Raw genomic sequence first — 72,089 nt, 5'->3', positions numbered from 1 at the left:
CCTTTGATGATGACACTCAACTATTTCTCTGCTTAGTTGGTAATCCTAAAAACTGATGGCTCGCTTCAATGGGAATTCGAAAGATATTTCTTCCTATAGTACCCATCAACTTACACAATTATATTATAGAAACTCTTACCGTATCACCCTTGGATTACTGTAATACACTTTGAGTTCACCTTCCTGCTTACCCTCTAGCAAAGTTTCAGCATGTTCAGAATGGTCCCACCCACTTCATCCTCCCACTGAATAAAAAATCTAGAAATTGCTCACCCTAAAGTCTGCTCTTCCACTTAGCAGTAGGAGGCTCTTTAACCGAGTAATCACATGCTCTACAAAAGTTATATCCATTATTTATTATGATGATGATGATTATTATTATTATTTAGTGCAATAATATTAAAGAGGAAAGCTAAAGATAGCAATAGTAATAATACAATTATTATTATTGTAATTTTGTTGCTCCTTGCCAATCTGACACTAAGGGCCTGATTTAGATCTTGGCAGTACTACCATTGTCCCACTGTGTTGGCGGTTCCAAGTACTCTTTCGAGTTGACGGCAGTCCATCTGCCGTATTTAGATGTTGCGGCAATAGACAGTGTCCTGCGGCGGTCTTTTATACTGACTACTCCATTGCCTTCAGACCTTCTGGCTTGCACCGAGCCGATTTAGATGTTCCTGTTGTGTGGGTGGTGCTCTGGTGGCGGAGCCCTGACAGAGTGAGGCCATGTTAGTGTGGACACAGGTAAAAACTACTTATTATCATCTCAATACACGTATATGTACTTAGGGAAACAGTGCGTGTACCCAGTTTAGATATTGGATTTCCATTAGGTCATTTGTTAATAAATTTCTGAGCTCATTAACAAACTTTAACTTACTTGCAATTGGTGCTACCGTACCTTTATTGTGAATAAGATAACATTAACTACAATGTCAGTAATTTTATCTTTTCACCAGATATATATTTGTATCAGTTTTCCATTTGAGCCGACCGGGCTGGCTAAACAACATCCAAGCATGACCAGGGGCAGCAAACAAGAGCATCAGCCCAGAGGTAGGCATGTTGACTTGACACCACTAGTGAGTAGGAGGAGGAACTGAACAGCAGCAGGGGTAGTGCTTACGCCCAGAGCATTACACACTCAACAATAAGCTCCTGGGGTGAGTGAGTGAACGTAATCTCCACCATCCGGGGGAGGAAGGTGTAGGTTTTGCTCCTGGCCTTGAAGAAGAAGTTGAAGTGTTGTCACTAGAGCAGGCCCCAACACCATTATGGCCTGCCCCCAGCTCCTCCCTAACTCCTAAGGTTCCCATTACATTGGGCCTTCAACCACACCCCCTGTACTTCTTATCCCAGTGTTTGCCTACAAGGCCACAAGTCAAGAGGCACATCTGCCCAACATCCCACTCCCTTCTTGTCACCCCTGATCCCTTCCATGTGAGTCTGTCCCTGTGGAAGCATTCATGGAGTAGATGATGTCAGTAGTAAAAGCTCAAGATGCAATCTTTCAGGACATCCAGGACTTAATGAGAGAGGTCTGGATGCTTGAGAAAGAGTCTCTGGGCACCTGCCACCGTTAAATGGCGCCATCACCACCTTGGCTGCAGCTGTATTGTCTACTTTTCCTCCTAAACCCATTCCAGTTACTCTAGACCCGTCGCGAGGTTTGTTGTCCTCACTGTTTCCCCTGCTACCCCTTTTGTTGTATCTTCCCGTGGGGTGTCTAGACCTGCAGTGGCCAGCCAAATATGTTCTGCGACTGAGGAAGATTTAAACATCATCATAAAAACTGAGAGCAAATATGTTCACAGACTTTGTCTCACAAGCCAGCACCCTGATCTCAAGACTACATATGTCTAGTAGGTCCAACTTCATTATTTTATTTCACTGTGGACTCTTATGTTTGGACTATGTTTTGACTTTAACCTAATTTGATTACCCTTTTTGTGTAGATGGGTTCCCACGATGCTTCCTGAATTTTTAATCTCTTTTGCCCAACCACCTATAAGTTACCTTTGTATTCTGCCTGAAGAGTATATTTGTATTCCTTACTACCATTCCAATAAAAGTATTTTTTTTTAAATGTGAAATAAATTTACATTTTATGTCATTCTTTCCATTTTTTGAAAGATTATTTGAAATGTATGTTTACAAAGCATCTGTTTCTCATTGTACAGAATGTTTAGAGCCTTCAATGTGGTTACATTGAAATGCTTTGGTATGTAGCAATTGCTTTCAGTCTGCTGGATTGTAAAAAAAACGTTTTCTTAGTGTTTCATATCGTTAAATGTACTAAGCAGGAAAACGTAAATGGAAAGATATCTCCTACACCAGAGAAAGCATTACAAAAGTCATCAAAATAAAGACAGGTTTGAGGTTATCCAAAGTGCACATATTTATATTAGCAAAGAAAGTTAAAATATTTACATTTTACATTGATTATGGAGGTTTTGTCCTAGTACTCCGCCTATGCAATTGTAGGCGTGAAGATCTTTGTGACTGGGAGCATGTTCTGTTTGGGCAGGTGGCTGTGCAGGTGGGACAGGTGGCTGTGTAGAGTATTCTTTCTGCATGTGTCAAAACATTCTTTCTGCATGGCCAAAGCATGGTGTCTTACACGCTCTTCCCTATAAAGTTGTAGCTGATCTTGGTGCATTCTCATCATGTCTTGGCAACGTTTCACCACCTCACCAAAGGTATGAGAAGGCAGTCTGCCTGTCAATCATCTGAGAGAGTTCTTGAAATAAGTCCCAAATGTCAGACAGTGTAGACCATATTGCGTGGCTATCCTGCTGCTGATCATGCTGTTGTTAAAAAAAAAGAATCCTCCCAGCTCATGCCAACTCCCCTCTGACATGGCCAGCAGCTCACCCAGCAGGGAGAAGGTTGGCACCTGGAAGGTTGTGGGGAAGAGATTCATGCATGGGGGCTACTAATCAAGCATGTTCCATCCTTCAGATGATTGAGAATAGGCATGAGATGCACCTTCATGGAAGGAGTGTGTAGGAAAATATATACATTGACCTGTGATGTGAGGGCTATGTGGAGGTGATGGTTGTGTTTTTCTCAGTACTGTCTGTAACTCTTTGGGTGCATGCTAATGACTGGCAATAGTTCAAAGTGAAGTTGGAGGAGCACTGATGTGCCGATGTGAAATGCTCTTCAGTCTTTGGGCATTGGGGCAACAGTGCCCTCCTCTTCATGCATGTCCTCCTCAACCAGCTCCTGCCCATCTTCATACTCCTCCTTCTTCTTGAGCAGTTCAAACAGTAAATGTTGTTGCTTGGAGGAGAAAAAAATTATCTTCTCGGATTGCCTGTCATCCCTCGCTTGAAAATAGTTAGCATCATCATCAGGCCAACTCAGTGTCTCCAGTACTTGAAACAAGCTGATTCCAACAAATGAACTAATTCACATTGAAGTTGAAATACTGATACATAACAGATTATTGCAAAACGTTGCCACATTTGTAGAAAGTTTTATTTGATACAGGGTTAGTCCAAAACAACATATGTTAGGACAGAGATTAGCAGGGATGAGTTCAGTAAACATGTTACATGTGTACTCAAACTCATCAACTACAGCCAGAGATCTGTGTGCCTTGTAGATCTCTGTGAGGTCAGCTGCCGAACCTAGCTCCTTGAGGTTAGACTGGACAGAGACCTACCCGATCCATCAGCTTGAAATTCAAGTTGCAGGTTTATTAACTTTATGATTTAATAATATGTCAACATGAAGACAAAACCAGGTACATAATGCAAGCAAATATACGAGATTACACACCACCATAGCATGAGTTAAAACACTTGCAGACACTCTGAACATTTTTTAAAAAGTACTAAAAGAGTTAGTGTGCAAGTTAAGCAATGTTTGACTGAATTACACAGGTTAGTGCACTTATCTGATGGACAGATGGAAGTGGGCCTGATTGCTGATGCCAGTATATCTCCTAATGGCCTAGATCTTGGTTTCTGACAGTCTGTCAGCAGGGCAGTGTTTCTGACAGAAGCTGAAATGAAAGAGACACACAGATATTGGAGCCAGTAAGTGTAAGTGATAATATAAGACACCAGGAGAGGATTTGGCAACTAATATTTTAAATACACACAATTATTTGGAAAACAGAATATCATTTTTAAATAGAAAGTTAGGTAATACATTCAAATTGGAAAGCATATGATAAAAATGGAAATAAAATCTTCAAATCTTTTAAACCAGTATTTTGCATATTGAGATTGGTGGCAAAAGGGATGTGTGGAAAAACATATCCTGTTAACAGGTTAGTCATTACATCACGAAATAAGTGATTTACATTGTAAGAAATTGGACAACTTACCAGTGGCTAGCATCTGAGAGCTGTGTGTGCCTGTCTATGTGTAATTTCATTGGGAGGAACAACAAGTACTCTTTCCTTAAATGGTGGCAGGGCCTGTAACAATATGAATGAAATTCTATCTAGAAACAAAAAACCTACATACAAGTCACTGTTAAGCTAAAAACCATGCAATGGACATGACAAAACATTTATTACGAATGATAATTTTTTTTATACTACATGGAAAACACTTCTTGTTCTCATGTGCACATACCAGTTGTTGCTGGTCAACTGGCCCTTGACTTCTGTTCCAGCTGAAGATTTCACTCGGGCTGTATGGGGAAAACTGTATAAACAATTTTAAAAGAAATAAAAGAAAGGTATGTTTTAAGATAAATGTTTGTACCTTTAATACTTGATAGACCAAGTCACAGCTAGCACATATAAACATTTCACACATGATCAACTAGTCATTTGTTGGTGTTTACAAAAGATTACCATCCTTTCAGTGTGATAAAGTAAAAAAATAACAAATTCGAGTAGATTCACAATATGCTAAACATCCAACATGGAGTGGCTTGCATAGTCACACATGGCACAAATAATATTAGTTTTTTAAATAGACTATGGATGTTGTTGTTTAATGTATTGCCTGGCACCACATTAATGTTGTCTGTTGCAGGTGGAGATGCTTAGTGGAGAGAATGTCCTTCTAAAGTGGGGTGCGACGGAGATAGGACCAAGTTGCACCTCCAGGAAGAGTTGTAGTCAGCTTCATCCTGGTGAATTTCTTCACCCCTCTCCACTCATCCTGCCGCTTTTTCTTGATATCCCCCATGGTCTGGACCTCCCCCTTTAATGCATTCACTCCAGAGTCAACTGCTGCCTTAAGGCACCCTTCTATGATTCATTGAGGAATAAAGGAGGCAGTCCATGTAACTACTTAGTTCTGCAAAATAATAGACAATTAGTTCTGCCTCCTCGTCAGAAATGCTTCCTCGTCAGCACAGGCTGCATAGTTCCAACAGGATCCCAATGGAACATCCAGCTAGTACCACTGAAAAGATGAAGAATGAAGAAACAGAGGCTTGTTTGTGGACAGTGTGTATGTGGTAAGAAAAAAATGAATGTCAGATGTAATTAGTTGTACTATTTAGTTTGCTCTGAGTAGTTGTCAGCTTGACTGCAAAGTGGAGTCCTCCGTCCAGATAGGGGAGGCTCCACCCTACTAGAAGAGGCTCTGCCCCTCTGACGTAGACTCCTCCACGAGTGCGAAGTTTCCACAGTCGCAAAATTGCTAGTAGCAAAATGACACTTGTAGTTTGTGCACTACTACAAAGTGTGAGATTACCTTCGTCAATTAGTCCCTGCATGAGAAGGGAACAGTTATTTCTATAAATAACTGTTTTTCAAATCGTTAATTGTACTGGTAGTATGCGACACTTTATGGAAGAATTAGTTTAATTGATGTTTCTTGTTTTTTAATGTTAATATGCTAGGCTGTTAAGATCAATTCGAAATCTACAAAGTTGTAATGTTAGAGGTAATGGTGTCAGTCCAGCAATGAACCTATATGAGCATTTGGAAAACAGGGGAATTTGGTGATGAAAAGTGCTTTATATTGAATGCAGTGATCTAAAATAATTTACACTTGAATTCACAGCAGAACTCTGTTAACTAAACTGTGGCTCAACACTTGAGAGATGAGAAGGCTCTAGCTTTGATATGTTAATTATTAATAACAAGAGGATTGTGTACTAGCAGCTCCTGTGCAGGGGTACATTTGTCTGGTCATATTTGTAGCTCAGGTCAGAAGCTTGGAGAAAATGTAAATTCATATTCCCATTTTAATGTATTTTGAAAGGTGGCAGGTGGGCACATAATTTCTGGAGTTAATATAGATCTTGGAATACAATTCATATAAATAAATTCTGAATTATTCTTAATTAAATTAAAGTTTTGTTTATCCAGCCATTGCCTGAAATATGCTAAACAGGGGAGTGTGTGGGGTGTAATCTAATTATAAAATACAAATAATAATCATGAGGGAGGTATCTGCTCCATAAACAACAATCTATTTCCTACAATAGGGGAGTGGTATTAGGCGGGGGCCCCGAAGCTGTTTAACCAACTGGGAAGCCATGATATAGAGGTATTAAGGGGCATATTATCAAGACTGAGTTAAGATTATCGCAGCTTTAGCGGCAGGAAACTGCAGCTAAAGCGGCGATAATGGGCTTGATAATATGCCGTAGAGAATTCCAATAGAAGCCCATGTTCACACCAGAACATGGGCTTCTATGGGAATTCACAAGGGCATATTATCAAACCCATTATCGCCGCTATAGCGGCAGTTTCCTGCCGCTAAAGCGGCGATAATTTTAACGCCGTTTCTTGATAATATGCCCCTAAATGCCTACACAACATCTTCCATTGTGTCCCATGGATATTGCTTGGCTCACAGGCGACAAGGCATGTGGGGATTCTTGCCTGCTGTTCTGTAATGTTTTACTTTCAGGGAGGAATCTATTTCTGAGGCAACCAAAGAGTTGCTTATGAGGTCTGTACAAAATGGGGTTACTGGTTGAGGGTGGGGTGATCCCCTGTGCAAGCAGAAACCATAATCCTTGCCAGGGTCAAGTCACATGGAAACCCCAAATGAACTTGTGCTCAACACTCCGGTAGCTTGTTGCTGAGAAGTTAGGCTTAACTTAGAGACAATGTGAAAATTATTTGTACAGCACATTAAACATTAATGGAGCAAAAACACAACATGAGAAAAACTCCCAACCAATTTAGAAAAATAGCATCATTGTTTATAAATAAATCGAGACCAAAACAACAAAAATCCAAACTGTAGCACCAGAGATTTGCTCTTTTAAAGATTTATGTCAGAATAGGGCCAAAAAGCAGAACGCGCCAACTGTGGTAATCTGGTTGAGCTGGACCGGGGCAAAGTCACAAGTTCAGGCCGACCACAATGGAGCGTTGGCCAGCTCAAGTGACTCAGTTAGGCCTGCTGATTTTGCATCTCTAGTTGGCAGAGGTTTGCACCTTGTCCAAGTAGGGACCACAATCCTTGCCAGAGTAAGCTACATTCACACTTTAAATTAAGCTGTGCTTACCCACTGGTAGCTTGGCACCGAGCAGGAGGCTTAACTTAAGAGGCAATGTATAAAGTATTTGTGCAACACACACACCGTAACACAATGAAAACACCTAAAAAAAGACTCTCCACAGTCTTAGAAACCTAGAGAATATTTATCTGAGTAAAACAAGACCAAAACAACAAACATCCAATCAGTAGAAGTCGAGACATGAATTTTTAAAGAATAAAGCAAAAATAGTGTTTATGAAGTCACTAGCAGGATTGCAGGGAGCCTTTTGTATCCCTGAGACTCCAGAAAACAGGAGGCAACCCAGCAAGCCCTTGGACCTACTCTGGGTTCAAGTGAGATGTGTCAGCAAGGCAGAGATTGGCAGGCAGCAGTACATCTCAACGAAGAGAAGCAGTTCCTCAGAACAGCCAGCCAAGGCAAAGTAACAGTCTTTAAAGCACAGCAGTCTTTACTCCAGCAGACGTACTTCCAGGTCCAGTAGTGTACTGATTTGGTAGGGTCAGAGCCCTAGTACCTAAATGTGCTTTTGATGTAGGGGGTGATTTAAACAGAGCTCTCTGAAGTGCACAAAGATCCCTTTCAACCCAGTCCTGTCTACCAGGCTAGCTGTGTGTGTGGAGAGGGGGGTGAATAAGTGCTTTGTGTGTGGACAGGACACTACCTATTGTAGTGTGTCAGTCCCTTCCTGTGATGGGCGATGCAAGGGTCTTGTGTCAGGAAAGTCCGCGCAGCAGAGGAAGTGTTTTGGTACCAAGTGCAATACTTCGAGCTGCAAAGACAATGCTCTCATTCTGCTGGAGATGCGCTTCTGGATCCACTGATGGGCTGGCAGAGCACCTTCAGGCCCACTTCCAAGGGTCCAGGACTGGGGTGGCACCACTTGGGAAGGCAGGGCTCACAGATGGCAGAGTCCAGGTGCTGGTTTACATGTTGTTGGAAGCCTGAGGCTTCTGATTAGGAGGCCAGCCAATAAGCTCTTGGAGTTACCCTGGGATTCTGGATTTTAGGATTGCAGGTCCAGTCCTTCTCACCAGGTAAGTGGAAAGGAGGGCAGAATGTCAGCACAGCAAGGAAGCAGTCCAGCAGATTGGCAGTCCTTATTCATGGCAGAGTCTTCCACAGGACTAGAAGTGTACTGACGAGTTGTTGTCTGAGGTCCAACATTTGTACCTGGTGCTCGCTTTGAAGTGTAGGAAGCTTCTGAAGGTTTCAACCTCCTGAAGTTTCAGGCATCTCTTTCCTCCATGTCCTGGCCCCAGTTTGTCAGGGGTGACAAAAGACCAGTGTCAAACCCTTTGTGAGAGTGCTGAGGCAGAGCATTTGTGATGTGCAAATGTGGTAGATGACAGTCCCACCCCCTTGTTAAATCAGAGTGACCCATCCTGCCAACACTAGTCTTGCCTTTGTCTCACTGTCTGGGAGCAATACACAAAGACCAACTGCCAGCTACACCTAGTCCTGTGACCCTGGATCAGGCCGCAGCCATTACAAGGTTAGAACAAGAACATGTCAGCTTTCTAAAAGTGGCATTTTCAGAATTGTGATAAAAAATCGGACTTGTCCATAAAAGATGGCTTTTAATTACAATTCTTCAGACACCAAACTCGCACTGTCTACCTGCGCCCAATTGGAAGTTACACTTTATTAAATGTAATAAGGTCACTCTAATGTTATCGTATGGGTAAAATAGGCCTTACAGTAGTGGAAAATGACTTTAGGAGTTTTTCACTACCAGGACATGTAAAACGTAAGAGTGCTTGTCCTACTTTTTTAACGCACTGCACCCTGATCCCTGGGCTGTTCATGGCCTGCCCTATGGGTGACTTATCTGTATTAAAAGGGAAGCGTTGGGACTGGCAAAATGTTTATTTTGCCAGGTCGAAATGGCAGTTTTAAAACTGCACACTGTCTGCAATGGCAGGCTTGGGACATGTTTAAAAGGCTACTTAAGTGGGTGGCACAATCAGTTCTTCAGGCTCACTAGAAGAACTTTATTTACATGTACTAAGCACACATAGTACCACTTTACTAATTACTTACAAGTAAATTAAATGTGCCAATTAGTTGTTAATCAATTCTACCATGTTTTAAAGGAGAGAGCACCAGCACATTAGCACTGCCTTTCAGTGGTAAATTGTGCCGAGTCCTAAAGCCAGCAAAAAAAAGTCAGAAAAACAGGAGGTTTGATTGCAAAAAATTAGTGGAGAACCACACCAAGGATGCCAGGTCTAACATACAGTTATATCAGTGGGTTGTTATTGCAGTGGGATAGTCACTTGCCAAGCCAGAGACAAGTACAATTCACTTGACTCTGGACATATGGACCAGCGGTCCATCAGAACATCAACTTAACGACAGCTCAGTGGTTCACCTTCTCTTCATCTGTTACACAACCTGAATCTTATGCAGGTGGTCAGTATACAAAGTAGGATTCGGACATAAGTCCCAAATTGGAGTTAACTTGTGGCCAAAAGTAAAATATGTGGTGTCACAATGGCTAATTCCAGAGCAGTTTCAAGTGAGTTTTGTTGCAGGTGACATATTCCGCAGCTTGGCTTGCCAATATAGCACATGTTCCATGCTTTATCCATGTCGTTCACATTGTGGTTACACATTTTACCAGCAACGGCAAACCTCTGAATGAGATGAATGCTGTTGCTACAAAAATGTGCTTTCACTTTAGCCAGTCTTCTTGTGCCCGAAATTCACAGCAAATAATCAGCATATGCATCAATATTTTCTGGGGCCTATTCAAAGAGGTAAATATATGTGTTTATTTACTTGTGTATATTTACTACTACACCTCAGTACACACGTTTTTCCATTCACCATTTCCGAGTGTAGATTTGTTCCATTGCTCCACTCAATGCGTGCTGTTTTGTGGTCTTAACCAAAATTTTATTGACAGCCCAACTGGGCAAGGGCTGACCCAAATTCCTCTTTGTGTATGTATTACTAATATTCATGCTTGTATGACACTGGTAGATGGCTAAAGCTGTCTCTGGGCTACAATTAATTAAAGAAACTGTTGCTGAAGAAGAATGGTGGAAGTGGATGCGAAGACATAAGCAGAATAAAGACAAATACAGCTCATTGTGGCCAAGTGGTGGAATTAAAGATTTAAACGGAATGAAGACAAACTAAGCAATAACAAGACGTGGGTAGAGTTGAAGACTTAAACGGAATACAGTTGAATTGAGTATGAAGATGTAGGGCAGGGTTAGAAGTCAAAACATGGCCATGTCGGATAATAAAGCATTATGAATGGTTGCCGGCAGGGGACTTAAAGTATTGACCATGAAAATTACATTTTGGTGTTTGTCACACAGACTAACACAAATGTTCCAGTTCAAGTTCCATTCCCAGTTCAGGTAGTGTGATTGTACATTCTAGAGTCATCAGCAGTACATGCTAGGTCTCTGGCTTAAACTGGAATATACTCTACCTAGTTATTCTCTTTTGGAAGTATATGTTTCTAAGATATATATTTCGAAAAATCTAATGGAGGAGGTTGTAGCCTAGGGGGGAACATGGATAAGACTTCTTGAACAAACTTTCATTGTGAAATACCATTTCTTTTGTTCAATTAAATGAGGTTTGGCTATAAAATGAGTTCTGAAAGGTTGGAGTGTGGCTGCATCTTATAGTGTATTCCTGTGGAATTATTAATTAGGATAGACATGGATTAAATTAGTGACTTTGAATTACAAGTGTGTCTATTATTGTCGTTGCTATATTAGTATTTTACTGTCAAAATGGATACGTTTGATATAGCACTCTGATACATTTTTAATGGCTGCAGCTTTTTGTTTTATGAGGTCTGCCTATAGGTTTGGTTTTATTTGAAGTCATTTTTAAAATAACATTTTACTTAATTTCTCTTCTGCAACTTTTCTATTTGCTGTAAAATGAGAACTCTGGGTTTTTTTCTGCCACTAACTAACACTGGCCATTGCAAAAAGAAGCTGGAGCAAAATAGCACTTAACTTATGAACTAGTATTACCGTTCTAAACAGCAACTCTCAACAAATTAGAAAGGACTAAAAAAATTAACCCTTCTGTTGATGTAATTCAAAAAAACTATTAAAAACTTAGAATATTTTCATGATCAGTTTTGCATTCATTCATTTTGCTAGAAGTCGAAAACATTTGCGTTAATATCTCAAGAGTCAAATAATTAAACTTAGTATCAAAAATTAATTATTGTTCAGCAGAATACATTTAGGTATGGGCCTACACATTCCAGCTTTATCAACCCCAGATTTCCATTGGGTATTTGTTTTGAACTTATGCCCATGGAGTGCAGTAGATACTCTGAGTCTAAATTTTAATGTTCCAACATTTGCTTTCACATTAAACCATACACCTGCCCCTACAGCGATCTGCCTGTAACCAAACACTACCCATGCTTGGCCTTCCTGGAAGTAGCGCCGCTGATTGACACATCCTCTCCAGCTGAAACTCACGCGAGCTCCGGATACTCAGACCGCCAAGTGCCTGCTTCTCATGTAGGGTAAGTGACATGTTCTCTGCAGTGACCTCTGGTCTGACTTCTCTGTTACATTAAAAGTAGAATTAAATCATAAGTAGACATTCCAGTTGAGATTGGGTTAAATTGCAGTTTTCAATGCATAATACATTTAATTTTTAGGAAAGTGAAATGTATTATACAAAACGTGCTTGATAGTGAACATCCTACGTGAAATATATGCCGTTGTGTACAAAGTTATGCGAGATATCTGCTTTATGTACTTCCATGCAGTTTCTTAAACCCTGTGGTCAACATTGCTTGGTCAGTCCATTTCTTCTTTGCTTAGAGCATTTTTAAATAGCGCAAACTCGACCCGAAGCCATTGGAGCGCTTTACATGATCGCTAGTTATATCACACAAGGACACAATAATGTCTTTCAGCCTGATTCATGAAGCGAAATAGCGCCCGCAATGGCTGCGAAAACGCAATTGCGGGTGCAAAACACGGAATCGGCATTCAAGTACGAAATAGCGAATTCGCAAAAAAATAATAGCGATTGAAATAGCGATTACGCTATAATAGTCGCAGACTCCGGGTAGTCGAGCATTAGCGATACGGAAATAGCGACCAACCACGGAATCTGCGAAATGAATAGCGAAACGCAATATTGTCTCAATCGGCATTCATGAAATAAATACATTAGCGAAAAAGCGCTAATTCGCACGTTTGCGCTGCGCAATTTAAGGACAACTCAAAGCAGGTGGTAACCATAAAAGCCATGATTAAGTAAAATTTGAAAAACTGTTGGCCAATCACCAACAGGTCCAGGCCTGACCAATCACACATAAGGACATTCAGCAGCAGCATTAGGCGTTCCACAATGCCTGGGATGTACATGGTGGTGAGGCGGCGAAGGCTACAGCGAGCAGCACGGAGGAGACGCATGAGGCAGGCAAGGATTTACCGGCAGCGGGTCACCTTGCTGGGCCAAACCAGAGAACAGATTTATGCAAAATACAGGCTGAATGGGGAAATGATCACCTGGCTGATACAAGAACTCGACCCCATCATGCAGCACCCAACAAGGCGAAACAATTCTGTGCCCACACATGTGCAGGTATTGTGCAGCCTGCACCTCCTGGCCTCCGGCAGTTTCCAGGGCATAGTAGCCGCTGCTGGGGGGATATCCCAGCCCACCATGTCACGCTGCCTCCACACTTTTGTTGACGCCATGCTCAGCCAGCTCCACCGGCACATCACATTTCCCACGAGCCAACAGGAATTGGACCAGACAAAACTACAATTTTATAATGTCGCCCATTTTCCCCATGTCCTCGGCTGCATAGACTGTACCCACGTCGCCATCTGCCCACCAGCTGGCACGGAGTATATGTACCGCAACAGGAAGTCCTACCACTCCCTCAACATACAGATGGTCTGCAATGCCAAGACCATCATCACTGACATTGTGGCCCAGTACCCAGGGAGTACCCATGACTCCTTTATCTTCAGGCACAGCGGACTCCACACACGACTGATCAGGGGAGAGTTTGGGGAAGGACACCTACTTGGTAAGTACACTTTGTGGACAATGTCACATTGCAATGAAGTAACTGCGCTGCACAGGCAATCAACATCTGCTCCTCTCATTCAGGTGACAGTGGCTACGCCCTACGGGAATACCTCCTGACCCCTTACCTCAACCCTGCCACACCTCAGCAACGGCGCTACAATGTTGCGCACATCCGGACAAGGAACTGTATTGAAAGGACATTTGGCCTGCTCAAGAGCAGGTTCCGTATACTGCACAAGACAGGTGGGGCCATGTATTACAGTCCTGCAGCGTGCTGCCGCATTGTGGCTGTCTGTGCAATGCTTCATAACATTGCAACCAAGCGCCGGATACCAGTTGACAGCTCAGGCAGTGAATCTGAGGGGGACGACCGGCCACCAGCACATGCGCACCATGCACGCGGGGAGAACCCAGCTGAAGGCCACAGACGTCGCAACCACATCACAGCTAACAATTTCTAGCCCACCCCCTTCCCCCACCCCACATATCACAATTGCATGCAAAATGTAATGATTACACAAGGCGAATGTGTGCAGCAAAATAAATGTATTTGTTTGATTCACAAGAAAAAAGGGTCATGGTATCAACTATTTACAAGTTACAGTATTCCTGCATACTGCATGTGAAGGTTCATGGCAGGCTTAGCGTTAGCCTGCGCCAGTGTCCCTCACACAATGTCATTGGCGCCTCCGGCGCGTAATGCCCAGGCGCCTGTGAGGCTCTTCCTCATCCTGGGCAGCTGTACCAGGCGTTGCCCTGGTGCTGCGCCTAGGTGGCGGGACCTGCGTGGCAGAGTGGCTGCTCACGCTGGAGGCACCCTCACTCGCATCGTCTCCCCCTACAATGGCCGGTAGCACAGGTGTATGCAGTGCGGTCACGGCGGTGGTCAAGTGCTCCAGCACCCGGGTTATGTCCTCGCAGCACTGGACCAGTTGGTGCTGCTGGGTCAGAGAGCGCCGGGACAGCTGGGTGGTGGCATTTGCTGCCGCATAATTAGACCGACTATAGGCCGACAGCCGGCTCATCAATTGGTGGTGGCGCCTGCTTGCAACACTGCGGTGCTTAAAGAGCGCAGCAGTGTTCTCCTCCATGGCCGCCGTCATGCGGTCCATGGCCGCCGTCATGCGGTCCATCCGCTCTCCAACACCTGCCACATTGCGGCCAATTTTATGCAGCTGGAGCTGGATGGCTCCTTGCTGCTGCGACTGGCGCTGGTGTATTCGGAGCATGCGCCGCTCCACACTCATGCAGGCATGGAGATGCCCATTGCCCCTCCTGCTGTTCGGCCGCTGTGTTGCAGATGTGGCTGGCCCAGATCTGGTTGCACGAGCTGCAGGTGGTGTAGCAGCTGGTGTTGCTGGTGCGGCAGGAACTGGAGGCACATTGGTGGGGTGCCTGGCTCTGGCAGCCGGTTGGCCGGCAGATGTAGGAGCACGTACGGTGGGGGGCCTGGCCTTGGCAGCCGGTGGGCCGGAAGATGTAGTAGCAGGTACGGTGGGGGGCCTGGCCTTGGCAGCCGGTGGGCCGGCAGATGTAGGAGCAGGTACGGTGGGGGGCCTGGCTGCTGGTGTTGGTGCAGCGGCAGATGCAGGAGCAGGTACGGTGGGGGGCCTGGCTGCTGGTGTTGGTGCAGCGGCAGGGGCTGGTGGCTGGGTGTCGGGTAGGGATTCCTCCTCCTGGGCCTCCTCATCAATCAGCAGCCTCTCGCTGTCACTGCTATCATCGCCACCTGTGAGGGTAAGTGGATACTCATTAGGTGCATGTGACTGTCAGACGTGCAGATGTTACATGCATGCTGGGTGTCATTCCCTGGATGGCTGTGGATTTGCGCACTTTGGAACCTTTCTGGCCGCATTGTGGTACTACTACATTGTGGACATACTACGTCTCCCACAATGCTTCAGGGCATTTCCTGATGCACAACATAGGCATGACTAAGGGCCAATGAGTGAGCCTATTTGGTCAGGGACGGTCATAGGGGACAGGGTCGCAGTCGCATGCCACTTACCTTGGGTGTCTTGGGTGGGGCGGGAGGAGTCCAGAGGGGTCACGCCAACACACGCCTCCCTCTCCAAGGTGTCCTCAACCTGGTCCTCCAGGGGTGTGTTGGGTGGGACAGTCGGTCCGCCACCTCCAGTGCCCGATGCCTCACCAAGGCGCTCCGCCACCCTCTCCTTGGCACGCCCTCGGAGGTCGTACCAGCGCTTCTTCAGCTCCTCCAACGACCGGTCCGCCACGCCCACAGAGTTGACGCTGGAGGCTATCCCCAGCCAGATCCTGCGCTTGTCCTGCTCTGGGACCTTCCGGGAGTTGGCACCAAAGAGCCGGTCGTGGTTGGCCACCACCCCTTCAATCAGGTTCTCGAGCTCCTGCTCGGAGATCTTGAGCTTGCGCTTGCGGCCAGCGCTGTTGCTGGGGCCAGGGACAGGTTCCTCGGACATGGCGGTCGCTAATTCTGCCGTTTCTGGACTCGCTAACGGTGGTTTAGCGTCTCCTTTCCGTCGTGCACACTCGAAGGATAGCGTCACTGTGGTGTTTAGGGGTGGGAACTGGCTGCTTCCTGGTTGTGATGTCATCACGGTGCTCGGAATGCGTCTTCCCGTTTTCCAGATCCCGCGATAACGGCTTTAGCGCCCGCGTGCGAGTCGCTATTTTTTCCCCGAAAAGTACATGAATGCCGTTTTGCGTTTCCTCAATAGCGAGTCGCTATTAATCGCTATTAGGGACACGCAAAACGGCCCGTACATGAATCAGGCTGTTTATCTTTTAGGCATGGTAGATTAAGTCATTTGCCCAGAACCACCGGAGGTTGATCTGCAGGCATAATGATAACACTTCTGCACACGTATAAACGTTACACTATGTAGCAGGTAAGCATATTATATTAAACAAAAGTGGTTTAAAAAGGCCTTGTCACAGTGATCATGACATAATGGCAATAATTTTAAGGGAATCATTCAGACCAACCAACACACGTTTAAAATTCCTAACAAATGAGAATCGTTTTTTCATTTTTACATCAGGTCAAAGACCCTTTCCCATCAGCTCAAATTGTGTTTCATCCGTTACTAGACTCACTGCTACCACCAGCTTTTTGCTGATTTCTAGCAGCAAGTACAAAGTTGCTAACTGGGCCAATTTTATGTGATGAATAGTATATTAGGTGCAAAAGAATCGGGGCACCTTTTCCAAATTTAATTTGTTTGATTGAGTACAAATGTTCCCTAAAAAGCTCACTGCAAATCCTGCACAATCCCAGGGGGGGTGCAATATTTGCCCCACTTTTGCCAAGCTTGGTATTTCTGAGGGGGGACAATGCAGTGTGTTTTCTCCCCTTCTGAATTGGGACAGAATGTGATGTTTTTGGTTTCAATTAATTGTGTCAGGATGTACCTGAAAAAAAACTCCACCAGGGTGTGCTGTCACTGCACTTCTATTATTGCCTATTCGGTCCACACTCAGTTTCTGGATTGTCCATACTGTCTGGAGTACTTATGAGTCTTCACAATTCATGCACTCAGCAAAGAAACAACTTTTGTCAAATCTCTGATTCGCAACGTTCAAAACTTGGGCTCGTATTTTATATAATGCTTTGTCCCTTGATATAAGGAATGGGGTTACATAGAATGTGTTGACACTTCACTATAGGAAAATGAAGGGAAGCTTCGTATTGGGTATGAAAAACATAGCAGCTCCTTTATATGCACTTTTACTTCCAAACCTATGGTGATGTTAGCCTCACTTAACCCCAGATTCCATTTGCGATTTCCCATGTTTGGTTTTGCATTTCATTAGATTTGTAATGTCCTGTGTGGCTGTGGCTGGAGGCTTGCACTGAGATCAGAATTGAGGGATGCTGGAACATTCGTGTAAGCAAAGCATCAGACTTTGTCAAAATGACAGAAAACAAGCTTCAGTGTTTTTACAATGACACGTGTGCTGAGGTAACTATGGCCTCATCCTCCCTTTTACACAACTGGCCGGAGGGCCTAGCTAATTAAACTGTTTAACATTTTCCCTGGGTAATGATGTCATATTATTGAAATCTATTACCTCAAAGCATTAAAGTACTTTAGACAGCTTGACTTATTCATGTTTAAAAATGTTGAATTTTGAACGAAAAAGCCTGGCCAAGATTGTATTTTTTGTTGTTGCTGTAATGTATAATTGAAATTACATTCTTAAAGCGCTTACTACCCCTGATGAGGATTTGAAGCACTTTACAGCAAGTAGCACTCTACCTTGGATCCCTAAGTTAGTGGCAGTCCATTGGATAATGGAGTTAGTCTTGGATGCTAAAGGACATCATTCCACGCTTTAGTTTCTTTGCTGTACATTAGTGACTTAAATGTGATTGTTGGAGGGAGTATGTATGAAACAGATGGTTTCAAAAGCTTGAAGACAGGCTTAAGATTTAAGAGGTTGTTTTTTTTTAGAAGGGGCATATAGGATAAGCATAGGTGCATTTCAAATAAAGGAAGAAACAATCATTCAAGGTCATGCGGGATTTTAAGGAATATATCAGGCAGGTTTATTGTGACAACATGAAATCTGCTCTAGTGGAAAGTGGCTTTTTAAAGACGTGGAAGATACTTCCCTCAGTGCAAAAAGGCAAGTCCAATACTTGCTGAGACCCCTTTACCAGTGACTGGGAAGCAGTGCCGCTTTGCAGCACATCCAAGTACCCATAATTACAATACAGCAACACCGCCATGGCCCCACGGTATGCAATGTAAGCAATAATACCTAGAAAGACCCCTAATGCATCTACTACAACAATACATTTAACACTATTGAGTAAAGTTACACGTTATGCAAATCATTTTACACCAAACATAAACTTTCCAAATAATATAAGCATGCCATGCACCAACATGAATCAACACCCACCAACTTAAAAAATAACAAGGCAGCTGATAAACACATTGCAGCAATCAAAAGACAATACATGTTTATGTGACCTATTTAATACCTGGTTCAGAGTGTGGTGTTCCATGTGTGCACCTGGAGCACCCCAACAGGACGGACACGATATTCTGCAGAATCTGTGTCAGAGCTCACATATAGTGTGCATGAGTGTAAATATATATAAACGTGTGTATATATATATATATATATCACTTTTATTTTGACGAACTCTGGGTGAGACTCACATGAGTAACACTGAGTGCAACTACATGGACCAGCATGCCGTAGTGACGGCGACGCCCACTGGGGAGGTCCTTGGTTACTAATTAGGAGCACGCTTGCCTGGACATTTCGCTGCTACCTTGCCACTGATGAAAGGGAGACCTGAAACGCGTCTGGCAGAGGCTGCTTGTTATTTTCAAAATCACGCTGTTTTGGGTGCTGCTGTACCGCATTAAAGATTAGTGCATACATCATTTACCTGGTGGCTCCTTCCTCAAGGGTAACTTTGTTTGGTTGGATTTATAGCGGCTGTCCCAGTCGCGGAAGTTGCCCCTCTGCAGCAGCGGACCTGTGGTGACTTCGACGCTTGAGGTCATCGTGTAAACAGGAGGTATATGCCTAATGCGGTCCGTAATGAAAACAGCGCTTTCTACATAGATGTTAGTTTTTCACCCACAGGGGATTCATCACTTTTATTTTGGCGAACTCTGGGTGAGACTCACATGAGGAACACTGAGTGCAACTACATGGACCAGCATGCCGTAGTGACGGCGACGCCCACTGGGGAGGTCCTTGGTTACTAATTAGGAGCACGCTTGCCTGGACATTTCGCTGCTACCTTGCCACTGATGAAAGGGAGACCTGAAACGCGTCTGGCAGAGGCTGCTTGTTATTTTGAAAATCACGCTGTGTTGGGTGCTGCTGTACCGCATTAAAGATTAGTGCATACATCATTTACCTGGTGGCTCCTTCCTCAAGGGTAACTTTGTTTGGTTGGATATATATATATATATATATATATATATATATATATATATATATATATATATATATATATATATATATATATTTATATATATGTGTGTGTGTGTGTGTGTATATATATTACCTACTGGCGGTCGCCAGTAGGTAGTTATAGTTAGGACCTATTTTCCATAGGAAATCCGCAACATTCTATTTGAAATAACTTTGGCGCCGGTTGACGAATCTTTGCGAAATTTTCAAAACTGGTGGGGCGCTCTGTTCCACTCCTATCCTGAAAGTCTTGGGGTGATTCGTGAAGCGGGGGCTGAGAAAAAAGGGGGCCCCAAAACGTGTTTTCCCCAGGCAATTTTCCATAGGTACCGTTCATCGCGGCTACAGCCCGAAAGGCTGAACAGAATCACACCAAATTTGGAAAAGTTGTAACATTGGTTCAGACTCGTGCCTTTTGCTTATATGGTGTGAATTTGTTCAGTAGTTCCCGAGAAAATGACAATTAAAAGTACATATATATCTATGGCCTCGGCGGATGCGCGCATCTTGAGCGGACTATAAGCGCACCGTCCCGATCACGCACTGAATGCTGATTGGCTGTCAAGTGGTTGTCAACATTCGAAACCAGGAAGTGTTGGCAGCCATTTTGTGCCTCTGTAGAAGCGAGGATCTAGAAATTAGTGGAACAGGTGTTCAAAATGTACAAAGGGGGCAGGTAAGAAATATTTTTACTCTCAAGACCTGCTCAGGGGGTCCCCCAGGGACCCCTAGGGCCCCAATATGTTCGAAAAAACAGAAATGTGTGCTGGGTGCATGGATCCTCCGTAAAAAAAATACAAACGAAGCTGGGGCTCCTGTGCTTGTTTAAGAATTAGCTACCTGGGAAGGACCAATCCAGTGATGTAAAATATTGCATTTGAAGCGGGGGCAGAGAAAAAAGGGGGGTCCCAAATCGTGTTTTCCCCATGCAATTTTCCATAGGAACCATTCATTGCGGCTACAGCCTGAACGGTTGAACGGAATTATACCAAATTTGGCAAAGAGGTAGCGCTCGGTTCAGACTCGTGCCGTTTGCTTAAATGGTGTAAATTCATTCAGTAGTTTCTGAGAAAGTTACAAGTAAAAGTACATATATATCTATGGCCTCGGTGGATGCGCGTATCTTGTGCGCACACTAAGCTCACCGTCCCGATCACACGCTGAATGCTAATTGGCTGTCAAGTGGTTGTCAACATTCAAAACCAGAAAGTGTTTGCAGCCATTTTGTGCCTCGGTAGAAGCGAGGGTCTAGAAATTAGTGGAACATGAGTTCAAAATGTATAAAGGGGGCAGGGAGGAAATATTTAGACCCTCTAGACCTGCTCAGGGGGGTCTCACAGGAATCCCTAGGGCCCCCAAAAAATATATCTTTTTTTAAAAACTGAGAAATGTGCGCTGGGTGCATGGATCTGCCATAAAAAAAATTAAAACAAAGCGCGGGCACCTGTGCTTGTTTAACAATTAGCTACTTGGGATGGTCAAATCCCGGGGTCTAAAATATTAAATTTGATGGTGGTCCTGAGGCCCTGTAGTCCAGGGATCATCATTCCTCGGTGCTACAAAATAACTGGGTGAGGGAGCTCAAGGGTCCGTCTAAGCCCAGGGGATTACCACCCTACGGGGCTTTTTATATTTTGGGAGGGGGGCCGCGTGATCTCCATTCTGGAGCATTCGAAAGCCTTGGGGAACACCACCTCCCAGGATTGGCTCCTGCTTTGTCTCGGGGTGCTTACCCTTGGGGCACTGCTGTTTGGCAGGGTGGAATTGAGGGTCCCGCTGTGTCATAGCAAACTTGAGGGCATATTAGCAAGTGCTATTTTGCCACAATTAAAAAAAAAAGCCAAAACTGCGGTGAAAATTATATCACCCTATTTACTAGGTAACGCTAAAATGCATTAATGCATGTTAGCAGCCTGTTTGCTAAGGTCTCGCCTCGTATCTCCAATGAGTTGCAATGTAGGCGTTGCCAGAGGCAAGGTAGGTATTCCTATGACAATATAACATGGAAGAGGGAGGTAGGACAACAGCGTTGTATTTACTAGGGGGCCCTGGATTTGAGGACCGATAGCAAAACTTTTGCTAATTGCGGTTTAGGTCGGATCCCAACATCTATTCTGAAGTAGACTTAAACATGTTTAATATGCGAGGTGGATTGATATGTTAAGTGCACAGTCTTTTATTACCAATTTTTTCACTTGCAAACATGAATTTTCGCTGTATTTCTCGCGATAATGGGGGCATATTTACAAGGACAGCGTTAAAATTATTGTCGCTTTAGCGTTAGGAAAGTGTCATTAAATTTGTTGTGGTTTCCTGGAAGCGTAAGCAGAGTGGGCTGGACTGACGTATTCCAGTGCTGTGCGAGGATGTGAATCATGATTCCAGAGCAATGGGCGTGGTTCCGTCGTGAGCTATATGAGAAATCAACTGATTCGGGTGTCCGTGTTGTAGTGCTGACATCACCCGGGTCTTAAACGCAAATGTGCCATTATATCTGTAATGTACCACAGCATGACCAACATGGAAGGTACAGGGTATCACTGACCCTATATTCATCCATAGTTGCACACATAAAAGATAGTGGACATGACGTATTTCTGCGAATATGAATGTTTGTTGTACATTCAGTTGAGTGTTGTAGATTTAGTAATACAGGTTTATGAAAGTTTTAGGATGCAGTTTTTGGCACATGAAGGGCAGCTAATATATATATGTATGTGGTCATTCAGGTACACTGTCGAACTTGGTGCTGGAAATCAGTGTTCGAGCCTCTAAGTCGCATCCACATCCTGTTATTGAAGAGAAATGACGTAATCTACTTTATCTTTCTTTTTAGTTTTTTTTACATTTCTTTTCAATTACTCTTTATGAAAACATTGTGACTGTTAAAATGGATTATTTTATTATTTGTTAATTGACATTAATATTTTTTTCATGTTTACTGCTTGCAACAATAAACCTCCAGTTCCTCATGAGTGAAAATATGTCACAGTACTACACAATATACATACTGATAAACCCATTTTCACTCTAGAATCAAAAGAGAATGACTCGATAATTTATTTTTTATTTGTACATATTTCAAACCTTCTTTTTTCTGCGTCTTCGTCGTGTTTTCAATTCACGACGATAATACATGAACTGTTCTTACGTAATTTTGTTTCTAAAGTACATTTATACTTTTACACACTACATTTAGAAATCATAATAATATACTTGCATTAAAAAATATATAAAGCATAAGCTTATACCATTAATTTACCTCTCTTTAAAATTCTTTCCTCCTTCCATTGAGATACATCCAACTCCTCTGGATGGAGCATAGTGTTTTATATAGTACAATATATACATTAACTTTATGTTCCCTCTGAGGAAATGGACGATAAACTGAAGATGTATCCGACGATCGTGAACTTTATCTTGCTCATAGTTTGGTCACCCGTAATTAAATCACAGAAACAAAACTAATCGTCCTAAGGGTGTGGTTTATATACGTTTTGGTTATTCAAGTCACTATGGAACCAATTTAGTGCTCCTCCCATTTTTTTGCCACGTTTTTCAGTTGTCATGTACTCACATTTCCACTGTTTAACTTGCGCACGTGTTTTTGTAAACGTGAAACTTGTTAAACAGTTTTAGTTTTGTTTTATATCCTCATACATATTCGCTCTTTCTTTTTCTTTTAATTCTTTCTCTCTTTTATTATACGAGTATAAAAAAAATACCTTTTTATTTAATTTTAAAACAAGTATATTTATTGATTACTGTGTACAGTTTCTGTCCACAATTTTAATACACTTCCCCACCCAAAACCCTTATTATGCTTATTTTTTTTAAACTGTGCAATTAGATTTTTTTTATTTGTTTGAGTATTAAACTAAATACATTATTGTGGATGTGCGAGTTCCTTCCCTTACACACAGATGATTGCCACATCTCTGAACATCTGGAGGTACCTGGTGGGCTAGTTGGCCCCCAGGGACCCAAAGGATTGAGGAGAAATTAATTCTCTACCTTAAAATGCGCCACAGGGCATGTTTGCAGACATGTCACCTCAAGCCACATCCCCTTCCTTCACCACTGTGCCCCGTTGCGGGTTTTAAGTTGGGGAATTAATTATCTTTCAATACTGATGGTCCCTGAGGGCCAAATAGCCCAACAGGTATCTCCAGTATGCGTCAGGGAGCTGCGTGCAGACAGGTGTTCAGTGGCGACGCCCCTTTTTACATCTCGCTGCAACACAGCTCTGTGGTGCTTATTGGAGGTACCTAGTGGGTTAGTTTGACCCTAGGGACTCTCTAAAATCAGCCGAACTACGAATTCCGATTTACTCACCTGTTATAAGGAGATACCTCATTGCTGCATCTTTGAGCCCAGTACAGATCCTGAAAAGTAATTCTAACCGTACTTACCAGTCACTTGAATTTCCTTCCATAGGCTAACATTGACTGGTTTCACTTGGAAATTCTTCCAAGTGTGGAGTTTTCGAACTTCAAAATATTCACCTAAAATCATTCAAACAACGAATTCTGATTTACTCCCCCGTTTATCAGGAGAGAACCCCGTGCTGTATCTTTTAGCCCAGCACTGACCCTGAAAAGTAATTCTAAGCATACTTACCAGTAACTTGCATTTCTTTCCATAGGAATCCATTGTCTGGTTTTCACAAGAAAAGTTTCTTAGCGTCGATTTTCACAAACTACAAATATTCCTTAAAAATCGCCTGTATAACTTAAACATATTCTTTAACTGTTTACAGGAGACGCATCAGTGCTAGATCCAGGATCCACCACTGAGTAACAAAAAGTAACGATAACACTACTTACCTTCTAAGTGAATTTCCTACAATAGGATAACAATAATATTCCTTAAAAATCACTACTGTAACCAAAACGATTTTACCCAACTGTTTACATGAGATGTCCCAGGACTGAATCTAGGATCCAGTCCTGTGGTTAGAAAAATAATCCATAAAGTAACTAATTGCATTTAACTAGAAATTCCCATTGAGCTCAATGTTGCATTGTGTTTGAAATTGTGTTGACCATTGCAAGAACTGTAACTACTGTACTTAAAAGTCTATTGCCTATTTGCAAAGTCTTTAAATTAAAGTAATTCATTCTGTGAAAGTATATTTTGTAATGTAATGTATAATGTAATTATAATGTAATTTAAAAAATAAAATATCTAAAAATAAATAGTTTAAAAAAGTGTAGTAAATCAATATAAAAAAATAAAACAATTAATACATTTAAAAATTGTCCTTTACAAACCCTTTGAAATTCACTGAAAAAACCATAGGTTTCAGTCATGTTATAGTTAGGGATTAGCATTTAAAAAAAAACCTTACAAACTCACTGAAAAAACCATAGGTTTTAGTTAGTTCTGCTAACTATAACTCGCGCGCCCGCAATCCACCGCTGATGATGTCACATATTACATCAATCATGACATAGTCAGTGACATCACTGATGGCATCACTGATGACATCTCAAATGACATCACTGATGACATCATCCACGTGACAACCAGATACACATCCTCATACACTAGTATAACCTTTCATCACTCACTGTAAAATAAAGAGTACCATATTTGAATCCATTGACACACCAATACAAGTTTCTAAAAACCCAACCTGCATATGCAGCAGCTCCCTCTGTCCAAAAGCAGTGCTGGCTCCCACAGGATGGGGGGAGTCAGCAGGGACTGCAGGTCTGAGGCTCGCCCCACAGTCACCAACAGTGACAAGTGGGTGCCATGGGTGCGACCAGAGCACCCACAACAGAGGCTGGGCCCTGGCAATGGGGTCCCAGGGGCCGAACTCTTATTATTATTATCATTCTTTTAAAATCAAAGTTGTTACCTCTTATTGTTAAGGCCTTTATTAAACCAGGATCTGGAAGGGATGCTTTTTGATTTCTTGAGTTTTGGAGGTGCTACTGGGTGAAGGAGTTCTGCCATTTTTGTGTTGTAGTGGGCATTGAGATCATCAGTGGATGTAAGGACAGGAGGAGGTAGGATATGGGAACTGACTAACATTTTCTAACTCTACCTGGGGGATTCAATGAATATTCCTGTCCTGGATAGTTTGGGTGGACTTAGGTTGGTTGGCTTTGATATTGAAAAAAAATCAGTGGTAGTCAGTCCAGTTGGTGAGCAGGATAGGGTGGAGGTATAAGGTGCCTTGATTAGAGATGATTGTGTCAAGGAAAGAGCCATTTTATCAGTTTGTTTATTGCAGTGTTGGGTGAGATAGTTTGCTTCAAAGAGGGTAGAAAGGGCTTGTACTATTTGATCTTCAGCATTATTCAGGAGCTGGTTTAGATCTCCTAGTATAATGTCTGTGCTGCCTTTTTGGGAGTTTTGCTATATTTAGTGTGTTAAGTCTTCAAAGAATTGTGGTTTTTCACATGGAGGGTGACAGATGACATGCACATTGATGGGGTTGGGGTCTTTAGAGGACAACTGAACCCCTAAATATTTAAAGTTAGGCTATTTTGGAGTGTGCAAGGGAGTTAAGCTAACATCATTTTTGTGTATGATGACTAGTCCACCATTGATGCGATCCTTGTGGGGCACAACAAATGATTGAGAACCCTGGTGGGGTGTGGATATTGATTAAAGGGGATGAGCGGGTGTTCAGCCAGGTGTCAGTTAAAAAGCAGGTGTCAATCTTGTGTCATGGGATGGTTTCAGCAATAGCAGTGGCATGCTTGATTGATGACCGACAGCATGGGAGGGCAAGTGGTGATCGAGGTCCTACTTGTTCCAGTGGCAAGGTTAGTTAGTAGCAGTGCCATAGGAGTTGCTCAGCATTTTGGCTTCCTGCTGTGACATTTCAGTTGTGGTTCATCTAGGTTTGAGGTAGTGATGAATGTCGGGAATAGTTTGCCTAGGACTAAATGATGGGGGGGGGGGGCGTCAGATCATATGTTTGTGGCAGGATCCGTGTTCACCATTGCTGTGTGAGGTTGAGCCAGGATGAAGAGAATCTTTGTACCCTTACACAGTGATGAGATTTCATCCAGAATAGTGTTGACTTTGAGTTCTAGATGGGCTATTATAGGGATCAGGGTCAGGGTCTGTGGTAGGGAATGGAGTATGATGGAACTCGTCGGAGTCTTGCTTGAAAGCGGAGGTAGTATGCAGCCTGATGTGGATGAAGGACTGGGACAATTTGGGTGCTATTGATGAATCAAGCTGGGCAATGGATGTGGGCCATCGAGAGGGGGAAAGTAATTCTGGTAGCGAAACCTAAGCTTCAGGGCATCTGGGAATGGAGAAGGATGTAGTGGGTGGAGGTAAAGGGAGTGTGAGGGGGATTGGAAGTAGAAGGTTCAGCTAATAAAGGAGGGGGTGTGTGGATGAGATGTCTGGGAGAGGGTGAGTGGTGGTGAGAGCAGGTTGCATAGAGGCGCAGAGAGCAGGGAAGTGGTGTTCAAAAATGCATAGGTTGTGGTCAGAGGCTTAGATTAGGATGTTTCCATGTGCATAAATGGTAATGTATTTAAGAAAACAAATGGCTCCTGTGGAATAGTATGGAAGGTTTCTAATATAGTAATGCATTTTGGCTATAGAAAAGGGCCGGAGGGATGTCAGATTGAAAAGCTGACTACACACCTTCACGATTTAGTGAAATTTGTATGTAATGAATTATAAAGAAATTAAGTAGATAACACAATATATATACATGAGTATTCAAGTACACAATTATGACTGTGCAAAAACTGAACAATTTGACAATGATGTTCGGTGTCCCAGTGAAAGCACTATTGAACCTATGCTACAACAATTGACATATAAAAGTGACAAATGAGTTAGGTTTCAATTAAGTAAGGCAACCATATAAATTATATTCCGTTGACTAACAACAATTTTAACAATTAGAAAATATTGCTGTTTAGTCCGCCTCTTTAAACTGTTGACGGTGTTTCGACCCAGTAAGGGTATTGGGTCTCTTCAGGACTTGGCAATGTGGGGACACCTAGAGAAAATGATAGGGTCATATAGTCAGCAAGTGGCCCTTCTATGTGAGGCAATAGGGTTGAAATGGAGATACTAAATGTCAGAAGTACCTGAAGGGAGGGCTTGTACTGCCTAGTGAATTTGCAGTGGCACATTGGAATAAGTATAATAAAAAGACTCACAGGGACCCAGCCGGGTGCTGTGGGTGTAATGGGAGAATGAAATAGGGGTTTAGAAATTGCAACAAGACAGTTCGGAAGGGAACTGTGCGATAGATAGCGAGTAGAACAATGAAATGTACCCCAGGTGAGGGTAGTGAAGGTAGGCAAGTGATACAATGGAGCTAGACCAGGAGCTCAATACAGAATTAATCAATGAGAGTCCAGAATACGAGGAACTGTGTGGGAGGAAACAATGGATATTGTGAGAGGCTATGCAGGGCACAGTAATAATAGGAACCCACCTTGATACATAGGTTTCCTTACCGTCAATGGCGTGGTGGCGCTACATGTATGGGGGAGTGCAGAATCGCCGCAAAAGGTAGATACTAGGCCAGCCGCCGGTGAAGGTAAAGTTCATTTAAGGTGGCGCACACTGTTGTAAAGAGAAATACAATGCGTTGTGTAAATTGGAGCACGGAGTGAGTTAGATAATAGCAAAGTCTCGTGCAGCGCCGGGCTATAGAAAAGGGCTGGAGGGAAGTCAAAAAGAAAAGCTGACTACACACCTTCACGATTTAGTGACATTTTTATGTAATGAATTGCAAAGAAATTAAGTAAATAACACAATATATATGCATGAGTATTCAAGTTCACAATTATGACTGTACAAAAACTGAACAATTAGACATGGCGGATGATACAGCAGGAGACACCACGGTGCTGCATTGCGGCAGCTCAGCTTTGGAGGTTTTGCGTCACCTGCAGCGCTCTTCAGAGATACGGAGACGCGCTTGGCATCATCACGGGTAGAGTCAGCACAAGCGCAAGCAGAGGAGGGAAGGACTGGTCGAGGCAGTTGCGGCGTACCAAGGTAGCTGGATGGAGAAATGCTTTGATGGATGTTACTCCCACGGGTCTTGAGGGTAAGTGTATTCCATTGACTTGCCTTCAGACTGCCTGCAGCGGGGAGAAGCAGGCAGGGTGGCAGAGCGAACTTGGGGGTATATTATCAAGGGGTTTATCTCCGCTTTTTTGGCTTTAAAAGCCAAGAAAGCGGAGATAAAATTATCTCCCTATTACCAAGCTGTCGCTAACACCAGTTAGTGACAGCTAATAGGAGATAGCGACCATCTTGGGCCCCGCTTTGCATGTCAGTGATATTTATCACTAATGACATGCAAAGTGGGCGTGCCAAGATGTTAGCGACTGGAAACAGTCGCTAACATCGCTATCTCCTATTACCAACTTTTGGAGATATTCGCGCTAAGCGCGAATATCTCCAAAAGCTAACACCTGCCCTGAGCAGTTCTTCACCATGTTATCCAATGGGAGGTGGATAACATGGCTAAGAGCATTTGCTCGATAATGCATGAATATCGCGGACTTTTCAGCGATATTCATGCATTGCGGCCGTTTTTTATCGCATTTGCGATAAACCTTGCTAATAGCAAGGTTTATCTGCGATAAAAATCGCCGATGTGCGGCAATAATTTTTGTCTCTAAACAAGTTAGAGACAAAAATTATCGCTAGTTGTTGGTAATATACCCCTCGGAGTGCAAGGGAGATAGGATCAAGCAGGCAACCCTTAGTGGGGGAGAGAAATAGGTGCACTCTGAGGTCGCAAAAAACTATATGGGAAGTCTGAAGTCTGAAGTCTGAAAATGCTTTATTTGATTTTTTAAATATCATAAAAACCATAAAAGCCACAAATATCACAGACAATACAATTCATTTCATTTACAAGTTAAATACATCCATCAGCTATCCTCTAGGTACATATATTTGGTTAAAATTATTTCTTTTAGAGAGTTAAACTTTTCATTTTTCTTATTGCAATTTTCAGGAAACGAGCCATAGTTCCGATTACATAAACATTTTCCAATAACTGTAATAATAAAAAGGCTGGGCGACATTGCCTCTATGCGCCTTTTTAAAAAAAAGGCATAATCCATTTAGCACGTTCCTTCGTGTAGAATTTACAAAAGAGAGTCACATGCATTTTAGTCTGTATAGAAAGATTATCACATGGGCATAGGCAGAGCTGTCTGGACCAATCATTGGTGGTAGGAAAAGATACTAGACGATAAAAATTATCGAACCTGAACCTAGTCAGGACGTATCTGTCATAATCACCAGGACACACTACTAAGTATGGTTGAATAGTGTCACAGATCAAGGTCATTTGATGCCGCAGGACAGTACTCTTATTGATTTCCAGCCCAATTCTTGAAGACTCCAAATGACTTAAGCAGATTCTCTTCATCTCTTTTCTAGACATAGTATTCATTACACTAGGGTCAGTATAAAAGTCTGTTCTCCCTAGGTCATTAGATAGTTTTCTTATATAACTTAGCCATGGGATTTTTCCTGACTGTTCTAGACCCATAGAATCAGTTAAGATTTCTCTGTTTAGTGCTAGGTGTGGCAATGTCCAAACTTTGTGCCAAAGTAGCATGGGCTGCATTTTAATCAGATCGGCAATGTATGAAATCCCTATTTCACTGTGGCATTTAAAAAACGATGTACTATGTGGGACAGCTAATAAGAATCTTAAAAAAGCATTTTCTATGACCTGGATCGAAGAGACATCATAAAGTCCCCAGATGCCTGCCCCATACATCGCTATGCTTAATTATTTCGCTTGATAGATTTTTAGCAGGATTCTAGGGGGACTTTTGCCCATTTTCTAGGAAAAAAACATCACGGCTACAGTTGATCTTTTAAACAGGAGGGACCTATTTTTAATCGCAGATCTCCCAGATCCCAGATCCTCTAACAAAATGCCCAAGTAAGAAAACCTTTTTGTGTGTTCGATTTTCCCTTTGTCCACAATTAGGTTGCATTGATTGTTTCTCCCCTTACCGCAGGACATAACAAAGGTTTTCTTCACATTAAGCTGCAAGTCCGTATTCCCCATGAAATTAATATAGGTAGAAAGGGCCTTTAGTAGGCCCAGTTGAGTTCTGGACATCAGCACGGCGTCGTCCACATAGAGAAGGGAGACGATCTGTTTGTTATTGATTTTTGGAGGGTCTCCCGCACTGGCCACCAATTCCTCCTCTAAAGCGTTGGTATAAATAGAGAATAGGAATGGGGCCAGGTCACATCTTGTCTAAGCCCTTCTCCACGCGGAACAACTTAGTGCATTCCCTTTTAGGCCATACCTTACCCTTGCAGAAGCTCCTGCATAAAGCTGCCTCAGGAATTGCACCAAAGATGGGTCAACCTGGAGGCTTTCCAAAATCTGCCATAACCTAGAGTGGACAACTTAATCAAAGGCAGCGGTTAGATCGAAGAAAACCGCGAATAATTTCCCCTCTTTGGCATGAGTATACTTCCCCTGAATTAAAATAAAATTTAAAACTTGTTCCAGCGTACCCCTAACCCTTAGGATATTATTATCCTCCGCCCATTGTTGCAATCTGTTAAGAATCACCCTACCTGCAACATTAATTAATGAGTCCAGGAGGGATATAGGTCGATAGCAAGTGGGTTTTTCCCTATCCCCTTTCTTAAATATTGGTATGATGACGGACTCTGACCAAGTTTTTATGAATCCCTCCGTGCAGCAGGTGTTTAGCACTCGAGTTAACAATGGTGACCAAACGTCTGTTGTAAACTTGTAGAGGTCTATCGGAGTTCCGTCAGGACCGGGAGCTTTTCTCCCCTTGCTCTCGTTAATTGCCATCAGTACTTCGCTATGAGTAAGGTGTACATCAATTGGAAACAGAGGAGGAAGAAACTCCACTGTTAACTGATCTACCAGGGTAACTGAATCATTGTCTTCTATCCCATAGACTTTGGAAAATAAATCGACCCATGTATTCTCGCTAATAGCAATCTCCATTCGAGCAGTTTCCCTATTTGCGAAGAACGGCGCCTTCACTGCCTGCCAGAAATGTGAGCAATCCCTCATAAGGGAAGCCTCATAAAGATTCTGCCATGCCTGCTCTTTAATTTCCTTCTTTCTGTTCCTCCTCGCAATATTATACGCCTTCCTGTGCCCCTTGATTTCGTCATAGTCTCTGACTATCTTATGGAGAGCAGCCTTTAGAGCAGAATAAGTCCTGGTACAAGTTATATCAAACCAACCGTTCTTATTAGGTAATACATTTTGCTCGGATGACTCAGTATCTCTTGAATCACCAGCACTATCTGTGAGTACGCAATAAGGATGTCCTTGTGGGAGATCTCTTCACTAAGACACTCTAAGATATTGTCTTTAGCCCTGGACATGATTTTTGTATTCAGGGCCTCTGAGTTTTTCTCGCCCCACCTCAATGAATATCCATTTTGCCTATCCAGTACGGGGTCTTGTGTCCAGGCCAGGCTCTCAACCACCGAGATGCCACTGTTACGGGGGAGACTAATTTCAACACTCAACGGCAAATGGTCCCTTAACCCATTAGGGTGAATAATAAACTTGCTAAAGTAGGAAGCATAACGATTTGGAACTATGATGAAATCTATAATACAGCTAGCTCCTCTCCTAATAAAAGTTGGACCAAATTCAACGGGAGGTAAGCACAGCTTATTTGGAAAACCGAGATCATGAGGAACCAGGATCTCGTTGCAAATTTCCCCGCCATCAGTGTGAACGAAGTGGTGCGTGAGGGTATTGTCCTCTAATTTGTTTTCCCCTGGCTTACAAAGCGTCTGCACACAAATTCCAGTGTTAAAATCCCCCCCAAATAATAATGACATCCAACCCTGCCAGCATACATAACTCGCACAAGTCCTCATTAAGATCCCTTAAGACACTATTTACATTGCCCTTACCTATGTTGTTGTAGAAGTTAATGACTGCTACAATAACTTTTTTAGAAAAATGAATATTTACTATTTGGTAATAGGTACAAGTTCTAAATACTATGATCTTCCTAACCTTCAACAAGTTTGAGATATATATGCAAATCCCCCCTTGTTCCTGCCGTGAGATGAATGTTGTGCTGGTATGTGGAATATTTTATAGCCGTCTATGTGCAATTCAGCCAATAACCAGGTTTCCTGGAGACACAGGATATAAAAATTCCTAATAAAATCAGTCCATTCCCTATTGGAAACCTTGGATCGGAGCCCTGAAACATTCTAAAACATTACTCTCACCAGATCGTGTGTTGACTTTTTTGGGGATCCAGTACCTATACCTGTACTATCGGGTTAAAGATTGACCTACTTGTGTATTTGTAACAGGAGTACCTATCACCTTTGTTATAGTGGAATCGACACTGAGTGTTTGTTCACCTAACTTGATACTGCAAACTTCATTCTCCGTATTAACAGTCAGTAGACTCTCTGGTGTATTAATATCCTTGCAGGCATTAAAATGTACAGGGCTGCGAGGCAAAAAAGGTAACACTTCCATTACCCTCCCTTCTGGAGTACTCCTTCCAGAGGTTCCCCTATGATAAACAGCGGGTTCCCTAATGTAGAAAACTGCTCTATTACACTAGATTGTTTGCCCCTATTATCCTCGAGTCAATCAACCTCCTCTAAGGAATATAATGGGCGATACCTATTTGATATTTCCAAGTTATAGCTCCAGTCATTGTTCAAACTGGAAGTTCTCACTTGGTCAATATTTTGCTGTCCTATCGGGTTATAGAAGAACCCCAGGGGAAAAACCTTTATGCCGTCAACCATGAATTCATTAGAGTTTAATCATGTCAATATTTCATGGACCAATGCAGGTGAGCCTAATGATAAAACAACACAATCCCCCTTAAAATTTTTAGTATGGGGGCCACCCATGATACTCGTCTAACCATTTTAACTAGCTGGAACATCTCTCTTGTTAACCCTGTCTTGGCACCCAGGTAGTGCATTGTTTTGTTTTTTAAGGTAACCCAAGATTCATTTATACTCCTAAGAAGTGGTGGGACATTTGCCAGAAGTATTGTATAAGGGACTGCAGAGGTGGAAGATTTGGGTTTACACAATTAGAAGAACATTCTCGGACCTGAAGCATGTTTTTACTCTTCTTAAGTGCATTGTTAGTTTGAGAAATAGATGTCGTGATTCCAATTGCCTTATCCCCCCCCTTTTTTGCAAGCCGCTAAGAGGCGCAATTGTAGGAGTTGTAAGGGACGAAATACCTTGTGGTGGATCACAGTGGACCTTTGTAGTGTTTTTAGGTCCATTTATACTACTATCAATGTGTAAAGGCTGTCTATGATTGTCCCCTGTACCTACTCTGATGGTCTTAGTAATAATTGCGAAGTCTTGTTCAATTTTGTCTAGACTGGTTGCCAGAGTATTAATGGATTCTTTAACTAGAGTAGTTAACTGGGTTACCATATCTGATAGTTTTGGCATGCCAATTGGCTCTTGCCTTTATTTTTGGGCTTAGGTTTTCTCGTAGGACTGAGTGTTTGGTCCTTAATCTTAGTTGTAGTTGAGCGATCCTTTCGCGAGTTTGGGACAAAGTTCGATTTTCCTGGGTCAGCTATAATTGAGACCCCGTGAACCAAAGGTGGCAATTCAACTTGAGTCCTGCTTTTCTTTTGGTTACAGGGTCGTTTAGATGAGGTTAATACTACGCCCTCGTGATCAATATCAAATATTTCATCCGACCCAAGTTGGACACATCCGTTGGGGCAGTTGGAGCCAATAGGTGACACCAAAGAGCCCTTAAGTGTTACCCCCCCAGATCCCTGGACGTCGCTAGGAGACCTAGTAATCTTATTTGAGGACAAGCTCAGCAACTCTTTATTCAGGGCCTCTTCAACATTATTTATTTGCTTTTCTAGTCAGGTATTTCATTCAAGAAGTACTCGAATCAGGTACCTTTTTTGTTTTCGGGCCCTGCGCTGAAACATGGAATTTTCTTTTTCCCATACTAACTGCGGGTGGTCCCGAAAAGATTCTTCGCACTCAATGTACCCAACTTAGATCAAAGGTAAAAAGGGGCAGATCACTGTCCATTTTCTAATTCCCTGATTTTACTTAAAACACTGATTACCCCACATAAACATTCTTCAAAAGTCTTACTCGAAATAAAAGAGTCCCAGCCCAGCCTCCTCTGGGCGCCAACGGGCAAGGACGGGCCCGCCCTTGGCCCAGGCTTCGCCCGCGCGCGTCCCGCGCTGCATGAGGACTCAGCTGTTTTTAAGGACCTCCTGGCGCTATACTGTGACACGTTTGTCTGCGCCACAGGAGGCTTCTGGGTGATGTAGTATCCGCCCAGTGTCCGACACGGTGATGGCGGGAATAGCAGCAGTGTCGGCCGCAGGAGGCAACAGCAGTCCCCCCCTGTGCTCCAGGAACCAGCAAGCAAAGGTGAGCCGCAAATATTTGGGGAGTCAATTTAATAACCCCAGAGTTTCAGAAAGCATCTAACCCCACAGCAAGCCTGCCCATTAAGCCCATAAAATCCCACATTTTCAGAAAGCCTCTAACCCCACAGCAAGCCTGCCCATTAAGCCCATAAAACCCTACAAGCTTTACAAAACTGTAGTATTCTATCCTCATGTTTGTAGTATTCTTTACTCATGATTGTAGAACGCTTTGTTAGAAAGGTTCTGTAGAACTGTTTTGCATTCGACTTAGAATGTTAAGGTGGAGGAGTTTTGACAGTTGGTTGTTTGCTGATCTGCTGTATGCCTCGCTGCTGCGCAGCACCTGTTTATTTGACAATAAACTTCTACCAAAACCTTTCAACTGCTATCCTGATTACTACATAATTTATGGCGACGATATCAGGTGTTTGCTGTATCCACGCTGTGCAAAAAGCAAAGAAAAGGAAAGATTGAAGAGAGTTACGTCGAAGCTTACCTCACGGAGACAATCGAAGGCGAAGAGGCAGTGCTATATGAGCGCGTTCGCCGGAGCAAAAGCCAGAGATATTTTTCTTTTTTCCTGGTTGGTGATCGTCACGGCAGCGGTGAGGAGCGCAGAAAGACGTCACTTGAGCTGACGTTCTAGTTCTATGCGAGCGCCATTTTGGGTGTAATTTTTACTCATCGCTCATTGGCTGCTATGAGAAACGTGTGACGTCACAGAGCGTGTCGGTGAGTGAACATCGTCCATCGCTATTGGTTGACGTCGTGAAGTCATAGAAGCGGCCATCTGGGTTTGGGAAAAATTCACGAAGTTATCGGCAAACAAAAAAAAACGGGCTTTATTTCGGATTAAGTTTTTCTTCTCAGCAGAAACGCCTTTTCAAGTAAGGAAATTCTTGGCAAGTGAGAGAAATAAGCCTATCTTGTTAAAAGAAGATATTCTATCTTGTTAAAAAAACGATATTGAAAGCAAGGAAATCGCAAATTTATGAAATGGTTTTGGTGAGTCTACCTGAACTTATCGTACTAATTAAAGGAGTTTGTACATGTTAATTAAAAGATTTATCTGCTTCTCTTCAGACAACTGATAGTACTGCATGAGGAACATCGCTTTTAAGCATGTTGATGACATTGCTTTAAGACACTTCAGTCTGACCTGGATTTGGAAACACTCTCTTTTCAAAGCAATGTTTTTCTTTTAGTTTTCATCGTTTGGATTCTTTGGAAAGGAAATTCACTTAATGTACTGCAACTGAAGTCTACCTTTAATAAGTCTACATTTTAGATTTTATTGTAGTGTGTAATTGTAATTTGTGTAAGATGCAATCTATCTCTCAACCTCCATTTTTCTTAGAAACGCCAGGAGATCCACCTATTCAATGGAAGAAATGGTTTGATGCTTTTCTTACTTACATTGGTGCTATAGGAGGATCACATTATAGGGCGGAAAGGAAAAAATGCTTGTTATTAAATGCTTTGGGGTTTGAAGGGAGATAGATTTACAAACATCTATCAGCATTAGTACGGGCAGCTGAAGATGAAGAAAGTTTACTGAAGCTGTTAAAAAGTTGGAATTGCGTTTTGACTTTATACCTAGTTTAGTGGTCATTAGGCACAAATTCTTTAAAAGAGAACAAAAAAGTGGTGAAAAAGTAGAAAACTTTATTACTGCTCTGAGAATATTGAGTGCTGAATGTGAATTTGAAGGTTTTAAAAGACCAGCTTATAAGGGATCAATACATTTGTAAGTGTACAGATAAGAGTATTCAACAAAAACTGTTGGCTTTAGGGAATCCCACTCTAGAAGAAACTGTGAAAATAGCTAGGAGTATCGAATTGTCAAAAGTCTCAGTTAAAGAACTGGATGAGAAGGGTTCTTCTTCGAAAGAAGAGTCTGTTAATGTTGTAAGACCTAAAGAACCAAAATTTCAACAGAGTTTGGTACGCAATGACTATACGTTTTTTAAACAAACAAATATTTGTTTTAAATGTGGGAACACACCTCATTTTAGATCAGGACGTCCATGCCCTGCTAGGAATGTAACATGCAGAGCATGTGGAAGGTTTGGGCATTTTTCAAAAGTGTGTCAAAATGTAAAGAAAAATGCAGAAATTCATCAAGATAATAGGTATTTTACTAAAAATTCTTCTTCAGTTGCCAACATTTCAGAATCTCAATCAGGACATAATAGTTTTGAGAAAATTCAGGATGACTTGAGAGACATGGTTGTGATGTGAATGTGGTTGGTTGTAATTCTGAATGTGTAGACCCGTATATTGAGGTTGGTGTTGGTGACAAGAAGTTATGTTTGCTGGTCGATTCAGGTGCAAGAATCACCATGATTAAAGAAGAGAAATTCAAAGAATTGTGGGGTTCACGTCCCTTACTTCCTCCTGATAGATCCCCTGTGTCTTATGAGGGCAGAACAATTGAATTGGCAGGATATTTTGAAGATACTTTGGAGTTCAGAGGAAGAACATTTTTTGGGAAGATTTATGTAGCCATCAAGGGTCTAGATATTCTTGGATGGTTTCATCAAGGGCTTTTCAAGATGGTACTTAGGCCTGGTACAAAGGATCAAGTATCGATTGTGAATATGGACTGCTTTGAGGAAGTTTTGTCTGGGAGATACCCTTCTGTTTTTAGCAATGAACTTGGGCAGATTAAAGGGTTTACACATACGATTAAAGTAAAAGAGGGTGCCATACCAGTTAAGCGTAGGCTTAGAAATGTACCTTTTAGTGTGAGAGAACAACTTGAGAAGGAACTTACTTATCTTTGCGAAAAAGGGATAATTGAATCAATTGAATCTTCTCTTTGGCTTAGTCCCTTGGGTGTTGTTAAAAAGAAGAACAGAGAGCTTCACGTCTGTGTTGATTTGCGCAGTTTAAACAAAAATATTTGGATTGATTCGCATCCCTTACCAAAAATTTCTGATATGCTGTCTTTAGTGAATGGATCTAGGTGGTTCACGAAATTAGATCTTGCCTCAGCCTATCACCAAGTAGTGTTAGATCCATCTTCGAGGCATTTGACTGCTTTTGTTTCTCCGATTGGTACGTTCCAGTACTGCCGCATGCCATTTGGGTTGGCCTCTGCGGCAGCAGTTTTTCAGAGAATCATGTCTAACTTACTTAAGGATTTAAAGGGGGTCATTGTCTTCCAAGATGATGTTTTGGTGCATGGTGCTACGTCGGAGACACATGATGATATTGTTTGTGCTATCTTGGAGATTTTACGTGATGCAGGTGTTATTTTAAAAAAAGGGAAATGTGTTTTTAAAGTGCAAAAAAATGAATACTTAGGTCATGTTCTGTCTGAACATGGTGTGGAACCAAGGCCAGGTTTGGTAAAGGCCATTGTGGATTCTTCACCCCCTAAAGATAAAGTGAGTCTTAAATCATTCATAGAGTTGTGTTAATTTTACTCAAGGTTTTTACCTGGCTATGCCTCTAGAATTCAACCACTTTCCAACATGTTGAAGAAAAGTGTTCCGTTTGTGTGGGACAAAGTATGTGAGGATGCCTTTTGTTAGATCAAAGAAAATCTAGTTAGTTCGACTATTATAAAACCTTTTAATCCCAATTTGATGTGTACCATCACAGTGGATGCCAGTGGGGTAGGTTTGGGTGCTATTCTCACTCAAAATGAAAAAAGACAAGAATATACTTTGGGCTATGCATTCAGAGTTTTACAAGGTTCCGAGTTGAATTTTTCTGTTATAGAAAGAGAACTGTTGGCATTTTGGTGGGCTATTAGAAAGTTTACTCCATATGTGTGGGGTAAACATTTTAAATTATGCACTGATCACAACTGGTTTCTATTCTTTCTGGTGACAAAGTTAGAGATCTTACCCCCAGGATTGCAGGTCTAACAACAAAGCTTTTACAATTTGATTTTGAAATTTCTTACATTCCAGGTTCCAAAAACAGTAGGGCAGATTACTTTTCTAGAAATCCTGTTGATTGTGGCGATACATCTGAAAGGTATGATGCAGACAACTGTTTTGTTGCCCCTGTTTTGTTGGATGAAATGTGTGCTATTAGTGAAAAAGAATGGAGAGAGAAGTTGGATGAAGACGTGCTTCTTTCTGAAGTTATTAAATGCGTGAAGAAAGGCTGGCCCAAGGAGAAAAATGCACATGTTTCCTTGCAGACCTTTGTAAAGGTTGCAAATGAACTTTCGATTGAAAATGGGTTTCCCCGGAGTCTCTTAGGATCAGACTTATCCAAGGTGCTCATGAAGGTCATCTTGGAAAGACTTTTACCAAGAGGAGACTTCGTGAACACCTATGGTGGCCTCAGATGGACAAGGATGTTGATACTTTTGTGGGAGAGTATGTGGTTTGTTCCAGTTCAGAAAAAAATGTGAAAGTACGTACGCCACCTTTACAGCCCATAGAGTTTCCAAGTAAGCCATGGGAGAAAATCGGTATTGATCTAGTGGGACCTTTTAATACCCTCCCCAATAATTCAAGATTTGCTATTGTAGCGATTGACTACTATTCTAAGTGGCCAGAGGTTCGCTTTATTAATGATCCTAACTCTAATAATGTCATTGATTTTCTAAATACATCTTTCTTCGTGAAGGTTTCCCAGTCACCATTGTTGGTGACAATGGTGTCCAATTTGTAAGTCAGGATTTTGAAAATGTTATGCTTTAAAGTGGTATTTGTCATTTAAAGAGTGCGCTCTATCACCCACAAACCAATGGTTTGGTCGAGCGTATGAATAGGGTTCTGAATAATTGTGTGCAGTGGGCCTTAGCTAGCAAGTGCAATGTACAAAATGCGGTAAGGTCCATGCTATGGTTGTACCGTACCACACCTCATCCAACAACAACATTTTCACCGTTTGAACTTCTTCGTGGAAGAAAGCCAAGTTCCAAGATATGTCCTGGCTGGATGGCTAAGTGGGTTAAAATGAATACTGTGAATGATGTGGATGTTATTGTTAGATCCAATGTCCTTCAAGTTCAGGGTCAACAAAAGGAGTATTTTGATACAAGGAAAAAATATGTTTTCCAAGATATTAAAGTTGGTGATATTGTACGTGTTAAGTTACCAACTCATGCGAAGAAAGGGTGTTCTAAAATTTCCGAAACTTTTTCTGTTGATAGGGTTTGTGGTAATGCTGTAAGAGTTAACTCAAAAAATTGGTGGAATAAGTCCAGAGTTGTAAAAGTAACTAAAGATTTCAAACAGAGCTTTTCATCTGGTTCGGATGATTCTCACAATGAGTCGAGTCTGGTTCAGCCTGATGCAGAAGTTGTACGGAGAAGTTCCCGTCAACGTTCCATTCCAGTCAGGTTTCGCAGTTAGAGTTTGTTCCTCACATTGTTTATTATTGCTGTTGTTTTTGTTTTTCTTTATTTATTTATTTCTTTATTTTTTTTGTTTTTGTTTTGAGGAAAGGAGGATGATATAAATGTAGTGGGCTGGTCCCACATGTTCAGGTGTCACAAGTAGACGCTGTAGACCAGGCCAGTTAACAGTAGATTACATTTATTAAGTTCTTAGATGTATATATAATTAGCCCCACCAGGAGCAGCCTCCTAGCTGCTCAGCCCATCCTCAACTGACAACTCTCATGCATCCAAACATTCCACTCACACTAAGATTCTAACCAGAACACTCACACTGGCTGAGCAGCTAGGTGAAGAGGAGAACAGGAACATACATACAACCTGAGGATACTACATTATCCTCTTCCTCTCAAAATGAAAAACAAAACGAGCAAATGACTAAGAAGAGAAAAACTATGCACAGTAAAAATATACAAACGTTGCCAGAAATCTATAAACCCAGGGATGAAAGTGAAATAACATCGCAAGAGGGAAAACAGACATCCAATTAAAGAAAGAAGGAAGAAAGCGAATAGATAGAAATACACTAACACTATCCTCCTCCTTTAATAATGAAAAAATAAAATTAGTAAGTAGTATATGTAGAGCTCACATATACAAGTAAGCTAGACAAACATGACCGAAGTGAGGGAAAACCAAAACCCCAGACAAGACTACAATGGGAGAAACAAAACCCAAGGAAGTACTTCTCACGTGAGAAGATTGTGGCGAAAACCCAAAATGCCACCCCTCATGTGAGGGACACGATGGGACTAACACCCAAGTGAAAAATACTTTGGGACTAAAACTCAATTGTAAATATTTTGTCACATGGGACTAAAACCCAAGGACTTGTGCAACAACAAACGAATGCAACACAGTACAGCATCAAAAGAAAAATGCCACATAATGACAACATGAATAAAGTGTAGGGACTAGCACCCAACACCAACACAACAAAGGTGGGACTAAAACCCCCTTTACTACTAAAAACAAGGAAATGGGGCTGAAACCCATCCCAAATATAGAGTGTGATCAAAGGGTCATGTGACTTAAAAACCCACTCCCATCCCTAGTAAGGGATAAAATATCTGTAAACTGGGGTCATGGGACATATAACCCACTCCCATCCCAAAGCAGGGATAAACCATCTGTAAAACGGGGTCATGGGACTAAAAACCCACTCCCATCCCTAGTAAGGGATAAAATATCTGTAAACTGAGGTCATGGGACATATAACCCACTCCCATCCCAAAGCAGGGATGAACCATCTGTAAAACGGGGTCATGGGACTAAAAACCCACTCCCATCCCAAGGCAGGGATAACTATCTGTAAAACGGGGTCATGGGACTAAAAACCCACTCCTATCCCTAGATAGGGATAAAATACCTGTAACGTGGGGTCATGGGACTTCAAACACACTCCCATGAACGAGGTAATAGGACTTAATAACCCACACCAATCTCTAGTAAGGGATACACTAACTGTAAGATCGGGTAATGGGACTAAGGGCCATATGTATCATACTTCCGTTTTGCGAATTCCAAATAGCGAATTTTAAGGAATCGCTATTTGGAATTCGCAAAACAGTATGTATGTACATATTCGCAATTTAATAGCGATTCCTTACCATTCCTAATTTGCGATTAGCAAATTGCTAATCGCAAATTACCCATTCATTTCTATGGGCCAGGAGGCCCATAGGAATGAAGGGGCAATTTGCGATTAGCAATTTGCTAATCGCAAATTAGGAATTTTTTCAAGGGTGCAGGGGTGTCTCAAGAACACCCTGCTGCACCCCTGAAAAAAACATTTGGGGGCATATGGCGCACATACATGCCCTAAGGGCATGTATGGGCGTCATATGGCACCTTTTGTTTTTTGGAAAAAAGCTTTTTGAAAAGAATTTGCAAATTACCACCAACTAGAAGTTGGTGGTAATTTGCAAATCCTTAATGACATTTTTTGAATATTTTTTGTTTGACACATTGCATTTAAGGAATCGCAAAATTTGCGATTCCTTAAGTGCAATCGCAAAATAAGGAATTGCAAATTTTGCTATTCCTTATTTTGCATCAAACATGTTTGATACATACCATTTGTCAAATTAGCATTCGCAAAGGCCGAAATTCGCAGAATTTCGGCCTTTGCGAATGCTAATTAGCTTGATACATATGGCCCTAAAACCCACTCCAATATTATAAAGGCACTTAAACCCACACCAATGCTAAAAACACACCTTTAAAGTACGAATTCAGCGAAATTAACATGCTGTAAAAATATACTAAAAGCATATAAATTTCATGTCTGTGAAGAAAATTTTTTTTTGATACTTGTAATAACAATTGACAATGGTGTGCCTGTCACCGGGATGAGGTAGACAAGCGCCAAATAACTTTTAATAACGATAGAACACCTTAAATTTCACAAATGTCATTGGTGTGCCTGCCACCGTGTTGAGGAACAGGTATTCCACAATCCAAAGGAACTTGCCATCAAAAAGTACTTCGCAGAAAGTACAGCACAGGCACTGACCACTGGAGACCGAATGGAGAAAGTACTTTGCAAATGTGTATGAAGGAACATGTCAGTCCTTCAATAGTTTTACTTAAACTGTAAACCAACCGGTTGAAATTCACCAGGAGTGGTGCATAAACGCAGTCGGAAACTGAATGAGTTGGCTCTGCAAATGTGGCAAACATTACTAAATGTGAGAACAACTCCATGAAGAAAAGAACACTGTACTCACACGAAGAATAAAAATATTGCAGGTGGTGGTACCAACAATCAACCTTTTAATATCTCGAAAAGCCGAAGAAAACCTTTTTTGAACAGTCACTTAAAACGCAAAACAAAGTGGCATCGGCTTCGGAAAAGAAAATGGCGGCACGTTTTTTTATGCCGAGCCGGATGGCTCTTGGCGCGTTGCTGCTTGCGGGCGTCACTAAGCAGCTGAATCATCCAGCAAGACGGAGAAGGCGTCACAAAGGGCAAACCTTGCCTCCGCGCGACACTTCACAAAAAAAAAAACGGTGAGTAGCGCGTGCATGTTCTTTTTTAAATTAAAACGATGTGATGGCGTCGCTGGAAAATACTTCAACATATGGAAATAAAGTGCTCCCAAGTCACCAAATGACACACATCTCCATTCTTGAAAATACATGAGCTGTTAATAAATTCGGCTCCTTAAAAAGAAAGCAAAATGTCACATCACGTGTGATTTGGCAGAAATTTTCCTTTAACTCGCCACAGTTACCCAGGTATCCTCACTGCCAAACAACAGATAGAAACTTCGCTCGCTTCTTATACTTGCCACTTAAAATTTCACCGCATGTATTAAAAAGGACATTGGACAAGGCAAGTTACTGTGTTGACATCAGCATTTGTCACGCAAAGGCAAACAATGATTTAAACTGCAAATCCTTAAACACATAGCTGTACTAGGATGCCATTCGCCAAAAAGTACTTTTTAACCTTGCACTGCTGGGCAAAAACACAAACAGCCACAGATACCTTCCTTTTTATGGACTGTATACGTTTCTTTAAGTTGCACAGGCTTTCTTGTGGCTTGCAGACTTTTGAAGAGGCGAAGACATAGGCATCTTGATGACGTTGATGAAAGTACACGAGCACAACACGCCATGGCTTGGGCTGTCCGGTGTGTTGGACACTGGTGGGGCAGACAGGCATGTTGGGCTGATTACTTAGCTTGAAAGATTTCTTTTCCTTTAGTTGCTTGAGTCTTGTTACTTTTCCTCTGAAAATGGTAGGTTCTTTGCTCCAGATCGTCCCCATAACTGTAGTGAAAATCTAAATAGTACGGTGGCAGACAGGCCCACTCCAGCTAATATCACTTCTGGGATCTCAGCTAGACTGAAGGAGAAGCAGAATCAGATGAAATGCAAGTCGAAAAAAATTAACCCCTCATTAAAAGCTAACTTTAAGGCCAGACCGGAGTTGAGAAAAGAGGGGGAAGGGGAGGTAAGGAGTTGTGCAAAGTGTAACAGTAACCCCATTACTAGGAACCAACTGAGCTTGCTTAGTGGGGCGGAGCTAGCCAAAATGGAAGCAGGGGAGGCTGGAAAAGGCAAGACATCAGAGTACTTTGCAGTTCCCACAAAAAATATGTTTTCGGCCCTAGAGGTGGCAGATCTGGAGCAGGACACGGGAGATGTGAGGACCAAAGAAGGAAGCGTTGCATCCACTGAGACTTCAGTGGAGGTTTCAGCTGAGATGGGGCCGCAGGAGACAGACACCCTGCAGTGCATGCTAGGCCAGTTAGCATGAGAGATTAAAGCGTGCTTCTCGATTTCTAAATCAAATCAAAAGGAGATCCAGGCAAGCTGTTTAAATCTGGAAGTAAAACTCAAAAGTTTAGCGCAGCGCACGCAAGAGCTAGAAAGCAATGTTTTAAGTCTTGAGAAATCAATGCAAGAAAACACTCGAGAAGTAGCACACCTGAAACTGAGAGAGAAGATGTTTGCCGATAGGATGGAAAGGTTAGAGATTAACGCAAGGAGAATTAATATCAGAATTTTGGGGGTTGAGGAGGGCGCAGAAGGTACAGATATTAACCATTTTGTGATAAATCTGTTGAGAAGAATGTTCCCCCAAGAGGAGCAGCTTGGTAACCTACAGGTTGATATACAGCGTATACACAGGGACCCCTTTAACCTGTGCCCAGAACGGAAGAGCCCTCTGAAAATTCTGGTGAACTTTCTATTGTACACTGTAAAAGAGAGCCTTCTAATTCTGGCACTGAGGGAGAAAACATTACAAGCAATGGGGGTTACTTTTAAGATCCGATAAGATATCTTGAAAGAGATGGCAGACAGGTAATGGGAGTTGGGAAACAGAATGGGGGAACTGAAAGCGCTTGGTGCGAATGCCCAGTTAAAATTCCTCACAACACTGAGAGTGATGTGGCAGAATAAAATGCATAACTTTTCAGACCTGGTGGACATGGACAATTTCTTGATTCAGATGAAAAAGGGGGAGACCCAGGAAAAATATTTTTGGGTTATTACCTCAGGGGTTAGCTCATATGGGCCATGGGTAGGCCTAGTTGCAGGAGGGAGAGAGTTCCCGGAGGGGAGGGAGCACCGAGGGTGGGGAGCAGAGGGGAAAAAAGTAAAAAAAATATGTTTTTGGTCCTCAAGTTCATACAGCAGAATAGCACCACTCAGACGTAATTGCCTTTTAAGCGGAAATGAAAAAGAAAGAAAATACAATAAAATGCAGCAAAGATTTAAAAGTACCTTTTTTTAAAGAATAAAGAATGAGCACGAAGGGTGAAGGGTTAGCGGCTTTTGAAATTATGTGTTGGAATGTGAATGGAATGAGGGTTAGGAAGAGGCTACAGACTATTTTGCACTACCTAAAGCAACAAAACACTTAGTTAATACTAATGCAAGAGACACATCTTAGGAGGCAGGAGTGTGAAGATCTCCTTTTTAAACAAAATTGTGTGGAAAGTATTGTATTCACAGATCAGTCACATTTCACTAAGGGGGTGGCGTAATTAGTCAGAACGAAATCAGGAGTTGAGTTGCTCCAACACAAGGCAGATGAGGGGGGGTTAAAATTGTTAAAATAAGCCGGAAGTTATTCACAATGGCGAGCTACTACGGTCCAAACATTGATGATAATTCCCACCTGGTAAACATGTTTTCAACTCTGGTTGATTTTAAGGCACCTTTAATTTTAGGTGGGATTTTAACATTCTTCTGGACAACAGTCTGGATAGAGCCTCCACACGACTACAAATCAACTCCCCGAACATGAGGGTATATCTGGTGCACATGCTGGAAAACTATCATTTGTGTGATGTTTTCCACAGAATTAAAGGGAATAGTAAGGATTACACTTTGCATAGTAAAAAAAACCCAGCCATTATTCAAGGCTGGATTATTAGTTTAGGGACAGGAGCGAAGTAGAGAAAGTGGTAGAAATAGAGCACCTCCCTATCCATCTTTCAGACCATGCGGCAATTCTTCTTAAATTGGAATTGCAAGATTCACGGGGGCCAAGGAGATAGACAATAAATAGAAGGATTCTGTTACAGGAAGGGGTGGTCTCAAAATTCAAAAGGTTCAGAGGATTTTTTTCTATTAACTTGTCATCGGCGCCCCTGAATGTGAGGTGGGACGCATATAAAGCTTGGTTAAGTGGGGAGCTTAAAAGTGTATCAGTGAAGTGGGCAAGGGAGGATAGAAAGGAATTTTCCAGTCTGGAGGAAAGAATAAGAGAGTTATACTGAAGAGGGACGGCTTAAGTGACGAAGATAGGAAGGTGACAGTCGCAGCAGTGGAGGTACTACAGGTGAAATGTAGGGTTAGGATAGAAGATAAGGTACGACAACAGTGGGAAATAAGTAGAGCTAAGGATATAGTGCTGTAGGAAATTGTTGGAATGGAAGGCAAGGTTAGAGATGAATCTAAACAACGTCAGAAGGATTGAAGTGGACGATTTCAGGCATACTACCAAAGATTGCAGCAGAATAAGGGAGGTCTTCAGGGAGCTTTTTCAGGATCTATATACAGAAGATCTCACAACAAATAGAGCAGAAATAGATGCCTGGATCCAGAAGAAGCAGCTCCCTAAATAAACTTTAGAACAGCAGGGTTATTTGAATCAGGCAATAACGAAAAAATAAAGAAAGGCAAGGCGGCAGGCCCCGATACAATCCCTGGAGAAGTTTTCTGTAATTATTGATGGGATTGTTCCAGCTTGGATTAAACTGTTCAACTTTATTCTGGTAGAAGGCATGCCTATACCGGAGTCATGGAATGAAGCAGTTATAACGCTTATCCTGAAGCCAGGTAAAAGTACCCTCCAATGTCAATCATTCCGCCCCATTTCCCTACTCAATACCGATTATAAAATCTTTACCAGTATACTGGCAGCACGTATTAACAGGGTAGTTGGGCACCTAATACATGAAGATCAAATGGTTTTATACCAGGGAGGAACTTGAGGGAGTTGAATCATGCCTTGATTGGTACCATAGACCTAGCTATCTCATGGCAGCAATGGATCATTTTGGTATGGTTAAAGTAATGATAGGCATGTTAGAGAAGATTTCAAAGTCAAAAGCTTTTATTCGATTTGAGAAATACAAATCATACAAGCAAAAAACAACTAAAAACAATTCATTGCATATATAATAATTCTAAAAATGACTCAAAATATACTCAGGAGTAATAAAAAATGTAAAACGTAGCTAAAAAGCAATAAAAGAGGTCGTATATGTACAGACAGGAATAAATATATTTATCACACCAAGTGCTTTCCTGGCAGCTGTACATTTTAAAACAAAAATTCAAATATGGCTCGGGCAAACACGGGAATAATAATTTGATATGTGTAAAAAGGACCATACGTTTACATACTGTGGGCATAATACAGCATAAACAAGGACTTTAATGTACAGACAGGAATAAATAAAGTTATAGCAGCACTATGCTCTTCCTGGCAGCTGTACATTTTAAAACAAAAGTAGCAGCAAAGAAACAAATATCCACGTTCTCTAGGGAAGATAATAGTACTAGAGCGCTCTTTGAAGATCGGATATTATATTTTAAAAAGATGGGTTTTAGATACTTTACCCTTAAAAAGTGATAACATTTACAAAAAAGTAGAAAATGACAGCAGCTCTGTCGTGAAATGTTGTCGCACGGGCAGGGAGTTTCGGATCTTATTTTCTGGTTTGGGAATGCCACAAGGTGGTGTACAATACCCAATCTAACTCGGGTTAGCACAAATTGATGGGAGGGACGGGACACGTTCGCAAGGTAGGTTTGAAGCCCCGGGGTTAAGTTCAGTTCCTTGTAGAACTTCACGGTGGCTAACTTGCCATGCACCTTATCTCGCTCATTCTTTTTAAAGTTTAAAAATGCTTGTTTAATTTCTTTTTTGGGGATTGCACGTATTAACAGGGTAGTTGGGCACCTAATACATGAAAATCAAGCGGTTTTATACCAGGGAGGAACTTGAGGGAGTTGAATCATGCCTTGATTGGTACCATAGACCTAGCTATCTCATGGCAGCAATGGATCATTTTGGTATGGTTAAAGTAATGATAGGCATGTTAGAGAAGATTTAAAACAGCCCAACTGCTCGTATGTTAGTGAATGACAGCCTATCACCCTCTGTGAAGATAGAAAGAGGGACAAGGCATGGTTTCCTTCTTTCGTCAATACCTTTTTGATCTTAATGTTGAGCCGTTTGCTGAAATTCTTAGGCTGAATGAGGGCATACAACCATTTATGTTTGAAACCTTCTCAAGGAAAATTGTGTTATACGCAAATGATTTAAGGCTCTTTACCACAGATGTGCACTCAGCATTACCTCAACTAATGGCTGAGGCAAGAGAATTTGGTGCTCTTTCAGGCTATAAAGTTAACAAGGAAAAGACAGAAGTAATGGAGTGGAACCAAAATTAAGGGGAAATAAAAAGTGCTACGGACATGAGGTACTTGGGAATTTATATAACTAGGGACCTAGGGAAACTGACTACTGTAAACTTTGAGAAGATAAGCAAGGAAGCAGGGAAACTGTTAAAAAGGTGGCAGAATCTCTCACTGTCTATTTATGGGCAAATAAGCTTGGTTAAAATGTCACTCCCGCCTAAAATCACATTCCTATTTGATAACATCCCCTTAAGATTTGAGAAAAAAGGCATATTGGCTTTACAAGGGAAATTACTTCTTTTATTTGGGTCATAAGGGTGTGCATCTTTCTCGGAAGAAGTTGAGGAGGAAGGCAGGCATAGGGGGGGCTAGGGCTTCCCAACTTACAGTTTGGCCATTCAACAAAAAAAAGAATAGAATGTTATTATCCTGCCCAGATGAGACTTTAGTTAGTGGAATGTATAGAGCAATGCTTTACGAGCTATTTGCGGAAGGCTTCCTGTACAAATTTGGAGCCCCAAAGTACTTTAAGAAGGTCAGACTAAAATGCCGTAAAACAGCGGCTAAGATTTGGTACGCAGTTAGATCTTTTGTGAGTATCTCATATTACAGCATGTGGTCATATATATGGGACTCCCCGGGCGCTCCAGAATTTATGCTAGATTCTCTCACAGCCCCATTGAGACAGAGTGATATAAGTAAATGGTGGTACCTATTAGACGCAGATCACAATTTGAGTTGGGAGTATTGCAATCACAGGACCGAAGGAAGAGTCTCTAAATTTAAAATATTCCAAATAAAATCATGAATGGAAAATAATGACTAGATAAGTGAAAGCCTCAACCAAATAGAAACGGTCCTTCAAAACCCATAGGCTAGGAAGAAGGAAGTGGCATTATGGTACTCAAATCTACTTACTGCGGCCAACGAAAGGATGAGAGCTCCCTTTTTGTCATGGAAAGGATACTTGCCAGATGCTGAGCTGGAAGAATTATGGCAAGTATCTTTATCCACCTAATCCTCAGAGCAAGAAGGGACATTTGTAAATTATGGACTGAAAGCTCCATCCCCTCTTGGCAGAAGTGGAGAAGCTCAGTGGCCTTTTTTTGAAGGTGGATAGGAGAGAATCTAGGAGAGCCGCTGGGGGCATGGTACGGGACCTATTGAGTACTGGGTAAAATCACTGGTCCGAAGAGTACATCTTCTCATAGCATTGGTCTTAGGAAGCAAGCCGCACAAGAGGGGGCCCAATTGAACAATGTTTTATTTTGTTGCTTGAAGAAGTCAGTCCAATCCACTAAGCACCAGGGTCATCACAACGCGCAAGATGCTAATTTTGAGATTGGAGAAGGTATGAGGACAAAAAATAGAATAAAAAAAAGGAAAAGATACATGCAAACTAATTAGGGGCACAGCCATGGGCACCTGCTTTGCCAAGAGTTATGACACTTTACATATGGCATGGTAGGATGAGAAGGTGCTCATGGCACAATGGGCCACTGAATGGGGTGAGAATGTTATTCTTTGGACATGGTTTGACTGCTTAACCACGGCGGCAATTCCGCCGCAGTGCAGCGGTTTAAAGGAGTGGGCACGGCCACGTCAGCCAACGGACGTGCGCAGCACTACGAAGGTAGGGCTTGCGACGGCCGTTGGCCAACGCACACATGGAAGTAGTTATAGATGACTTATTTGTCTTGTGGAGTGGTACCCCAGAATGAGCTCAGGCATTTGTAGTGAAGCTAAAAGACAATAGTTTAAATCTACAGTTAAACTCTGAGGTTTGTTTTTTGGATCTTGTAGTGTTTGTAAAGGACAAGCATTATATACCAAACAGAGAGCCCACGGATGGAAACTCAATATCGCACTCTAAAGGTTTCCACCCAACAAAATTGTAACAAAGCATCCGTTATACAGAGCATTTTCAGATGAAGAAAAACTGCAGTGAAGATGTCAATTTGAGGCAGGTGCAGGTGAAACTCAAAAATAGATTAATCAAAAGAGGTTTCAGCCCACAGGTTTTGAGTCAAGCTAAGAGTAACGCAGAGAATGTACCTAGAGAGTCCCTATTGTTTGCACTGGGTGAAAAGAAGAAAAAAAAACAATAGGTGATAAGAATGAGCTCAAGATGATCACAGGGTATAACATTTACCATCAGGATGTAAGATATATATATATTAAGTAAGCACTGGCACCTCATCAAGAGTGACCCTCTGATAAGTCAGATGGTTTCTAGAAAGCCCCAACTAACATTCAGGCAAGCAAAATCTATGCACCAGGAATTGGTAGTGAACAGGTCAGAGATGCAGGATTCAGACACCTGGCTCATGGGTAACTCCGGGACCAAAAGTGCAACTAATGCAAGGGATGTAAGCAAGGTTCCAATACAAAAGATACTGAAAATTCTGCTCAAAATCTCAAAAGCATGCAACTGCAGACGTGATCATGTGGTGCACGTCTCACAATGTCCTTGCCCTAAGATGGTTGTAGGGATTACCATACACATGCTACATTTGAGAATCTTGCAACATCTAAGAGCGATTAATAATGATGATAACAGCTTTCCAGTTGCTCGACAAATGCAGGAATACCATAATGACAAATATAACATAACATTACATGAGTATTTGTAAGCGCACGTTCACCCCCAAAGGGGCATTTTGGCGCTGCATAACATATGTTTATAGTTACCCAACTCAATGGTACTCATATCAAATATGAAGAGCTTCGGTACTTTGTAATTGATTCAGTTCCCAAAAATAGGAGGGGAGGTAACAGAGAGCTCAAGTTGAGACAGCTCGAATCCAAGTGCATAGTTAGCCTCAATACAAAAATACCTTTTGGGCTGAATTCTGAATGAAAAGTTGTATGTACATATATGAATGAATTGATATAAAATAAACCCTTCTAAGTGTTTAATTACACCGGTTTTAGATAGACGTAAGAATGTATTAATGATTAGTTGTAGGTAAAAATAGGCGAGGGTATTTGCACTTTACATGAGAGCTGTTAGGTATGATATAAGCCGTAGTGGTGTATTCTTGATATTTTTTCAGATAGCGTGGCTGTGAATAGAAGAAAGAGATACCAGAGCTAAATTAATCAATTGGTGTTATCTGTACTAACAATCAATAGGAGTAAAGTTTGAATGGAATTGGAACTAGGGACATGAAATGTATAAAAGTAACCCACTAGGGACTGTTTATTAATTTGCTGTTTTTACTGTAGGACCTGGTTTTACTTCACGTCTTTCTCTCTTTTTAACTTCTGACTGTTTCACTCTGAAAGAGGTGTAGAGTGTCAGAAATGATTTAAAGTTAATAATTATAACATCCAATATGATTCTTTGTTTTTATTTAGACATTTATGGATTAGTTGATGTGATATGATTCTATTTGCTTAATTTTGCACTTTTGATATAAGGAGAAATGAATGATGATTGGCTACAGCACTTGCACTTTAAAACAAATCTAAATGTTTTGCACTTGCTTAATTGTTTACAGCACTAGCACTTTATAGACAGAAAAAAAGAATAAAAATAGTCAACAAGTAAAAAAGATTTAAGAACATAAATCTAGTGAACAAATATGCTATTAAGACAAACAAGGGATAGAGCTATGTCTAACAAAAAGTGCAAGAGTGTGTCTACAATGTCTATGCCAGCTGCAGCAGCAGCTTGGTGATGTGTATTTAATGTTAAATGTAGCATGACTCAAGTATGTGAACAAGGCAATTGTAACTTCCAAAACAAGTTATGTCATAAGATTCATTGAATAAAGTGTTTCAAGTTGAAGCTCAGCAGTGTTGGCACCTGTTTTCAATTGTGAGCCGGAATTGGGCAGTATACATATATATATATCTATATATCTATATATATATATATATATATATATATATATATATATATATATATATATAGATAGATATATAGATATATATATAGATATATATATAGATATATATATATAGATATATATATATATGAACCCATAGTAGATCAGAGTAGAAGCCCAGTAAATTATTTGACCCACAGGTATTACGGTCAACATGAGTGGATTAAAGGAACTAGGGGGCTCATTACGATGGCGGACGGACTTGCTCCGTCAGCCACGGTAGCGTGAACCCGGACCGTCCGCCATGCATGCACCGGTCCCGCATAGCCAATTATGATGGGACCCCCACTGCGGCGGTCTTTTCCCGCACCATTGACATTGAGGCGGTGGCTGAATCGCCATCCGCAGGGCAAGCGGTTGCGGTCCTTCAGCCTTCATAATGACCCATAGGATCTGTTGGCTCTTTATCCTTCTTTACAAATTATGTCAAAATACATGTTTGAAATGAAGGCAGAATGTTATCACCTTATTGTGTGCAACTGAACAATGTGGTGGGTGGGCCTTTTAATTTTGATAAAAAAATTGAATGTCATTCAACTGGAGAGCCATTCTTCCCCGCAGCTTTGCCATTGGACAGTTTAGCAGCTATTTGTTCTTCCCTGAAAAATTGTCTTAAAGTGTAATCTTTTGATAAAGTGAGAATTCCTAATTTTGATAAGTAGTCCGTAATCATTTATCAGGATACTACTTTTTGGGCTCTGTATATCGTTTGGGAATGTTCAACAAAAACTTGCCCTATCTCCTGGGCATTCCAAGTAAGTAAGTTAGTGTTTGGAATGAGCTTTACTTGATAAAAATGTGTTTTTGGTATGCACCATTCTGGTTCTCTATGCTAAAGTTGTTCTGGCAATTTTCCCATCTCAAAATTATTTGATCTATAGTGTGTCTATTAGTAGCTCTTTTTGTATAAAAAATATACTCACATCATCCTTAACTTTTTGCCAAAGAGAAAGTTTCTGCTTTATGTAAATTAATCTGTATGGATCTTAGCTGCTGGTTTGTAATTTAAATAGTTGATCCTGCTATGATATCACTACTCCTCTAAAAGCTGCCTTAAATACATCTTGTACCAAATCTGTGGAGACAGATCCCCAGTTCTCTCTAAAGAAAATAATACTATATTTTTAAACTCTACCACTATTTGTGGATCAGTGAATAGGACTATCAAAGGTCCATCTAAATTGTGTCCATTGTATGGTTGAACGTTTTATAATAAAACTCAACATTGTGTGGTCAGAAAAGCAGGTAGGTTTAAAGTTGGTCTTAGATTTTGTTACAAGTTTGGATGTCAAGAGATATTCAAGCCTTGAAGCTGTTTGGCACTGAGTTGAAAACTCTTATCTAAATAGCTTTGAGTTTGTCAAGGATTCTGAAGTCATAGCCCATCTTTTAAAGCTTTCATTGCTTTAGCAATTCTGGGTTTTCTTTGGGTTGATTTAGAAGTATCATGTGTGATAGATCGTATTACTCATGTAAATATCTTGTTTGGAAAGTAAGCTAGTGTATGCATTAATGAGTGTAAAAAAGAGGGATTGTTTTCTAACAACCCATATTATGAGACTAACAGCAGGAACATATTTAAATATTTGATTGCAGATATGACCCAACACCCAACCACCTCTTGAGTTACTTTTGTCTATGTTCTTATAAGGTTTCTGCAAAAAACACAGTTGATGGACAGAATGTAGAACAATGTCATACATTCACCCCAGTACAATGATCTGGGCCTAAATCCATCGTATTTTTGCACTCCACACCACCCTGGGTTAGACACTGGCTATATGCAAATCAGCTCTGACCCTGTGCCTCATGGGAACAGTCCAGTCCGAACTACCAAGCCATGTCTTTCCCAGACCGGAATCAAGCATCCAAGGACCGGTTTCTGGCTATCAGCCTTCATTCAGCCTGTATAGCTTGACTCCAGTGGTGTGGAGAGCCTGGGACTCACGTCTGAGCATACCCAGCCCACTCGGGGTGAAAATGGCAAAAAACACAGTTGATGGACAGAATGTAGAACAATGTCATACATTCACCCCAGTACAATGATCTGGGCCTAAATCCATCGTTTTTTTTGCACTCCACACCACCCTGGGTTAGACACTGGCTATATGCAAATCAGCTCTGACCCTGTGCCTCATGGGAACAGTCCAGTCCAAATAAAGTTTCTGGCAAACAATATAACAGCCTCTCAGTGTGTGGTTGAGGTTGAAAAATAAAAAACCTGCCCAAACCCAGGCCATTTATACACATGTTCAAATTTTTTGAAATATGGAAGTCCTGGATCAATAAAATAAAAGGTTTAAACTTAGCCAACCAGGAGACGATAGCTTTGTTTCGTGTTTGTATTTCTGGGCACCTCACATTAATGGAGATACGTTTTAGATCATCCATTAATTTGAAGAATAAAACATGTAATCGCTCTACAACTGTATCTGCTTCACTTTGCTGAGTCTAAGAAAACTGGTGTTTTTAGAATTTTTTACACTAGCTCAGCACCCTCTCTTAAATCCTAAGTTTTACTGCCCTATTTATTTGCATCCTTTCCCCAACCTCCTTTCACACTTCTACACTTTCTACTCCTCTAAGAGCCTGATTACAAGTTTTGGCAATGGGGGAGTGGGCGTCACGCTCCTGCACTGCCAAGACTTGCTGCCATCTGCCCGCCATATTACAAGTTTGTTATGTGTCTAACGGGTGGGCGGCATGGCGGTCCTGTGGGGGTGCTGTTTAAAAGGCTCACTGTGAGCCTGAAACAGCACCCCAGAGTTACCGCCAGTGCAATGTTCCTGCACAGGAAGAAATGCACCATGTCGTGCATTTCTTCCTGTGCAGGAACTGGGGGGTGCAGAAATAAAGGGGAGCACACATTTGCCCCCTGCATGCACCTCCGGGCACAGGGGCAAGAGGGGGCCCCCTTTCTTTCGTCATTGCCTGCTGTTTTATGGAGGATGAACCTCCATGGCACGTCTGGCTGTGAGGAAAGTCGTAATATGCATGGTTGTAGCTCAGGCAACAACCAAGCATATTTCAGCACTCAGACTGCTGTGCCACCACCCGGGAACGGCGGTTCCCTGGCGGCTGCGGTGCTGCAATGGCTGTCCGACCACCGTACTCATAATGGGGCGGTCGGACCACCAGTTCAGCAGTGGGTGTACTGCCACCACTGTGCCCCCACAGGTCTGGTGGTCCTAGGCCCCCCATAAGTAGGCCCAAACTGTGTTAACAGGTTGCGCGGGAGCCTGCGCAAGCGCATTCCTCGCTAGGAATGCGCAGATGCAGGCTCCAGCGCATTCGCAGTTCCAAGAAGGTGCAATGGACAAGGATGCACCCGCGATAAGGTAAGTTTTATTTAAATCTTATTTTAGGCTTTTTAATGTCATTTAATACTGCGGGTGGGAGGCGGGCAGGAGGCGGGCGGCCAACTTCCGTCACGCCCCCGAGTGTGCGGAGATTTGCCCCGTTTCTCCGCCTTCATTGTGAAAAGCGGAAGGGGCAAATCTCCGCACATTCTGTGGGCGGAACAGAGATGTCCACCCACCCCTAGTAAATATGGCACATTTCTGCTCTCTGCCTTTCACACAATACAGCACATTCGTTAAAGTTTGGTAAATGGGCCTGCCTAGTATTAACCCTGTTTTCATTAAAGTGACTCTGGGGCATTGTACAGGTCCCATTCGCCACGGGAGCATCACTTTTTATGACGATCCGGTGGCTTAACGCCATTTCCCATATTGACAATGTGGCGTCTAAGCTACTTAATGTGGTTTATTGCCACCTTGTAAATATGCCCCTTTCCGCTGCAGTCCTCTGCAGCAATGGGGCATGCAATGGGTGTTGCAGTGGGCATTCCACTGCAACACCCATTACTTTTTGACGCTGCCCCAAATTTACAAAGCTGTGCAGCGCCAAAAACTAATGCCAGGGAATACCAGGTCTTAGAATGATGAATTTGCTTTTTCTATGTGTGTTGCATTCTACAGCACATATGGAAGGAGCTAACCACCATTATTGATTGTTTATGTACAGGAAGGTTTCCTTCCTGCACACAAACACTTGTCCCTGTAGTGCAGGCACCCTTTGCAAAATGGTGGCAGGGTGACAGCACTGGCGGTAAACAGCTTTTTTAGTGCCAGCGCTAGGGGATACTCAGGGGTGCACTCTATCCTTGTGAATACAGTGCATCCCTCTGTTTTAAAAATCTCTGAGTTTGACGTTTCCAAATTTGACTTAGCTCCACACTCCAGTTTTTTTTAGTAAATATGCCCCTCTATATTTTATGTCAGCATTGAATTATAGTTCTGAGTCCCTGCATCTTGAGCCTCCAATTCAGAGATATGTTTGAGGTCTTGAATTTGGATTCCAAGCTACAGTGACTTCCAAGCGTTGGTTCACCCACTGCCTGTTGGTGTCATTTCATTTTGATTAGATTGGATTGGATTTGCTGATTTGATTTCGGTCAAAATATTCTTTAGCAAATAAACCATAGTTTCTAATCTGTCCCAGTTCTGGGAGTAAAAATGCCATGCTGATCCTCCATTGCAACGTTTGTTTTGCAAGTTCAGAGCAGAAACTGGCAGAGGGAGTTGATATCAAGCACACAAAAGGATGCAATATGTCAACACTCACAGATAAGCATTTTGAATTATAGTTTAACTCTTAAAAATTTCTTGTTTATTTGCTTCTCAGATCATATTTGTTCAGTGATCTTATTTTACCCTCTGGCCGGTTCCCAGCCATAGGATGGGGGTGTGTGATTTGATTTTCTTCATTAGCAAGTCATGCACTGTGTGAGTACTGAAGTAGCAAATTACTGCTTTACCAATAGTCCCTAGGATGATTTTGGCTTGAGCGCTTTACTCGCTATGAAAGGTGCATTATGCATATGCAGTCAGCTAAATTGGATTAATAGCCACTCTCCTGTTTTGTCACTGGCAGTTATTATCTATTATCTCACTCTCTGATACATTCTCTTTCTTTAGACTTTTCTAGTTCCCTTAAGCTTACCTTCTCCAGGCCTGGTGAGGGGGACGACCACGAGGGAAAATTAAATAAATAATTAATTTTACCTCGTGGTCGTCTCTCGAAAAATCCCCTCACCTGGCCCCACCGCTCTTACCTGCAGCGGCCGTGGCTGCAACAGTGGTTCGATGGGGAGCTGTGTCACTTCCAAGGTGTTGTTGTATCCCCCTACTGCAGTATGCAACTGTTGGTGTATCCCGCTACTGCAGTATGCAGACATCTTTAGGCTCACTGCAGCTGTCATATCAGGGATGTATCCTGCAATTGAAGACTGCATATCAAGCTGCACCTCAAACTACAGCTCAAAGTGTGGCCATGTTGGTCGAGGTGTGGTTGGGAATTCGAATGAGTTGCTTTGCATTGTTGGTGTTTGTCCTTTCCCACTTCAAACAAAAAATATATACTTACAGAAGTCAGGGCAATATTCTTCAACTAATCATTGTAATACTCATCCATCCACACTGACATCCATCTAACCGTCTCTCATGATGACATTGCCTTCAGCCCTCTTGCATTCACATGTACAAGTGGCCTGGGAACATGCACCACTTTATTTTTACTCTACATGATCCCATCATCCCATCATTAAATCCCATCACAACATTACTCCAAATGTGTTTTTTCATCAGCCTTTTGTGTAGTAAGATAAGCATCCAGCATTATTCTTCACAGGGGCCAGAAATTTCCAGGGCAATTTTGTCTACTACCATTCTGGATGTTATATGTTATTATCCATTTATAAAGGGTGCTCCCACCCTACCCTCTCCTCCGACTAAGAAAATAAGAAATCAGGAATATGAGTAAAGAGAACAATTGCAATAGGTACCAATACATTGTAATGTTCTTACAGAACTGCTTATTGCACAGATTCTGCTGGTAAAACTGAACTGTGATTTAGGATGACGGAACGTCAGAGACTGAGTCTCTCTTCAACGTCAGTACCTGTCGGCGCAATCCTGGCTAGCTCACAGGGCTTCACCTGAACTCCTAACCTTCACAGAGTAACAGGTGATTTTTGCAACCTCGAACAGAGAGGGGAGAGGGGTTGGCCTAACGGCTAAGGCGCTCGACCTCGGACCTGGGGATCTGGGTTCGAGTCTCGGTAACGACGCCGAAAAAAAAAAAACTCCTGTGATTCTGGGCAAATCACTTAATCTCCCCGTGCCTAAAATGAAAGTGTGTCCTCATGTAACATAACTATGTAAAGCGCTCTGATACCCGATTCAGTTCGGGTCTAGTTCGCGCTATATAAAACTCTGCAAAGAAAAAAAAAAAAAGAACACGACCGTCTAGTCCCCAAGGGAGCCATGGAAACAGATCCTCCCCTTTCATTACTCTCTTAGTCACTCACACATGCCCACAGTAAACATAAGAAAGACACAATGAAGGTAAAAAATATATTTATTGAAACTATTGTAGTCTATTATGAAGCAAATGTGCTGTGATTATTAAGCAGATGCAAAAAAACAAAATAATTAGCCAGGTCTGAGTGCCTTACTGGACTAATGTGTCCACAATAGGGGCCTGTGTTTGACCTCATCGTCACACATTCAAATCCCAGTGTGTCCATTCAGCCTTTCATCCTTCTGAGGCCAATAAAATGAGTACCATTAGTTGGGTAACAACAAACATCGGTTATTCAGCGCAAAGATACCCTTCTAGGTGAACGTGCGCTTTACAAATACACATGTTATGCGTTATTGCTATGTCTTTATTAACAGACTGTAGAGAACAAACATCCAACCATGACAAACTATATCTCTGTCTAGGTCTACCCTTACTATGTGAGCACAGGGATATATTTGTGATCTCTATGATTGTCCTAAGACCCTATTACTGGTGTATGTAGTTAGGTGGTCCGCAACTAGTGTAAACCTAGTTGAAACAGGGCTGCAAGTCAGGTACTGCTGCCTTCCAGAACAGTCCTCTCTGCCGAATTCTCCTCTCTGGCCCCTAGGGGAAAGAATCACAGTTTATACGATAAAACTATTATGCTGTAGATGCAGCCGTGCGACTGTGTTAGGTCTAAAGATTAGGAGCTGTTGCTGGATGAGCACAGAAAACAGTACACAGTGTTGTTATGTATTCCCAGCAACCTTGTGCAAATCATGTACAGAGTATTCTCAAAATAATGTTTCAAAAACTAACATGTGGCTATTCAAAGCAAGCAGCGGCAGCCTAAAACATCTAAAACCCAAAACTACGGGAGAAACAAAGTGGGCCTAAAAGGGAAATCACTACAAATCTATCTAAAGTAGTAATGAGTCATATGTCAAGCAGAAGCTGACTGCACATTAACTGAAAATGATCCACCACCAACCATTTTCTTTTTAGTCTAGGAATGTTTAGGATTAAGGTATTTGAGGAATGAAGACACCTGAGAAGGGTGTAGAGGACTAGATAAGATTAAGCAAAAAATCCTCCCTTAAACATCAATTGGTGCTACCTACTTATTCCTGGGCACCTCTCATGTGATAAAATTAGTGTTGTCTCATGCAACACCTTCAGAAACAACTAATAAATTACACCTTTACAAAACACCATCACGTCATGGTAGCTCACTTTCCGCACACCAGGATGTCATTTCCTAATTTCAAATAGTAAAATACCTTGGCTCCACACCCCTGAAATGCATTGATGCATATTCTTACTCACATACTTTACATATGTACCTATTATTATCCTGTAAACATTATGAACTCTTTCAATGGCATGTGCATTTGCTATTTTTTATTTTATGCTTTAAATTCCTCCTTCTCACAACACTCACCGTTTTCAATAATCACTGTCTTTTCATTAGTGCATGTAAATATTTTGTTTTTTTCTACAAACCTACTGATACATTTAGCAAAGGCTTCTGGAAAACCCAAAACTGTTTAAATTAATACTTGTTTGAAGGGGCTGATATCTCAACAACATTATATTTTTCTTTGGATTATGTCAATCTATTTTTATTCAAAATTGATAATGCTTGATTTGCAATTCATAATACTCTCTTTTTCCAGCACCCTTTCAGTAATTGGTGCAAGGCTCTCTGGAAAACAGCTAAGGATAAGGTCATGTGTAACTAAATTCCACCTCTGATGTATTAAAAAGGTAGTAGCTTTGGAAGCTGCATGCAACACACTCTGATGATCGACTGATGACAGGCCAAGTATGCTGCATGCAGTATCACTCTTGATAGGAGTCAACATCTCACCAATATCGGGCAACGCATATTGCACCTCCCATCTGTTATCATGAAAATCTCGTAGGTCCACACAGAGTTTACAGTTTATGAATGTTGGTCTTAGCACGCTGACACTTTCCTCAATGACAATCATCTAATGCAGTCTGTTGCATAGCTACATTCCATTCCTTGCAGTTAACATAGCTTCACGTTCATGACAGCACAGGAACATTTACATATCATTCTACATTACTCCAAATACTAGTGTCCCTTTTGGGGTGTAAAAAATAATAAGACATTCCTGTTTGCTTCTGTACAACGGATCAGTGGCGTAACAAAACTTGAGGGGGCCCCCCTACAAAATACATGGAGGCCCCCCCCCGTGGCCCGGCCCACCACCTACCACTTTGCCCCACTTTGGATGGATTGATGGGTGGGTGGACGGTGGTACGGATGGATGTGGGTGGATGGATGGATGGATGTGTGGTGGGGATAGATGGATGGACGAATGGATGAGCAGACGGAGGTACGGATTGATGGATGGATGTAGATGGATAGGTGGAGGGATGGGTGGATAGGGGGAGGGATGGGTGGATAGGTGGAGGACAGATGGGTGTGTGGTGGCTGGGCGGACGGATAGATGGATTAATGAACGAATGCGTGTGTGGCTAGGGATGGACGGATGGATATGTGGCTGGGGATGGATGGACGGGTGGACTGAAGTACGGATGGATGGATGGATGGATGGATGGATGGATGGATGGATGAAAGGATGGGTGTGTGGCTGGGGATGGATGAAAGGATGGAAAAATGTATGGATGAAAGGATAGGTGTGTGACTGGGGATGGTTGCATGGGCGGACGGATGGATGAGTGGGTGGGTGGGTGGATGGATGGAAGGATGGGTGTGTGGCTGGGGGGGATGGGCAGACAGACAGATGGATAGATGGATGGATGAACGGATGTGTGTGGCTAGGGATGGACGGATGGATTTGTGGCTGGGGGTGGAGGGATGGGCGGATGGATGGACAGAGGTATGACTGGATGGATGAAAGGATGGGTGTATGGCTGGGAATGGATGGCTGAATGGATGGATGGAAGGACGGATGGATGGATGGATGCAGGAGCGTGTGATGAAGTTAAGATTGGTGGGCGGGTGATGTTGACTCACGTTGGAATAGGATTTATTTCATTTACTCTATTCTATCATCTATATTTCCCCCCTTCGGTGCTTAACTGCACCGGTCGCTGCTGGATGGATGAATGTATAGTTGAATGGATGGATGGATGGACGGGTGGATGGTATGATGGGTGTGTGGCTGAGGATGGTGGATGATTGGTTGGGTGGATGGTTGGTTGGATGGATGGATGTTTGGGTAAGTGGAATGGGTGGACTGGATTTGAAGGTTAGAATGCACATGACGTAGTAGGCAGTGGGAGGTGACAGGACACTAGGGCCAACTGGGGGTCTGATTTCAGAAGTAGGCATGCCGCACTGGTGGCTGGAAGGCAAAGTGGTGCCAGTCACAGACCCTCCTCTCCCGAGGCTGTAAGGGGTGCCACAGTAAGCAGACCCTTCCTTAAGCTTCTCTCTAGAGTCTAAACACCCTAAAGGGACCACGGGCCTTTGCCATACTGTCCCCGACTCATCAGTGAGTGGGGGCCCCATGCCACCCAGACTTGGCCTGTGATTCTCTGCCCCTAAAGGCCTCTCCACAGCCTCTCTCCAGCGCTCATGTGAGCCGCCATTGTCCAGATGAACAGCCCCCAGTGCCCACAGTCAATGCCCCAATGTTTACAATCAGCCTCGCCCAGTCCCCGGGCACCTGGCCCTACCTCGTAAACACACTTGCTTGCCGTGCCAGCACTCTAGTGCTCCTTGTTAGCCCTCCCTAGAGAGCCCTTTAGGAACCCTCAAACCGTTGAGCGCGCCCCTGACCTCGAATGTACCCAGGCCCGGTTCTAGCGAGAGGGCCAGGTGTGCCAGGCCCACCCAAGGTAGCCCCATGGCCCTCCCAAAGCCGATTTGCAAGCAGAAAAACATTGTTTGTTCTTTTTCGTTATGATTTATTTGGGCCAGCGGCCTTGCTTTCTCATCCTAATTGTTTAATAAACATGAAAGGCACCAATGCCAAGGGCTGCTTGAAGTGCCTGGAGACAGGCGTGAAGTCAGTGAGGATTGCGGTTATCAATGAGCACATGTGAAAAGGAGGAAAGCCTGTGACACTCCTACCAGATCAAAAGAGACACAAAAGCTCTCATCACACAGCATTAGGGAGATATTACAGGGCACAATAATCTAATAGTATTTTGCCATCCCATGGTAAGTAATTGAAAATGTGGGATTAGTATTTATATCTTAGTGTGCTTTTGTGCTATTCTTAAAGTGCAGCACTATATACTGCAAATAACACACACATCCTTTGACTTTTCTGAAGTGAAGACCTTTGACAAGTTTCACTAATACAACACAGATACAGCATTGACTGGGGCAGGGCAAGTTCTTATTAAATGAAAAAAACACTGGTGGCTGTCCTGTGGCAGCACTGCCTACTTTTAATTTCCTAGCACAAAAGGGAGTTGAGCCCACGGGACAGAAGGGTCGGCTGGGCCAATTAAAGCTAAACACAAAAAATTTGTCTACCCTTCATATATTTTAGTTTTGCAATTACTGGAGCAACTGTTTATCATGGAATTTTATTTATCATTCCATTCATCATTTTCTTTTTTTGAGCATATTTCCATGGGAAAAAAGATTACAATTGGCTTTTCAACTTCTACTCACATACCACAATTGATAAATTATGTCTATAAGAAGACAGGTGATTTTCAAACAGTGAAAGAATGATCAAAGTGTAATTTATATATAGTGGAATTAATAATAGTGCTTGTCAAAACAAGTATGCAAGATGATGAATCCAACAATACATATACCACTTTTATACCATTAGTACATTTATCAACAATAAAGTTTTTTAGACAAAAAAAAGAAGAAAGACCAGTTTGTCAGTTTGAAATGAATACAAATCAATGCGCCTTGTTTTACTACGAGGCTTGTGCCGACGCGTTTCGAGTCCGGATAATGAATCACCGAACTCTCCTCAGGGCTTTATTATTCTGATCTACAAAATGAAATGTTTTGACAACATTAAAAATAGGTCTTCTATTAAAAATTAATGCACTATCTACCGTCAAATCTACGAGGGTACCTGAATGAGTGGTTTCGTCTTTCAAACTATTCCAGTGTATGTCAAGGTAGCCATCCGGCAAAAATCCTACAGGGGAACATATTTAATCGCTGTCAGTGTGTCAGTTGGTTTTATGAGATTACCCATGTCCCAATTGGAAGGCTACATACCTATGGGGGGCGGGAGTCGTGAAGTACTCCTGGACCTTGATTGAATCACGTTATAGAACGAAAGGTATGGGGACTTTTGTTTCCTTTTCTGGAATTCAAAACATTTAAATTTTTGTTACCAAAACAGTCCTAATACGGGGTTATGAAATAGAAGTGAGACTGAGACCGGAATAAAGCATGGCGGTACCTGGATAAGTTATTAGTAGCTCGTGGTGTCCAACCAGTTGAGCAGTGGTGCGCAGTTTGTGCGCACAGATTGTGCTTCGATCGCTTTCTGCAATAAAATAACAATGTCTCCTAAGTATTCGCTTTCTTGGGTCACTTTGTTTATCCAAATCAGTGTAGCGCTTGTAAGACTCACCCCAGTTTAGCGCTTGTGTTCCTAATAATCAGTCTCCTCTGCCAGACGCCATGTCTCCTTAGTTCACTGTTCTTTCGTGTTTGTGTTCCTATAACATCATGTGATAAATCAGGTGACCTGATGCCTTCCCTAAGGATTATGGGGTATGTAGTCCCTCTGGTCCTACCACGGTTCTTTTTCATAGTAGTGGTTTGCAATGTTTCAACCACATTGATATCGACATTCATAATCTATTTACTTCACTCATGCTGTTTAATCCACTAATTGCGCTATTGAATTTCATTATTAAATAAGCTTCCCTGCGCAATAAAGCAGTTTCAGTATCAGAAGAAAAATTTGAGGCATTTATGACTGATAAAACAGTCCACTGGAAATCATTTTCACCATGTTTTTCTTCCAAAAAGTGTTCCACCATAGGTGCTGTGGACACTTTATTCTTTATGCGTGACCTATGCTGCGTTATTCTGGCATTTACCTGCTGGTTTGTTTTACCAATGTATATTCGGCTGCACGGGCAGCGGATGGCATAAACAACATTTTTAGTTCTGCAATTGGTAAATTGCTCATGTTTCCACCTAACTCCATTATGGGTAAATGCTGTGCCTTCAATGGTATGATTACATGCCACGCAATTCCCACACTTGCGGTGGCCCTGTATGGGTTTTAAATGCCATTGGGAAATCAGATCGTTTTTTTGTTGTTTGGGAATAGAGACATCTGCTCTTACAATTTGTTGCCCAATGCTTGTATTTTTCTTCATGGCGAATATTGGTTTCTGTAAAGGGACCTCAAGATTCTCCAATAGGTGCCAATTTCTCAGCACGATTTTTTTAAACTGATTGGTTTGGGGACCAAACGTGGTCACACATACCAGTTTTTCTAGTTCTGATTTTTCTTTAACTTGCAACAATGTTTCTCTCGGCGTGAATCTGGCCCGTTTTTTGGAATGGTTCAACAATTTCTTTGGATAACCCCTTTTGATCATTGCATCACAGAAGACCGTTGCATGATTTTCAAAGTCTGACAAATCAGTGCAGTTTCTCCTAATGCGCAGTAACTGCCCATAGGGAAGGTTCTCTTTTAAACTCTTTGGGTGCGAACTCCTAGAATGTAGAGTAGTATTTTTATCAGTGTCCTTTCTGTACAATGATGTTTTAAGTTTCTGATCATGTGCACTGACTTCCACATCTAAAAAGGTCATTTTTATTTGGCTGGACTGAATGCAAAACTTTATGTCTCTATGTCTGGCATTGAGCCAGACATAGAATTCATTGAGCTCAATCTGGCTCCCCTGCCACAGGAGCCAGATGTCATCAATGTACCTCAACCAATGTAGGATGTGTGCCTTATAGGGATTATTGTTTTGAACAAATCTTTTTTCATATTGCGCCATATAGAGCAGCGCCATCTCCGGCGCATATGGACAACCCATAGCTGTGCCCTTAATTTGAACGTAGAAGTTATCTTCAAATTTAAAATAGTTGTTTCTGAGGGTCACCTCCGCCAGCTGGATGATGAATTGGGTTGAGACACGATGGGGACGTTGTCGTTGATCGAGGTAAAGTTCCATAACCTCAAGTGCCTCCTCTTGGGGGATTTGTGTATATAGTGATGCGACATCTAGTGTCGCCATCACTTGGGTCTCCTCATTAAATGCTGTATCCTCAATCTTTGTGATAAAATCGGTGGTGTCCCTTAAATATGAGTCCACCTCCTGTAAGAAAGGCTTAAGAAAGAAGTCGATGTACTTCGACACCGGTTCTAATGCCGAATCACACCCTGAAACAATGGGGCGTCCTGGTGGTCTAAAGCTGTTTTTGTGTATCTTTGGTAGAAAATAAAGTATAGGAGTCCTTGGTGATTTTTTATTCAAATATTCGAACTCTTTCGGACCCAGATACCCTTCACTTAGCCCATCTTGAGTGATTTTTAAGATTTTTCCTTGGACTTCCTTTACTGGATCAGTTTTAACTGGTCTGTACCATTCTTGGTTATGGACGTGTGTTCTCCCTTCCTCCAGATACATGTGGCGAGGCCAGATCACTACCGCCCCGCCCTTATCGGCTTGTTTAATGACCACAGACGTATCTTGTTTCAAATTCTGAATCGCTTTCATCTGATCTTTACTGATGTTATTATGATGAAAATGTTTTGCCTTTTCAAGTTTTGAGATAGAGGATAAGACCGCTTGTTCATAAGCATACACCTCCTTCGGTATATTAAAGGAAGGCATTAAGTTTGATTTTACTCTGAGTCCAGTAGTTTCTGTTCCAGCAGGTATTTCAGACCCCGCAAAGAAGGTTTTCAATCTGATCTTTCTGCAGAAATCTAGTGCCTCGAGTTTTAATTTAGTGAAATCAGTCTTTCTCGAGGGAACAAATTTGAGACCTAAACTCAAAATTTTTTCCTCATCTTCAGTTAGATGTTTATCGGATAAATTCACTATTGCCGATGTCTCTAAGATTTGTGGACCCGACTGCGGGTCCGCATTTCCCATGGCTGTTTGTAGCGGTTTCTTGGCTGTCCTCCCTTCTCTAAAAAAGAGACTTGTTTTTTGGGGTTAGTGTCCCTTGAGTCAGACCCTGAGGACTCCGAAGAGGAGGCACTTGAAAAGGTGGTGAATCTACTCCTCGATCTTCCCTGGAATGTATTAAGTGCTCTCCGTGATTCAGGTAAGGTGTAAAAGTCTTCTTTCAAGAAGGGGTATACCTGTTCAATATTGAATGACTTTGAATCTTTCTCAAACTGCGTGGTTTTGGAATTTATGGTAAAGTCCCTAAAGCTTTGGATTTCTTTCTCGATTTTATCTAATAAAGCCTTAGTATCCGTAACAGTCTGATTGTAATTAATAGCCTTTATGAGTTCGTCAATCTCCCCTTCCTCTTTACTACAAAGTCTCTGGGCCGTCTCAATTGTATGTACCATGAGATCACGGCTACATTTAGTATTGATGTAACTGAATCCCTTTTTATATTCAGTGTCCTCGGTGAAAATTACTGGTATATTCTTTACCTGTAAACCCCAGGGTATAGTGCCCGCTTTAAGATGCTGTAACAGAAAATACCCATGAAGTTCAGAGCGTACATGTTTTTTAAAAAGACGTGTCAATTTCTCAGATTCATTCTGTTGTTTTGCTGATACACTCAATTTTACGGTAGAAAAAGGTGCAGAAGCAATTAAATTCTGTATGTGAGTTTCCGTGAAAGACAACGTGTCTTTTTCCGACATTATTTGCAGGAGCTGACACCCCTGCTCCCAAGAAATATTGTATATTTTTAAGAAGTTTGTGGCTTTGATACCTGTCCCAACTCACGCGAGTAAAAACCCGCTCAAAATTCTAGCACAAAAGGGAGTTGAGCCCACGGGACAGAAGGGTCCCTGGGCCAATTAAAGCTAAACACAAAAAATTTGCTTACCCTTCATATATTTTAGTTTTGCAATTACTGGAGCAACAATGATAAACACGTTTCTTCTGTTTATCATGGAATTTTATTTATCATTCCATTCATCATTTTCATTTTTTGAGCATATTTGCATGTGAAAAAAGATTACAATTGGCTTTTCAACTTCTACTCACATACCACAATTAATACATTATGTCTATAAGAAGACAGGTGATTTTCAAACAGTGAAAGAATGATCAAAGTGTAATTTATATACAGTGGAATTAATAATAGTGCTTGTCAAAACAAGTATGCAAGATGATGAATCCAACAATACATATACCACTTTTATACCATTAGTACATTTATCAACAATAAAGTTTTTTAGACAAAAAAAAAAAGAAAGACCAGTTTGTCAGTTTGAAATGAATACAAATCAATGCGCCTTGTTTTACTACGAGGCTTGTGCCGACGCGTTTCGAGAACAGGTATACCCCTTCTTGAAAGAAGACTTTTACACCTTACCTGAATCACGGAGAGCACTTAATACATTCCAGGGAAGATCGAGGAGTAGATTCACCACCTTTTCAAGTGCTTCCTCTTCGGAGTCCTCAGGGTCTGACTCAAGGGACACTAACCCCAAAAAACAAGTCTCTTTTTTAGAGAAGGGAGGACAGCCAAGAAACCGCTACAAACAGCCATGGGAAATGCGGACCCGCAGTCGGGTCTACAAATCTTAGAGACATCGGCAATAGTGAATTTATCTGATAAACATCTAACTGAAGATGAGGAAAAAAATTTGAGTTTAGGTCTCAAATTTGTTCCCTCGAGAAAGACTGATTTCACTAAATTAAAACTCGAGGCACTAGAGGAGCCTAACCGACAACCATGATGGCCGCCTGATTCCTCGGCTCCGCCGACCCTCTCGCTTTTCTCCCGTTTTCCGCTCTATCCTGTTGTCGATCCTCCTGTTGTGTAACACCGGCGGAACAGGGAGGCGACCCCGGATTTATTGGTGTGTTTTTTGCTCGATCCCGGCAGTGAGAACACTGGAACGTCTCCGCCTCCTCCTGGCGCTGCGCGGCGGTGGCCGGGTCTTTGTTCTCGGACTGGGGCCGGCCCTGCTTCTACTAACGGCCACCATTGCCGGCGGATCGGACACGGTGGCGTAAGGCTCGTCCTGCTCCCTGCAATCTGCTTCATCACTTCGCGAACCCGCACGCCGCCAATGCGTGGAACACATTGTATCGTGTCCTTCACCCGGAGACGTCTTTGCTGGATACTTTGTCTCCCAACAAGCTGGGCTGGGCGCCATCTTACAGCCTGCTCTCCTTTCCTGGGATAGCGGACTCTGGGCTGCCACCGACGGAGCTGCTGCCTGCTCACATTACGCTGATACTGTGTGCAAATGGAGTGTGCTTCCCCTGTGTCTCAAGCCTGGTTGTGCCATGGCTCGTGTCTGCGCGGTGCCCAGCTGACTACGAAGGGTGATGGTGGACTGCTTATGGGTCAGTGCTGTGTTTGTTCGCCTGGCGTGCGGAGGACTGCTGAATCCTCTCTCACTGCTGCACCAGTGCTGATCGGTGACGTTTTGGGCGCCCTAGCTACTCTGAGAGCGGCTCTATGTACATTTGCCCGTGTATTGGGAGACCGGCTGGATGTGATTTCACCTGCAGCACCATTGTTTGATCGTGGATGCCTACAGGGGCAGGACACTTTGCCACACTCTGCTTCTACCTTAGGTTGTTCCTCCTCTTGGGCTGCTATTGCCACGCTGAAGGTGCGAGATCCTGTTATTTGTGAGGTGCCGGCGGTGGTGCTAAACTTGGGGCGAACTGTAGTTTCCGAAGATGCGATGTGGTTGGAGCCGCACAGCCGGGCGCCATGTTTAGCTGCCCTTCTGGAGGTCCCCGGCACGAATTGCTTCCCTATCCTGACGCGGCTTCTATTGACTGGGCTTGTCGATTCTGGTGGATCTGTGTTGTACGTTGTCACTTCCTGCGCCGCTGATATCTACATGGCTGTGTCTCGTATGGACTTTATTGGTCGTCCCCCCACCCGGTTCTGGATTCTTAGCTCGCTCGCCTCCTTCAAGATGTCTGCCATGAGACTGGACTGTGTCGCTGCTGCGCATCGCAGGGGGCAGGGTTAAGTGTGCCTCTCATCATGTCAGGACTGTTCTCAATCGTACTGCTGGGACGCTGATGGACTGCCGGGGATGTTGAACATGGGTATTGTACTGGTCGCGGGGTCTGGGATCGGGCGGCCGGAGTGATACATGAGGGTGGTTTTGGGAATATCTACTGGCCCTCCTCCGGTCTTATGTGAATTATGTCTCTTCTTTTTCCTCTCTTTTTCCCTTTTCTGTTCTACATTTCGGGTTCGGTTTGTGGGCGACAGGCACGCTGCTAAGGGGGGGGTAGGCCGTAGCCTCTGCATGTGTGCAGGGTGGGGGGTTGGGGATGGGGATTTTGTTTTAGTTTCAGTTTCTATGGGCCCTTTTTCCTTTCGTCTTTTCTTGGTTTCCTTTTCTTTTTCTTCCTTTGGGTCAGTTAGGTGCGTCGGGGTAGTGATACCTATTCTTTCCGCTGTTGATGTTGTTATTTTCGTGGATTTGGGTTTACTGAGTCCGTGGGGCGGGCGATGACCGACATGTACTGTTCTACTGTGCATCTATCCTGAAGATTATTATCCTTTCCTGCTTTTAATTCCTCTCCTTTGTTTTGCTGCTGACTCGCTGGTTCGTTGCCGGCCATTTGCCTTAGGTGGATTGAATGCATCTGATCCTTCTTATCTACAAAACTTTTAAAATTAACCTTACTCCTCCTTTGCCTAGCGGTTCCACCTTGTTTGAGTCATGTCTTGGACACTTATCACGTAGGTTTTCATGGGGACTGCTGGATCGTTCTATTCTTACTTTTTGTGCTACCGACTGCTTTCGAGGCCGGCCCGTGTGGTTGTGGGCCCGTATCTGTACGCTTACTATGCACAATAAAGGTTTAAAAAAAAAAAAAAAAAAAAAAAACTCGAGGCACTAGATTTCTGCAGAAAGATCAGATTGAAAACCTTCGTTGCGGGGTCTGAAATACCTGCTGGAACAGAAACTACTGGACTCAGAGTAAAATCAAAATGTATGCCTTCCTTTAATATACCGAAGGAGGTGTATGCTTATGAACAAGCGGTCTTATCCTCTATCTCAAAACTTGAAAAGGCAAAACATTTTCATCATAATAACATCAGTAAAGATCAGATGAAAGCGATTCAGAATTTGAAACAAGATACGTCTGTGGTCATTAAACAAGCCGATAAGGGCGGGGCGGTAGTGATCTGGCCTCGCCACATGTATCTGGAGGAAGGGAGAACACACGTCCATAACCAAGAATGGTACAGACCAGTTAAAACTGATCCAGTAAAGGAAGTCCAAGGAAAAATCTTAAAAATCACTCAAGATGGGCTAAGTGAAGGGTATCTGGGTCCGAAAGAGTTCAAATATTTGAATAAAAAATCACCAAGGACTCCTATACTTTATTTTCTACCAAAGATACACAAAAACAGCTCTAGACCACCAGGACGCCCCATTGTTTCAGGGTGTGATTCGGAATTAGAACCGGTGTCGAAGTACATCGACTTCTTTCTTAAGCCTTTCTTACAGGAGGTGGACTCATATTTAAGGGACACCACCGATTTTATCACAAAGATTGAGGATACAGCATTTAATGAGGAGACCCAAGTGATGGCGACACTAGATGTCGCATCACTATATACACAAATCCCCCAAGAGGAGGCACTTGAGGTTATGGAACTTTACCTCGATCAACGACAACGTCCCCATCGTGTCCCAACCCAATTCATCATCCAGCTGGCGGAGGTGACCCTCAGAAACAACTATTTTAAATTTGAAGATAACTTCTACGTTCAAATTAAGGGCACAGCTATGGGTTGTCCATATGCGCCGGAGATGGCGGTGCTCTATATGGCGCAATATGAAAAAAGATTTGTTCAAAACAATAATCCCTATAAGGCACACATCCTACATTGGTTGAGGTACATTTATGACATCTGGCTCCTGTGGCAGGGGAGCCAGATTGAGCTCAATGAATTCTATGTCTGGCTCAATGCCAGACATAGAGACATAAAGTTTTGCGTTCAGTCCAGCCAAATAAAAATGACCTTTTTAGATGTGGAAGTCAGTGCACATGATCAGAAACTTAAAACATCATTGTACAGAAAGGACACTGATAAAAATACTACTCTACATTCTAGGAGTTCGCACCCAAAGAGTTTAAAAGAGAACCTTCCCTATGGGCAGTTACTGCGCATTAGGAGAAACT

This window comes from Lissotriton helveticus, chromosome 6, assembly GCF_964261635.1.
Source record: "Lissotriton helveticus chromosome 6, aLisHel1.1, whole genome shotgun sequence".
In the NCBI taxonomy this organism is placed as follows: Eukaryota; Metazoa; Chordata; class Amphibia; order Caudata; family Salamandridae; genus Lissotriton; species Lissotriton helveticus.
Note: the sequence above shows the minus strand (reverse complement) of the source record.